The sequence below is a fragment of the Salvia miltiorrhiza genome, chromosome 3 (genome assembly GCF_028751815.1).
Source record: "Salvia miltiorrhiza cultivar Shanhuang (shh) chromosome 3, IMPLAD_Smil_shh, whole genome shotgun sequence".
Taxonomy (NCBI): domain Eukaryota; kingdom Viridiplantae; phylum Streptophyta; class Magnoliopsida; order Lamiales; family Lamiaceae; genus Salvia; species Salvia miltiorrhiza.
In genome coordinates, this window is record NC_080389.1 from 59072786 (window position 1) to 59142292 (window position 69507).

The following is a 69507-nucleotide window of genomic DNA, read 5'->3' on the forward strand; positions in this document are numbered from 1 at the left end:
GGTGTTGTCAACTGGCCTCATAATATAATAATAATATTTTGAAAAGATATTGCAAGTGTGCAACGTAGGAAATGATGCCGTCATGTATTCTAGAATAGCCAATCAATTTTTTTAAGATTATGTGTAAGCTTAGCTAATAACATTATGCTAAACTATACAACAGCCATAATTTACGATTGTTTTATCATCTTAATTGTTATTCTTAAAATTTGATATTTATAGTAGATATTTTTTACACTTTTTTTATTTCTGTTCCGAAAGGGATATATATTTGACACGTTATGCGTAAGCTGATAACATTATATTAGGCGATTGAAGGAAACTAAGCAACCACCAGTTTTATAATTTATGTAGTTGACAGAATTAGGTAAAGAGAATCAAAATGTCTATTTCTACTTCTCATAAAAACTATGGTGGGTTCAATGATTTTAACCACGCACTAGCTAGTGAGTTCTCATCTTGATTTCGAGTTTACAATTTTATAGAGATTTTCTTGAGTTGAATTTTGTGCTCATGTGATAAACATTTGTTGCAAAATCACTATTCGAATTAATTAATCCTATAGACCTGAGTAGAAGTTATGTTATGAAAATTATTTTTAGAATTTATTTCTTACTTATTGCATGCCCGACTTATGATTTCTTTAGCCACACCCACACATCACTATATAATCATCAATTCGACTAATTAGATGAGTCATGATCGAAAGATCTCAAACTTAGATTTAAATCCTCGTATATCACAAGAGTGATGAAATTTAAAATCCCAAGTTATTCAAGCATTTTTTTTACGAGAAGGAATATGCAGTCCCGATTTATACGTATACAAATTAACTCACAAACTGCATGAAAGATAAAGCAAAGACAAGCCATTGACCTGATGTCAATACCCAAAAGAGCATGAACTCACTTCTTATACCAATTAGATTTGACAATGGCTTTTCTCTAGTTGATTATTTATTTATTTATTTATTTATTTTACTGATTATGAAGAACGTTTGATTCCACGATATCCAAATTTTATTAAAAAGTGTAATGTTTCGAGATATATCAATGCAAGAAAAGTCAATATTCTCTTAAATTCAGCTAAAGTGGAATTTATTTGGAAGTGTTAGGCAAAGTGCTATGCAAACTTTCGTTTCTTTTTCTTCTTTCTCTGGCCATATATTAAAAGGAGAATAATACCTAATCTTTATCTGCTTGATAGGCCAACAACTCAATAGGACGGCCAAGTGGAGCAAACAACAATATTCAATACTACAAAATCATGTTTTTTTTTATCTTATATTCTAATAACATTATGACAAACTACACATATAAGGTAATACAACCAACACATATTTATTTCACATATGAAGCTAATATAACCAAACAGAGGAATCCAAAATGTCAGTGTGTGTTAAATATAACCCAAAAATAGGACAAAGAAAAGTTCAAAAAGCCACAGTTTCATAAAATGCAGAAGGATAAACTCACTATTGCAGACAAAATGCGTTCAATATCATTATGTATAACTCGAGCAGATGTAAACCTAATAATTCATCGATGTACTTATTTGACGAAAAAAGTTTACCCAGTAAACGGCATCAGTATATCTCCATACCTACAGAAGCAGAAGAAAAACTTTGACCATCGAGTTCTGCAGATTATACGTTCTTGGAGTTGGGCTATTGTTTCTGAGGGGTTAGTTTTGCCAACAACGCCTTGTTGTAGCAGTGCTCAGTGTCGACAAAATAGAAGTTACCATTAGCCTGGAAAGACACATAAGGCCTTTGGGTCTGTGCAGGTCTGATATCTGCAAACTTGACGGTCTTCGGGACAAATGTCGCCATCCATGACATCATTTCAACCTCGAAGCTGTCGGAGCCTGGCTGCCATCTGAGTTTGTGAACATAAGGACTCACGAACCAATGAAGGGCTGCAGTTGTTGAGGCACTTAGAACTACGACAGTAGAGGCCACTGCATACTTTAGGATAACATTCATGTCCGGAGATGTCATGAAAGTGATCACAGGACCTAACGAAGCAGAGAGGCAGCATGTGGAAAGTGAGAGAAGCTTCACTTTCTTGATAGTACTTGATATAGGACCGTAGTAAACAACCTCCCTCTCCTTTTCTTCATTTCCATCTTCTCTTCCTTTACGAGGTCCAATACTAATCTTATCGTCATCTTCTGCTACTGCAGGTTGAGATGCCCAGCGCACATGGGCATAACGGGCGGTAGGGTTGGCATCAAATTTGGCACGGGACACATGAGACCAGGGGAGGACCTTAGTAACGCGATCACCTGTTGCAGTAAATATGATGAAAAAATAACTTAAAAGTAAGCAAGTCTGCAGTATCTGAGTTTAATGAGCTACGAAAACGAAAAGTAAACCGACTGTAAGAAAAAAGGTACCGAAGGGGGAATAAACAAATCCCACAACATAAATGAAAATTAATTAAAGATCAACACCTCTTGGCTTGGATGAACACAAAAAATCAAGGATCTGCACTTGAATCTTCAGTGACACTAAGGCAACATCCTAATTAAATCTGGGAAAGTTACTCTGCTTCTATCTTATTATGGGACGAAACTAACTCCCTTCACTGTGCAATTTCAGAAGGAAGATAAACTTCATAATTGATCAAATGAAGGGAAATAGGCATAAGTATCATTAATTGGTCAAATTACATTACATTTTGAGCAACAACAACATGAACATAACCAGTTTGCAAGCATCAACAAGACAAATATTGACTGTATCAAGCTATTCTTTTATCGAATTTGGAACTCTTTACCAATGTGATCCTCAACTAACAATGGTGAGGGCTTACTTAAAGCCACAGTTTCTCCGTCAATTTGGTAACATGTAAGGTAAGGTCAAGAAAAAATGACTTCTTACGCTAAGATGCTCCAAATAAGCCAGTGTTAGTGTTATTTGAGAAATTTTCCTTAACCCATAAAAACATTTTAATCCTCACAAGTACTTATCAGCCGTTACTTCAGATAAAACTTTTTCTCCAATAAAATATCCAAATGTGTTCTAATTCTTCGCATATTCTTCAAATCTGCTAAAAATGCATTCTCTCAAAACATATTGTCCTGAAATACTCGAAATAACACCAAGCAACTAATTAATTGACTTTTGAAAATAGAAAATTAAGTTAACCTCTCCTTGTTTATCTAATACAAATACCTTTTTGGGAGCTTACAAACTCTAATCTAAACATTTACCATTTTAGGAAACATCAAAAGCTCTCAGTTCTCGAACATCCTTACGAATCACAGAAAATAGACGGAATGAGTACTAGATATTATGGAGAGTGTTTGACAGATTAAGATCATCAAATTTAACGGTTGCTAGTAATTCTAATTTGACTATAAATATTACAAAAGCAAATGAGTTGATTTAGCTAGAACAAAAATCGAGATACATTTTATAAGCTTTTGGACATTCACATAATCATTCATCGATCTGATTCGCCTAATTTCAGCTCAAATCGAACTGGCTACAAATGAGCCGGAAAAATCTTCGCATAATTGAACAACAAATATAAACACATACAATACAAAATGAAACACGAAATCAAGATTGAAGTTAGCAAATGAACCTGAACGAAAAGCTCTAGATTGAGATCGAACCAGACGTAGCAGGGCAGTCCTCGTCATCTCAACTTCCAATTTTGGTTCTCAAAAAAACAAAACAAAAATAAACCTCCAATTTCAATTTAGGGCTAAAAATGATAAACCCAAGCTTTTGTTATTCTACATCTACACTAGAGCGACAAATGATAAACCCTTCAAATATACTCCGTGTCCGTGTGTGTGTCTAAGTGTGTTAATATATTATGTTTATTTATAATTTTTTATATTTCATGAATATATATAGTTGAATTTTAAATTTTTTATTTTTATAAAATAATAATAAATACAACCTACGAACAATTATACTAAAATAGATGAGCAATAATTATAACATTTAAATATTTTTTATACACTAAATGGAGAAATTAATTCGAAAAAATTACGCCAACAAACAATTATAAATTTTCCAATCAATATAAAAAGTTGTTTCGCCAATCAAAATAAATTATATATATATATATATATATATATATATATATATATGTTTAGGCGATTTTAACTTTGCTAAAAGTTTGATAGCAAGTGTGACTTATTTGCAATTATTACAGTTTAAATAGGCTACGAATATAGTTGAGAATTATGTAATTGATATTGTAATGTAATTTCGGCATATATAAGATCATTTTTTGGGATAATAAGCCATTATGTACGTTAGTAACGTTATACATATATTATTCGGGGGTGAATAATCATTGCAAACTTATTTTATGTATAATATAAAAAAATCAATTAATCCTCTTTCATCAAACCAAAAATAAAATAAATAGATAAGGAGTAACAAACAGAGATGATGTTCCATGCGTTATTTGGGGAAAATAATAATGCGACGTCTTCGTATATATCTTGCAATAATCTTCGAAAAATATATCTTTGTATATTTTATTGCAATAATCTTCAAAAAGTATATTTGGATTGCAAATCTGCTGATTTCATCTTGATTGCTCGAAATCGGCCCAAAATAGCAAAAACACCCTAATATATTTTGTCTTAATTGCGGAAAATAATACACTATTTATTCAAAAAATTATAATAATTGACTAAGAATATTTAATCTAGTTTAATTTCAACGGCTGATTTTGCCAAAATTTATCATCATGCTCTATCCAGATATTATTTGAGAGAATTATTATTTTAGAATAGTTCATTTTTCTTTTTTGAGACTTGAATAGTGCATTATTTATACTAATAACTTTAATGTACCATATTGTTGTCAATACATTTTTCTAATTATACCTCCTTAATAACGTTAAATCATATTGAAATATATAAATACTACTATTACACAGAGTTAAATAAAATTAGGGGAAAAATATTTTGCTAATCAATTCTGATTATATATAGGTATATTTATAGTAGACCCATTTCATTTTAAACTTTGAATATATATAACAAATTATCGTATATATGCGGGCATTTGGTCTAGTGGTATGATTCTCGCTTAGGGTGCGAGAGGTCCCGAGTTCAATTCTCGGAATGCCCCTTCCACTACATATAGAGTTATCTTTTGCTACTTATAAATTTTACCCCTCACGTTTTCTGTTACTTTCTTCTTTTCTTTTTTTTTAAAGCGTTTTCTAACCTTAACCAAGACATGGAACTCAATCGACCCATTAGAACCCGAAACATTTTGGGAGTACAAAACTTGGCCCACATCATAAAACCAAGACATGGAAATCCAATTGGCCCATTAGATATGGAATCCAATTGGCCCATTTTGGGAGTATAAAACTTGGCCCACATCATAAAACCAAGACATGGAATCCACTCATGTTTGACACTTCTACTAACAAGTTGGTATATACTAGTATACGCTCATTCGTGCGATGCACGACAAACGATAAATTTAAATAAATAAATATAAATAATAATAATAATAAAATATAAACAAATACAACATATGTTTTAAAAATATAATATAACAATTAAGATCAATTACTCAATAAAATCTTGAATATAAAATTATAAATTTTCAATTTATACAAAGTGTAATGAAAATTTGCATTATGCATATTATTATATAGTATTATACATCATAATAAATATTTTCATACACAAACATAAATAAAAAGTTGTAATTTTTGTAATGAAGAGACAAAAATAAAATATTTTATACTTTTCATAACTTATTCGTTTTAAATTCGTTTTTGATTATTTTTATACTATATTGAATTTAAGATACATATGATTATTTTTTTCACGAATCAAATTTGATGACGTTTAGAAAATAAATAAAATATAATAACATAAAAAGCAAAAAAAAAGTGAAAAAATTGGTGGAAGAAGAGAGAAAAAAGAGAGGGAAAACATGGAGGGGAAAAACTTCTCTTTTATATACTATATAGATTGTCAATTCTCAATCTAATATTAAATTTAATTAAGACATAATAATAACAGATATGTTAATATAAAGAAATATAAAAATTCATACAAAACTTTAATAAATCTAAATCATATTAGAAATTAATTTTTTAAGATTTAATTAATTAACTATCTATAAATTTATATTAATATAAATTTCAACCTTTAAAATTTATTTTTAAGCTAAAGAGTTCTAAAATGAACAAATATAAGACTAATCTTTTTAGTTACATTAAATTGTTATAGCAAAAAAAAAAAAATAGAAAATATTAAAAATGATGTCTAACAAAAATAAAAAAATAAAATAAATAAATATTAAAAAAGGAATGAAATAGAAAAAAAAATTGAACTTGTTATTCAAAGAAAGGAGGTAGGAGAGAGGAGAGGATAGATGAAAGATGAGAGAGAGAAAAAAATTGTGACTTTAAATGATAATAATTTATTTATTTTATATTTATTTTTTATAATTTTTACATCAAATTAAAGATCTTATCATTAACATCCATATAAAATATTTTTTTATAAGTAACAGTTGATGAATTTTAAAAAAGAATCAAAACAAAATATGCAAAGTAAAGAGAGAAATTTTTGTAGAAAAAATTCGTGCATGTTTTATATATATAGATTAACTAATAGATATTTAATGAGTAAATAGTGGGATAGATTGTAGGAGAGAGAATATAGTTTTTTTTATAGGAGAGAGAAAAATTGGCCGTAAAATTTTACCGTTAAATTGCTCTTTTATATTATATATAGATGTCGATAGAAAATTATTGGCATTCAATAACTGATGTGATATGGTATATTAATCACCGATTTTCCTGTTTTCAAGTAATGAGAATTGTAAATGAATTTTGCTTACTGGAACCGGACCATAATATTATAGATAGGTTTAAATAAACATTACTTTTATATTTCTTTTCTTCTTCTGTGTAAATCTATTTTATATTGACCGTGAGCCTCCTTTAAATCAATTCTGCGTCCGCCCCTAAATATATTTAACACCCATATATAGAAATTATGAGTCAAGTGTATATATCAATAAATACTCGGTCTCAAAAAAATCAATAGCAAATACTCCTTCGTCACATCATCATAGTCTGCTTTACTTTTTCACACATATGAAGAAAATACAATAAATAATGCTTGAGAAATATGTAATTATTTAATTGTCCTTGTTTATTTTATGGTTAACTATATTTAAATAAGATTATTTGAGTAAAAAAAATATTTAATGTTAATTTAATTTAGAAAGTAAATTAGTATATTCGAACATCTAAATAAAATGAATAAAGAACTATGAAGGTGGGACGGAAGCAGATAATATAACACGAAACTCCTGGCAGGCAGCTCCAGTGCTTCTAGAATGGGAAATATATAAATTTATTACAATTTCAAAGCCTCGTTGAATCGTGCGTAGAAGGTATGTTGATTGGGATGGCTCATTCATCTAGAAAAAAGCCTAATACTAATATTTGCGCGTCATTGCCTCTTTCTTAGGTTGTTTCCTACCTTACAACCAATAATATTTTCCTAACACTAATTTTCCACTCATTGACATCTCATTTGGTATTTTACTTATCCGATCTTCTTCTAGTAATATTTTGGCAACTCTAATTAATATATATATGAGAGGAATTTAAGACGAACGGTACCGCGACTAAGTCTCTCAATTTTTCAAGTTTCATTTTCTTTATTTAATAAATTCAAACTATTGGCATTTCCAATAGATTGACACGTGGTGCTTATTTGGTTGATTTTTTATTTGTAGCCACATTAAATTTAGTTACTTTAAAGAAATCATACATGATCATATTAATTTATAATATCAATCTAACGTTGTGAAAAAAGAGTTTTAGAGATACATACTCATATTTAATTCAGATTCTGTTATCAATTTAATTTTCATGTTTAACTTAGATAGATAAAATAATAAAGTTAATCTCTTATTTACGTAAATAGATTAGAATTTCGAATACCTCAAACAAATTAATAATTTATATCATTTGAATTAATTTACTCAATTCATATACTAGCTCAACCACAAATATTACAATCACACAAAGTTGTCACTTTAATTACAATTTTTGTGACAAACGAACAAGAAATATATGAATGGAACTATAATTTGGGATCATGAGATTATCATCTACATTTTTGAGCATGGAGCAATATTTGTTACCATCACCAACAGATACTAATAACTTATTACTGATATACTAGATGATTTATAACAATTATACAATGAAACCATGATAAATAAATCAAAAACGCAGTTTTTTATTTATCTAATCATGACTATATAGAATGTTCTTAGGGAAAAAAATGTAAATTATTTGTCACTTAAATTTGTCCCTCTCCTCTAGAAGCAATATGAGCGTGGTATATATATATCGATACACACACATTCATTTGAACAACCATTCCCACATATTCAATCCCATTATTACATCACATTCAAGAAAAACACACTCTTACACTAAAACACCTTCGTCATCTTCACCATGAACGATTTCCAACAAGAAGATGACCAAGAAGAAGCTCACAGACTCTCTTTCTGCGATCTCCCACTCTCCGCCGCCACTCCCGACATTCCCCCACCGCCCTCCGTCGAACCCGACCACCTCTTCGAATTCTCCGCCTCCGCCCACCCCCACTTCAACGACATCATTTTCTGCGGAAAGATCATCCACGGCGGCGGCGGCGGCGATCGAGATCATCAGCTCAACGAGTTTCAGAAGAGAGACTACTTCGCCGCCGTCAAATCCCAATCCCTCCGCAAACCCGACCGCGACGCGGCCGAGGTCCGGCGGCTCTCGGCCTCGACCCGGTTCGGCGGCGACACGGTTTACCACGCGCAGCGGGTGAACATCAGTTCGCTGACGTCGATGTCGGCGAAGTCGAGGAGGAGGATGTTCATGTTCGGGCCGGTGAAGTTCAAGCCGGAGATGGAGCTGGGCGCCATCAAGCAGAGACAGGGGAAGTTAGCGGCTGCGGCGGAGAGCGGCGCTGGGAAGAGCAAGAGCCGTTGGGGGGTGGTGCAGTCGGGTTTGAGTGGGAGATCGCGGTTGGCGAGCGTGTTGGCTAGGTCGTTGGGTTGCATTCCGGTGGCGGGCGGCGGCGGATTGGAGCGCTGGGTGGGTGTTGCAAATTAATTCACGGAAATGTTTGAGTGGGGCCGGGGTTTTGATAATTGATTGATTTATTTATCTTTTAAATAAAGAGTTGGACTTCGTCTAAAACGAAAAAATATTGTGTATATAAAGTTGAATCAAGTTAAAGAGTTCTTTGTAGTTAAAAAAAAAAAGTTAATGAGTTCTTTCCCCCTCAAAAAAAAAAAAAAGCTAGTTCTTTGAATATGTTTTTTAGGGCAAAAAGACTTGATATATTAACATTGTTTATAAAACTAATCATAGATAAGAGATCATATAATATCCAGCAAGGGTGAGCTAGAATAAAAACACATTTTTTTGTATAAACTATAAACGAATTAAAATGTATGAATTCTATGTAGAACACATATGAATTGACTGTGTAATTGTATGAATTGCGAAAAATAAAATTTTCGCTACCTTTTGGATTCAAACTCAGGGTCTGAATTCATCCAACAAGGTGATGAATCAACCGTAGATCTTGATGATCTAAGGATTGAAAATTATTCCTATTTTATACAAAAAAAATGTGTTTTTATTCTAGCCCTCCCCATATCCAGCATTTGTATTATCTCCAACGCAATACTCAACTTAGCGAGGGATATCATTCATGGAGCTAGAGATTGCTTTCTTATGGTATTTTTCATGCTTATAGATTGACTAATAGAGCTGCGCATTGTCTTGCTCAATTTGTCTGGACATTAGCAAACACTTTTGTGTTGGATTAACGATCAGGGCCGAGTTCACAATTTATCGATAAGGGGGGCTGAACTTGAAGGTATGCACGGGGTTCGGGGACGATAGCCCCTGAGCCAAATTTTTTCCGATAGTTCGTATAGTTTATTTTTATGTTCAAGTAAAATTTTAATGGACTTAGAATTAGAATTCAATCACCGATAATAATAAATAATTGTTCTCTTTTTATTGATTCAATAAAAAAATATATTGAAAGCATATAAAAAATTATCTTTATGTGGATTTAAAAAAAAAAATTTATCTTCTGCAAAAATAAATATTTTTATGAAAGCTGGACTAGATTATAAGCTTAACTATATAGATATTAGATATTCCCGTCAAAAAAAAAAACTATATAGATATTAGACTAAATATATTTAATACATATAAGACAAAATTTTGGGATTGCACTGGGCTAGAGTGCAGCCCCAATGAAAATCTGCCACTGTACGATTTTTCGGGTTGGCTTGTGGCTATTACTAACGCTGACATGTATGAATAATATACCTCTTTTGTTATTGTTTTTTTTAAATACATTTCTTTTTACTTTTTTTAATTAGTTGGACACTTGGACTTTATTTTTTGATTTTTTGGGAAGTTTCTTTTAGTTGGACTTAAAATAAGCAAATCCACCATAATTTAGAATAACAACGAGTGTGTAACGAGTTAATATATACTTATTGAAATTGTACCTATCCAATATTCATATGTCTCATACACACACAAAGTCAGAATTCGTAGAGACACTTATAATGAAACTAGTGCAGAAAATAAAGAACACAAGAACACCAACAATTGTTACCCAATTCGGTGATAAAACACCTACGTTTGGGGGGCCTCGCCTAGTTCAAACAATTCACTAGTGATGATAAGACATACAAAAGACTTACACGCGAAGACTCGATCTTCCTAGCCTCTATATATCTTCCCAAACCACCACCTACGTGAACAAAGTAAGAGCAAGATAGAACTTACTCACATAACGTGACTGCACCTCAATCCACGTTCAACTCCAAAGCAAAATATCACTCCAACAGGTTGGAGACGAACTCACGCTTACAAAGAGAACAAGCGTGAAACAACAGCATACCCTCACAAACTGTATGCTCTCTCTTTGCACGAAAATACTCTCTCAAACTAATAAGAATAACAATAATTGCAGCAACCGCCTCAGTCTACTTCGTCTTCAATATATATGTAATCCCACGAGGATGTTTAGTTGAAGTAGAACTCTTGGAAAGAAACTTGCAACACAAATTAGGGTTCACAGAAATCCTGGGTAGAAGGAGTCCAAGACAACAAGGAGAACCAACAGAAATATATTCGAAAATAGGCTAAAGTAAATATCCAACAATTAAAATCTCCAAAATCTGCAAGTATAAGCTGCTAAGGACTAAGGAGTCTCCAGAAACTTGTAACACATGAAGCCACTCATTATGCAACAATAAGTAAAACTCATGAAGACACTCCTTCTAATCTACACAATGACAACAACATTGAGTAAAATAAAAATTCAATACATAATAAATATTACAACATAACTCATTATTTATATTATATATTATTGAGTCATAAATAATTATTTAATCTCACTTTATAAGTCATAACTAGTTCATTAATTATAGCCCAATTGTCATACCAATCCCAAAATTTCTCTCATGCATACTTTATTAATTAAATCTCTCTTACTCTTGACAAATTAAATATATCCCTAGAAATGATTACATAATTTCTCTTATTTCATTCTAAACTATTTGTTTTTTAACATATAAGACCAATTAAATTTTTTAACACCAATATCCTAAAAATAATTATAACATTTTTCTCTTTTAAACTTGTTTTCAACATTTGCACCTAAACCTTGAGACCTTTTTTTTTTGAATTAAAACCTTGAGACCTATTAAAATTAGACAAGTGAACTCGTTATTAGAAAGACCAAGTCCACATACATGTGTAATTTGTCGGTTTTGCCCTTACCCTACAAGAAACCGTAGCAACAAAGAAACTGACCACCCCACCCCCAACCCCTCAAACACACACATATATATACACTATGCTATGCAAGTCCCAAACCATTCACACACACACACACACACTTATTTTACCTTGTGCAACTTCTCAATGGAAAAAATGATAGCAGAAAACTACGCCGCTCTCTCTCTTGAAGAAGTAGAGAGAGAAGATGAAGAAGAAGAGCCCAAGCGACTCTCTTTCAGCCATCTCCCCTCGCCGCAAAACAATTCCGGATCATCATCCACTCCCTCGGCCCGGCCCGACCTCCTCTTCGAGTTCTCCGCCGCCGACCTCGCGGCCGCGCCGACGCACTCCTACCACAACGACATCGTTTTCTGCGGCAAGATCATCCACGACGACGACGAGGAAGAAGAAGACGAGCTGAACGAGTACCAGAAGCGCGACTACTTCGCCACCGTGAAATCGAAATCCCTCCGCAAGCCCTCCTCCCCGGACTCCGAGCACCGCCGGCTCTCGGCGGCGACGCGGTTCTCCGGCGAGCTGGCGCGGCCGAAGAGCGCGGACGTGGACGTGGACTACCACGTGCAGAGGGTGAACATAAGCTCGCTGACGTCGATGTCGGCGAAGTCGAGGAGGAGGATGTTCATGTTCGGGCCGGTGAAGTTCAAGCCGGAGATGGAGCTGGGCGCCATCAAGCAGAGGCAGGCCAAGCTGGCGGAGAGCGGGAGGAAGGGCCAGTGGGAGATGTTGAAGTCCAGCCTCAGTGGGAGGTCGCACCTCACCAGCCTCTTCGCGAGGTCGTTGGGATGCATTCCGGCTGTCCGCGGCGGGGACCGGCGGTTGGGTGCGGCCAACTAGCCGTTGTCTTATTTGGTGGGCTTGAATGAAGAGTTTTGACTTCATTGCGTGTGATTGTGAATTAAAGAATGTCATATGCTCTTTATTTTTAATTATTTTTGTGTATAAAAAGTCTAATTTGAAGGGCTTGTTTTATTTCTTATATTTCACACTTCACTAGTATACGCCAATTCGTGCGATTTACGACTGACATCGAAATTAAACGATAAATTTAAGTAAATAATAATTATAATAATTAAATAAATTTTAAAATTATTTGATAATGAAAATTTACACTATGCATACATTATTCATCATAATAAATATTTTTATACACATATATATAAATAAAAAGTTATAAATTTTAATGAAGAGAAAGAAAATAAAATATTTTAAATTTTTCATAACTTATTCATTTTAATGATTTTTATAATATATTAAATTTAAGATGCATATGGATTATTTTTTCATGTTAATTCAAATTTGGTGACGTTTAGATATATAGATTTAGTGTGAATCTTTTATTTTATTTTTTCAAATATAAATTAAGGGCCCTATTCCTATAGTTTCGGTTTGGATTTCTTTATTTTATTTTCTATTTACATAATTTCATATTTTGAGCCATAATTTCTCTATTTGATTTAATCGATTCGATTGATTAGTCGATTGCAACTGCTGATGTGTTTGTATGCAAATTCAATTGGTGAAAACAATGTCAAAGATGCAATAATTGATTTTTTTTTTTTTGTTTACAGTCCCATAATTTTCTCAAAGCAGTATTTAATAAAATACTCCCTCCGTCCCATTATTCATGGCTCAAAACTTTTCGACACGGGTATTTAGGAGAGTTAAAGTAGTTATAAAAGTTATAGGGACCACAAGATTAAGCTATTTTTTTCTATTCTTTTAATCCTTAACCCATTTCCTTAATAAAGTGAATTTAAACAATAAATTAAACATGGAAAGTTGAAATGCCTTAAAACTGAAATGCCTTAAACTGAAATTAAAAAGGCGGCAGTACAGAATGAAAAAGTGGCGCCAGAATAGAAGAATTTTAAGCAACACATTTCATAAATTAGCCCAAAAAAAGGCGGCAGTACATTTGTGGAACTTTAAATAGAGAGGGCTGCTCTCATTTCATTCTATCGCCCAACACTTACAATCAAAAAAAAAGAAGTTGAGGAGGAAAGATTTGACAAGTGAAGAAAGGGCTGCTCTCATTCAATTCTTGATCATCGAAAGCAAGAATGGCAAGCCACCACGAGGCAAAATGAAGGCTGCCGAACTCAAGTTCGGCGTCTCTCGGCGAACCGTGTGTCGTCTTTGGGCTGAGGCAAAGCAAAAATAGATCAACGGTCAGTTTATAAGTTCACAAAGTAGAAAAATTTGTAGACCAAGGAAAAAAAGAGTACAAATTGATCTAGAGTTAATTGCAAGCATTGAGTTATCTAAAAGATCAACCATACGAAGATTGGCTAGCGGAATAAACTGCAGCAAGAGTACCGTAGGTAGGTGGATAGATCAGGGGCTGATCAAGGCTCATACAAGTGCTATAAAACCTGACCTAACAGCCCCAAATAAGCTGTTACGGTTGAGGTTTTGCTTAGACAATATTGAGTATGACAGGCTGCAAGATAAATTGAAGTTCAAGAGCATGTACAACACTATCCATATCGATGAAAAGTGGTTCTACATCACCAAGGCTTCTCACAGATTCTATTTAACTCCAGCAGAGGCTGAGCCACATAGAAGTTGCAAGAGTAAAAAGTTCATAAAAAAGGTGATGTTCGTGTGTGCGGTGTGTCGACCAATATTTGGTGATGATGGGAGTGTTCTTTTTGACGGGAAGATAGGAATCTTCCCTTTAACAGAAATGGTACCAGCAAAGAGGTCAAGCAAGAATAGAGCAGCAGGGACACTTGAGCAAAAGCCAATTGAGAGCATAACACAACAAGTAATGAGAGAGTGTTTCATCAAGCAGGTATTCTGGAACAGAACTCTTAGTGTATGAATTCTGCATTTATGATGAATGTAACAGAATAGGGGGATGCATGAGTTATGCATTTATGATGAATGGAACAGAAACAAGTGATTTAATGTATGAATTCTGCATTTAAGTCACTTGCACAGAATATTCTGCATTTAATGGATGAAGACTGCATTTAAGACAACAACATATATATTCTGCATTTAGGTGATGAATATTCTGCATTTAATGTATGAAACAGCTTGTTCCAGCCATTAAAGCCAAGTGGCCTTCATTTGCAAGCAAGATTATCTTTATTCAACAAGATAATGCTAGGCCACATATCAAGAATGAGGACAGAGAGTTCAGAGACTGTGCAACAGCAGATGGCTTTGACATCAACATCATACATCAGCCTCCAAACTCCCCTGACAATAATATAAATGACCTTGGATGGTTTAGGGCTATTCAAAGCCTGCAAACAGAGAGTGTTTACTTTGATGTGGATAGCCTAGTAAATGCAGTGGTTTCTTCCTTTAATGAGCTTGCACCAATGACATTGAATAAGGTTTTCCTAAGTTTGCAGGGTTGCATGATAGAGATCATGAAGGTTAAGGGGCAGAACTGCTACAAACTTCCACACATGAAGAAGGATGCACTATTAAGACAACAACTTCTTCCTCAATGTTTGGAAGTTCCAACAGACCTGGTGAAAGAGACCATAGCCTATCTACGGGAAAAAGGGGAAGTGGAAGGCATTGAAGAGCTCGAACATCGTTTAGGTATTCACCAAGCAACAGTTGAAGGCATTGAACAACAATTCAATGCCTTAATGTTGCTTGAATAGTGCATATGCGGATGGTTTTTTGTTTTTTGTAAATGCCTATATGCATAGTTGAAAGGCAAGAAGTTGTGCATAGTTCAAAACGTTTTTGTTGCTTTTTTAGTGCAACAACAAATGGTTTTTTGTTTTTGTAAATGCAGTTTACACACTTAAGAAGTTGTAATGCAGATGGCAAGAATGTAATGCAGATGGCAAGTGTGAATGAACTTAGTTCTTGGGTAGTCACCAACACTACTCTACCTTGTAGAGTAGTGGGCATCAGTCCCATGAAATCAGTAACAACAGATACTACTACACCAACAGCAGATAAGTACTACACCAACAGCACCACCCACACTCCAAACATCACCACCAAATCAGTAACAACACACCAACATGCTCAAGGCACCAACTAAACCAACATCACACAATTCATACTCGTACATCTCATTATTAATCATAGATGCATTTTTTTAAAAAAATATGAGCAAGTTCTTATCATTTCAGCAATGAAATCACCCATTAAACCCCTAGGTCTCTTGCATACAGCCACAAGATTACATTTTCAAATAGGCACAAATTCACCAAAAACATGGAAGATCTCACCCAAAACAATTCAGGAAGCAGTGTGGCGAGTAGTCGACGGTGGCCTTCGGATGCCGTGAGCCACCACTCGTCGGATTTCCCTCCCAATTCCTCCGTTTTGGCCCCTGTTTCCTCCGATTTAACCCATGATTTCGCCGCCAAATCTTTCGATTTGGCATCGAATCTAGGGGTTTCCTCGCTCAGAAAAACCGATGCCCATGATTCGTAACAGAGAAGATCAGTATATTGACCTAAATCAGGGGACTGATTAAATGAGAGAGGTAAGGATGGGGTTTCATACTTTCTCATCCTTGCGGGACAAGGGCGGCGATAGATCGTAGGTCGGAGCGGAGGGGACGGACTTTCTTCGCACCTAAGCTCTCCTTCATCTTCAACCTCAGATGCACCGAGCCACGACTCCTGGGAGGCCGCCGTCAACGCCTCCGACATGGAGAACGGGAAGTACACAGGCGGCGAAGCGTCGATGAAGCCGAGCGAATCTTCGGTATCGGGGATCCACTCGTCGCTCAGATACTCTTTCCAAGAGAAGGAACGCTTCATCACTGCGATTAAGGGCGGCAATAGAGGCGGTTGAGGGCGGCACAATTTAGGGTTTCAGCCACAGGAGGGCTGCGCATATGAGAGAGAAAGAGAGCATAGAGCGGCGGAAGGAATTGAGGAGGAAAGATGTAGATTTAGGGTTTCTAATTTTGCCTTATATAGTTGCCTTAATTAAGTTGTTAATAGTTCCCTAATTATGTCCCAAAAAGGAAACGAGCCAAGTAGCTTGGGACGGCCCAAAAAGGAATACGAGCCATGAATAATGGGACGGAGGGAGTAATTACATTTCGAACACTATTTATTTATTTATATACCCAATTTAAGTCGAGATATATATCAAACCTTGCTAAAGAAAATAATTTCATTGACCACTCATTTCTTCCTCCATTAACCTTGTCGCTTAAGTTAATTTTCTCGACAGATTATAATGATAATGAAAAAGAATTAATTTTCTTCTTTTGTGTTTTTACTGAAATAAATTAGGGAGGAAATCTAAAATACCCACCTTTTGCAAACTACATTTCCCATATACCCACTTTTTCAAAATGATTTACCCCATACCCATTGTATTATTTTAATATTTCTTACCCTGAAAAAAGCTGTGCATAATGATTGGGCGTGTGATTTGCAGTGTGGATTTCCGTGTACTGAGTGATTCCGTTAGTTATTGTTTGCGCATAGTCAAAACTCTGCGCAATTAATATGCGCAGAGTTAATATTGGTGCGCATAGTTGAATTAAACTATGACCAATTTGCGCATCAATTTGGTCTTGCGCATTATTGCAAATCAATATTTCAATAATTAATTCTTGCGCATAGTTGGTCTTTGAATTAAACTATAAGTAAGTATGCGCATATTTTAATTCTTCCGCATAGTTGGTTTGTTTGCGCAGAGTTGTTATTTTTTGCGCATAGTTGCTTTAATTCGGTAATATTAATTTTGCGCAGAGTTTGTAGGCGCATATTTTTTGCACAGAGTAGTTGTTTTAATTCTTGCGCATAGTTGGGTCAAAATCACCTACACCCTACTACCAATCATAAATGGGTCAACTGACACAACTTTGGAACTACAAAAAGTAAATAGTTCTGCCCACGTATGTACCTTCTATGTACCTTCAATTATTTTTTTATTGCAATGGGTATGGAGTGAATGCATTAGGAAAAGTGGGTATAATGTAAATTAAGATTGAGAAAGGTGGGTAGTTTTATATATTACCACAATAAATTAATAGTAGTGGATTTGCTCTTCAACCAATACAGTACTGTACTACTCCCCGTTCACAAAATAAACTCTCATTTGATGTTGGCACAAAAATTAAAAAGGTTGATAAAAGTGTTGTGAGTTAAATAAAAAGATAATTGACAAAAATAATAAAAGTGTTATGAGTTGAGTTCATTAATTAAAAAAATACTCCCTCCGTCCACGAAATGAGTACTCATTTGTGGACGGCACGGGTTTTAAGAAATGTATGGAGTGTAGTGTGAATAGTTTAAGGGTCCCACTTTTTTAGTGTATTAATTAAATAGATGTGTGGGGTACACTTACCAAAAAGGGAAATGAGTACTCATTTCGTGGACGGACGAAAAAGGAAATATGAGTACTCATTTCGTGGACGGAGTGAGTAGTAAATATAGGAAATAAGAGAGGATATAATTGTTCACAGACAGAATATGAGTTTATTTTATTAACAAAAATTCAAGGGTAAATGAAAATTTATTTTGTGGAGGGGGAGTACAGTTTATAAATATCTCCGACGTAAGAATTTGAACTAAAAAAATATTGAATTTGTGATATACAAGAAGTTGATTAATTTCTCTAATTAAATGTGTATAACACCGAAGCAAAAATAGGGCATGTAAAATACCAACTCAGTTAACAAAAGATCAAAGTCAGAGGAAATTCACAAAATTCATATGAAGAAGAAAGTGCTCCAATGAACAAGCTCACCACTCAGTGACAACAGCCATGGCGTCGCGCTTCAGTTCCAGAATGGCGCCAAAATGCAATCTTTCTCCCAAAAAACTTCCCAGAACCAGAGCTCGGCTGCCGTTAGATGACCCCAAAGATTTTCCTCAATTTCTCAGAAACAACTGCAAAATCAGCGCCTCTTCTCACGGTATTTCTCTCTCTCTCTCTGTGTTAATAGCTTGCATCCACATGCTTCAAGTGCGTCCGATTGAAAAGGTTTTTTTTTTTTTTTCCTTATAATTTGGCTGGGTTTTTGTTGAATAGGTAAAGAAACTGTAAGAAGTGTATATGCAATTCTCACAATTGATCGATGGGAGTCGCTGAATTGCATGAAATACAAAACGGCTCCGCTGAGGCGAGTTCACGGAAGGTTAGCTCTCAAATTCTTGAAATGGGTAGTGAAGCAACCCGGTTTGGAGCTCACTCACATAACTCACTTGTATTGTATCACCACCCACATTCTCGTTAGAGCAAGAATGTATGATTGTGCCAAGTCGATTTTGAAGTATTTGTCAGAAACGGGTTCGGGTACGGGTCCAAGTTCTGTTTTTTATGCGTTGATGGATACTTATCCTCTCTGTAATTCAAACCCTGCTGTTTTTGACCTGTTGATAAGGGCTTATGTGAGAATGGGGGCAGCTGATGATGCTTTAGAGGCTTTTCGTTTGATGTGTTCGAGGGGGTTTAGGCCGTCGGTGTGTACTTGTAATATGATTCTTGCAGCAATGGCTAAGGCGCGGCGTGCTGAGCCTGTGTGGCTGTTTTTTGGAGAGGTTATTGGGAATGGCGTATGTCCGAATGTTAGCACTTTCAACATAGTGTTGAGTGTGCTTTGTGGGGAGGGGAAGTTAAAGAAGGCAAGTTATTTGCTTGGGAAGATGGAGGAGAGTGGTTATGCCCCGACTGTGGTGAGTTATAATACATTGCTGAATTGGTACTGTAAGAAGGGGAGGTATAAGGAAGCTATTCAGCTGTTGGATCACATGAGTTGCCGGGGAATTGAGGCTGACGTGTGTACATATAATGTGCTTATAGATGATTTGTGTAAGAATAACACAAGTGCTAAAGGGTATCTACTTTTGAAGAAGATGCGAAAGAGGATGGTCACCCCTAATGCAGTCACGTATAATACTCTCATAAATGGATTTATCAACGAGGGGAAAATTGGAGTTGCTGGGAAACTTTATGATGATATGTGTAAGGGTGATGTTTCACCAAATTGTATCACGTATAATGCTCTTATTGATGGGCATTGTCGTAGAGGCAATTTTGTCGAAGCTTATGAACTTCTTAATGAAATGCAAGCGAAGGGATTGAGGCCTAATCAGGTTACTTACGGATCACTTTTGGATGGACTCTGCAAGCATGGAAAGTTAGATTCTGCGAGAAATCTACTTGCAAGGTTAAAGCTGGATGGAGTTACCGTCAACTCTATAATGTATACTACACTAATGGATGGAGTATGTGGAAGTGGCGAACTAGTTGAGGCTATGGAGTTGCTCGATGGCATGTTTAAGGATAATATGCATCCTGATATTGTCACATATTCAGTTCTTGTAAATGGATTTTCTAAAGCTGGGAAGATAAATCGTACTAAGGAAATCATCTGTAAAATATTTAGATCTGGAATCAAAATGAACAAAATTGTATATTCTACATTGATTTGCAATTTCTGCAGACTGGGAGATATGGATGAAGCAATAAGATTTTATACCATGATGCTTCGTAGTGGTCATTGTCCTGATGTTTTCTTATGTAACTTATTGATATCCTCCCTTTGTAGAAGTGGAAATGTGGCGGAGGCGGAAGTTTTCATGCATCACATCCATAAAATTGGTCTTGCCAACTCTGCTACCTTCGATGCAATTATTGGCGGTTGTGTAAATAAAGGAGACGTGTTGAGAGCATTCGAATTGTTAGATGAAATGGTTAAATTTGGCTACCAGCCTAGTGCCTTCACATATGGAAGTTTACTGAAGGGACTGTGCAAAGGAGCAAATATCCAGGAAGCGCTTGACTTCTTTAGTAAGCTTCGGAAAATTCCTCATGCCACGGACATAGTCACCTACAACACGATGCTGGCTGAGTTATTTGCGCAAGGCTATTTCGAATTGGCTCTCAGTCTTATAGCTGAGATGGTTGAAAACAACATGTTTCCTGATAGTTATACTTACGGTTGTCTGATCGCCGGTTTATGTAGGACCGGGAACGTGTTGACTGCAATTCTTCTGTTGGAAAGGGGAGTGCAAAGAGGAACTCTTTCTCCGAACCAGTTTATGTATTCGAGTATAATTAGTGGACTCATCAAGATCGGCCAAGGACAAGCTGGCATTTACTATTTTGATGATATGGTAAAGCAAGGTCTGAATCCTGATATAGTTACTCTCAATGCAGTTATCGATGCATGTTCGAGGACAGGGGAGCTTGATAAGTTGGACAATGTCTTATCAATGATGGAAAGCCGAAGTTTAACCCCTAGTTTGACTTCGTATAACATTCTCTTGCACGGGGAATCAACACGAAAAAACATTTCTGGTTGCTTCGCGTTGTATAGAACCATCTTGAGAAACGGTTATGTTCCTGATAAATTTACTTGCCATTCTATTGTTCTCGGGCTGTGCAAATCCAGAATGCTGGATATCGGAGCTAAGTTTCTGAAGATGATGGTCGCGAATGGGACTCTTGCAGATCATTTGACGTTTGATTTGCTTATAACAGCGTATAGTCAGAGAGGCGACGTGTCAAAAGCCCTTGATTTGCTGAATTTCATGAGGCTTAGTGGAGTTTCGCCTAGTGAAGATACTCTCTCTTCGATCTTTAATGGTCTTAAGAGAATTTCACGATGCCGTGAATCCCGTGTTTTACTTCATGGAATGGTGGAGAGTGGTTTTCTTCCGACAATCAGACAGTACTGCAGATTGATAACGAGCATGTGTAAATCTGGAGATATGCGGGGAGCTCTTAAACTTAAAGACGAGATGGAGGCTCTTGGCGTTAGCTCTCGCCAGGTGGCTGAGAGCGCGTTAGTTAGGGGGCTCGTGCAGAGTGGGAAAATGGAGGATGGGATGGTTGTGCTGAAATGCATGATGATGAGCAAGCTCGTTCCAACCATTCCAACTTTCACGACGGTCATTCATGCTTTATGTAAAGAATCTAAACTGTCCGAGGCAATGGATTTGAAGCTGCTGATGGAACATCATGGAGCTAAACCGGACGTTGTTACCTACAACGTTCTTCTGACTAGCTTCTGTCGGAGTGGTGAATTTGCTCGTGTCTTCACATTGTACGAGGAGATGAAACGCAGGAGTGTCTCCCCTGATGCCACCACGTTTTCTGTTCTCATTGAGGCTGTTTCTGCTGAAAACGATTCTGCCAGAGGCGAAAAGATTTTGGTCGACTTGGAGGAGAGAGGATTCGTTTGTCAGAGTTCAACTGCTGAACCTTGGGGTCGAAGACTGGCTGATGCCGTGGTGAATATAAACCTCATGAAAGGCAGAAAATGATCGACACTCACGGACCTGCTAGAAAACGAGCCCAGGATTACACGTCCCTGCAGGCACTTTCTAATGGAAGGTAACAAGGTGAATTTGATTCACCTTTTTCATGCTTTAGTTTTTTAGTTTTGTGTGTTGATGAAGGCTGTGATGTGTACTCAGGCATAGTTTCAATCTTATCTCAGGAGCAGTGCTTCTCTTGATGCAGCATTCACTAAAAATGAAACACATGAGATAGTGATGGTTATCTTTTGGAGGTTCTTGATTGGATTCCATTTGTTTTTTATCACTGCACATAATTTTTATGTTAACCAGGGCAATGATTGTGTATTCTCCTCGCCTGCAGTGCATCACGAAGCACGTCGTCGTCGCGGCGTGCCCTAGCACCACCTCCTGCGGCGGCCTTCGGTGTTGTGGCGATGGTTAAGGACTAGAAGTGGAAGCAGAGGAGGGTTAGGGAAGGTCTGGTGAATTTTGTTCCCTGCCTAAATGAGCTGCCGCAATTACGAATATCCCAATTACATTTTGAGCATCTAATGTTGCTTTGCTTGTGCAAACTTTTTCTATTACCTTACAAAGGAAATATAGAGATATACATTCACATTGAGCCCAACATCTAAATCATTTTAGGGCTTGTGTGCTATGCATGATATGTGTGAGATAGATACGTGTGTATAACATTCTAATATGTTATTTGCTTCAAAATTTAGTCATTTATAAATTACTGATATGTTATCTATTATTCAATATTCAAAAAAATTTATTGTTGGATAGCCGAATCCGAATAATTCAATTCAGTTATTGAATTATCCAAAATTTGATATTCATATAGACAACCCTAGCTGGAATGTATCACTATCGTATACATATAGGGTGTAATCAAGTCGAGTCTAGCCGAATAGTGTCTTGCTCAAATTTGACTCCTTTAGCTAATTGAGCTGTTTACTTAATTATCGATCGAGCTTTAATCGAGTCGAATATAGTGCCGAGCCTAATCGAACTTTTTAAATTTAAAAGTTTTGTTATTATCCTAATACATAAGTTGTTTTTCAAATATATAAGTTATTTTATTCACAACAATGTAATATATTTATTATTTTCTTGTAAATAAATGATGTTAATTAGATATTTAATTCAAATATTATTGATTATAGTATAAAATATAGTAAGATATTTAATTAATAATCTTATGTTTTTAAGATAAATCACTTAACGAGCTTGTTCACAAATTAACGAGTCGAGTATCGCCATGCTTAAGCTTGACTTATTTAGCTAAATGAACTGTTCATTAAATTACCGATATAACTTTTATCGAGTCGAATAGCTTATGAGTAGCTTGACTCGTTTAGAGCCCTAATACATATACCTAGTTTGCAATTCAAAACAAGCTAGCAAGTAAAATCTATAAATACAATAAACTAACACTCCTTATATGCAATTGACACATAAATTGTACACTTGGCATCATTGCTTGTACTTCGGAATCAACTTTTCTTTTGCAGCGCTCTTGAGTGCTTTTCCTCTCTCTCTCCATTAATATCCTCTCGCTTCGAGTCATTTTGCAAAGCAGAGACCTCGTATCTGTAAGCATATCTATCTATCGACCTCGTTTCCGTGTGTCTTAAACCATAATTACACAAATGTAAGCAAAAAAATCAAATCTTTCTTATTCCTCGGAAGTTGTAGGAAGGTGCAGGTGTAAAATGGGGGACCCGAACCCGAGCCCGAGCCCGAACCCGGAGGCGAATCAGCTTCCAGAAGCCGACTCGCTGCCCGATGGGTTTGTCGAATCCTCTCCGGCGGAAGCAGTGGTAGATTACAAGGAGGAGAAACTGCTGGAGCCCGGCTCTCGGCCCGAAGTTGTGATAGAAGATGGCGGTTCGTCATTGGGTAAATTGGTCGAGCACGTGGCGGATCAAACTCAATCAGCGGCTGCAGCGAATGCCAACCCAACTCAAGGCGACGGGAATGCCAAGGAGAAATGTAATGCTCTTGCTTTGTTAGTTTGATGTGTTATTCGAAGCTGTTAGCTTTCTTCTTCCGATGGGAATCTTTGGTTTGTGATTTTACTAGATTTCTTCGTCGATAATTTGGCAGTGATTATTTTTTGAGCTGTATGTATAATGTATTTGATATGTACTGCATGTTAATGGATTCTTGATGTTGTAAATTGGAAGGGATGTTTCCTTGTTCGATAGCTTGATACTTGCTTCTAACATATGGTCTGCTAAGAATGTCTAAATCATGACTTGAATGCAGTTTCCTAACTTGTTTAGAATAATATTGAGTTGGTTTGGGTTTTATTCATCTTTTGCATAGTGTCTCAATGACTATATCTTCAGTTGTTTGTGGCGATGTTAGTTACATCTGTGCAGGAACATAATTATGTGATATGAATTATGTTTTTCAACATAGATAATATAACGTTCTTTTATAGCTAGTCTTGTTTCTGTTGGAGATGCTTGGTTTTTGACTAAACACTGCTCTAGATTTTCTTTTGCTTGTTTCACCATTTTACTAAATTTAGGATACTTCTGTTTTTGCAGCCATTGAAGGTGCTGAAACACACGCAGTTACCTCAGTGGGTATTGATGGGACTGGAAGTACTGAAAACAACAAAAAGGTACGCCATAATGGATTGAATAAATTGTGCCCTTTCCATGTAATTTTCGTAGAACTTCAAGTGATCTGGTCATTGGTATATCTTATCGTCCTTCATGGACCCTTTGAGAGAAAGTCATCTGTAGCTTGAAGATTGGATTAATTATTTCCTCATAATTTTCTGATTATCTCTGATTCATTCCATCAGGAAGCTCCTGAGGTCAAGCGTAAAGTAAAACGTACCTTCAAATCAGAGAAGGAATTTTTGGAGTTTACTTTGAAGTATCAACAAGTCATTACTGAAAGAGATTCTGGTTGGTTACTGTAATTTATACCTTCTGATATGTATTAAGCTTAGTTCATATCACTCTGTCGTGAACATTTTTTATCCCAAATGGTTGGTTTTCAATTCAACCTTCTAAGACTAATTTTTTATGCAAACATCCCCATCCCCATCCCCGTCTACAATCTAGTCACCTTACATATTTGTTTTTGATTGGGAACAAGTCATGCATCACTGTACTTTTATTTACTGATCTATGTCTTCCTCTCATCTGCAGCTGTTGCTGTTAGAGATAAACTTGAGTCATTGTGTCGGGAGCTGCAGCGTCAAAATAAAATGTTAATGGTAATCTCTTGGCTTGCTCAGATCATCTAGTTCGGCTGATACCTTTTCTGGTTTTTCAGACTGAATTTTAGATCTATATGAAGTTTGAACAGTAGTCACATGTAGTCAGAAAGTTCTTTTAGACCCCTTGTTTGTTGATATATGTGATCCATGTGTGCATAACACTTGAATGTACCATGTAACTATCATGATTTCATTTGTTTTTGGCAAGTCAAATTAGAACTTTCTTGTGTGCAAATGTCTGGAACGATGATACCTTGACTGCTTACTCCATATCTTCGTGATCTCTGTCTGAAATCTTGATGTTAGTTGCCTTTCTAATCACACTTGCTGGTTGTTTGTTTCAGGACGAATGCAAACGAGTGTCAAAAGAGGGACAAAATTTGAGATTAGATCTGTCAAATAAGTTCCAAGATGCAATTAAGGTTCTCATTTGTGATTTTCTGATATATTGTAAAGCTCCTGTCCAGTTACGAGCTTCGTCATCTTTACTGTGCTATGTTCATCACTTTCTTGCATGTTCGAAAGATGTTTGGCTGTCAAGCTGGAAGCTGCAAATAACAACTAGCAAGATTTTTCTTAGTAATTCTTAGAAATGTTTCCTTACAACTTGCTCCTCTGAAAATTTTGTTGAAATTAGGTAGCTCTTATTGCATAATTGTGTTCTTGTAGAGCCCATAACATCTGGAAGGTTGTCGCTCTATATATGTTTATGTTTTCCTACTTTGTTGTAGGAAGTAAGCTGTAAGCTGGAGGAACAGAAAGATGAATGTATAGCTCAGCTAAAAGAGAACGAAATGTAAGACCAAATCGAGGGCTCTACTTTATCCGACACTTGTGGACTTTTTTGATGATTGCCTGTGCTAGTAAAAAGAATTGGCACATGGATTGAAGCTTCTGAAGAATGAAATGAAGAGCATGAGTTTGCATTTCTAGTTGATCATAAAAGATCATATAAACAACCCCTTCATATTGTTGATCTATTTCCTGACTGCACTCATTTTCTGTTGCATAAATGTGGTTGTATACTCAATCAGGATGCTTACATGATTGCATTCGTCATTTCAAAACTTGATAACTGATTTAGTGTGTTCTTGTTGTTTTGCTATGAAGTCAATAATCGACTAGTCCTCGGACAAACTCTCTTTGCTCTCTGTTGAGTCCTATAGGCTTAGGTTTAGAAGTGTGTCTCAGAATTTGTGATTATATTAGCAAAAAGGTCTCGTGTAACATCTTATTGTATTTGCACCAGTTCCGCTCATGCACAAAATTCTCTAACTTCAGGTTGAAGATCAAGTTAAAACAACTTGTCGAGCAATATACTCTCTCCGAGCAGCAACATGCGCAACAGGTACATACCCAACCCAAGTATAAGGAATTCTGCTTAAACAAACTAGTTTTACTTATTTCTCGTATTGAGCTGAAGTTGAAATCCTTCATTCGGCTTTGCAGCTAAAACAGAAAGCACTTGAACTTCAGCTTTCTGATCTGAAACTTCAGCAACACGAAGAGAAATTGAAGCAGGAGCAGGCTCAAATGAAACTATATGCAGAACAAGTGGCACAACTCTTAGGAACCGAAAAGAATTTGAGATTGCAGTTAACAGCCGATGGTGAAAAGTTCCAACAATTCCAGGTTGCCCCTTGTCAACTATCATGAATTGCTAAATTAAGCCTCCGGCTAGTTTATTGTGTTTCTTTCTCTCTAACTTTCTTTCTTTTTTTCCCACTTTCTAATTCATGTTTCCCAGGAAGCATTATTGAAGAGTAACGAGGTTTTTGAAACATTTAAGCAAGAAATCGAGAAGGTAGAGAGAGTGGCATAACATTGTTTTTTCCAAAATATTCTATTTGGCCCACATTTGTTTCCTTTCCTAAAATAATCTGTGTTTGCAAAATTAGATGGCGAAATCAATAAAGGACCTTAAAAAAGAAAACACCTTCATGAAGAGCAAATGCGATAAATCAGATGTCACCCTCATCGAACTGGCCAACGAGGTATAGACTTTGCTCATGTACCTATATGAACTACAATTAGCTGTCGATAAACTCCCTTTGATCTTCGTTCTTTGTATCTTGAACTTTGAAATGTCTGTTTTGCCCCTTCCGAGCAGCGTGAACTCTTGAAGAAACAACTGGAGAAAACGAGAAATCAGAAGGACAAACTGGAATCGCTGTGTCGATCACTCCAAGCAGAGAGGAAGACAAATTCAGCTGCAAGCAATAGCTCAGACAGTATTCCATACTAAGCAATGAACTCAGCTGTTTGGAGTGGTATAAACTAGATATGGATTCCAAGTGTTGATGTTGTTAAAATGTGCCAATTAAGGTTGTCCTAACAAATTTTGTTGGCAGAGTTGAGTGAATTTTTGGTGTTTCAGACTGCATCTCCATGTATATTACTATTAGTGTTATGTTGCATCCTTCAGAATTGCGCATGCTCCTCACATAATGAGTAATATTGATATGATTTTAACCCAATGAATTATTGAAACCGATTTCAAAAAAATTCGTAAATACACGAGACCCAAATTAATGGGCTTATTGGGTATACAGCTTGGGGGCGTTTATCTTCGATAGTAAAATTTCTTCAAATTACACTATGTCAATGAGATATGAATAAATCAAAACTAATTTAAATGATAAAAATAATCAAAGTCTTTGAATATTTCAAACTATCTGAATAAATTACACTTATTACTTTTATTTGTTAGCATCAATCCTTTAAAATAAACGTCACATGCAACTAATTGGTGACTACACGCAATGTTGATAGCTATTGGCCTATGTATTGAATTAGATATTGAACTCATTGTGGTGTTTACTAATTCCCTCATAGCTATGTACGTGCTACACGAGTTTTGAGTCTTGTAATTAATTGGTGACTACACGTAATGTTGATAGTAGTTGGCTTATGTCTTGAATTAGTTATTGGAAATGAACCCATTGTGGTGTTTACTAATTCCCTCCTAGCTATGTACGTGCTACGCGAGTTTTGAGTCTTGTAACGTAATGGAGTCTCCAAGGAAATAAAGTGGCGCATAAGCTTGCGAATTTTGGTATTAATGTATAAGGTTAATTGCATATAATATCACGAACATTGCTCGAAATTCATTTTTTCAATCCTATGGCTGAGATTGTATCTGGAGAGTGATTCTTTTTCGCAGGGTTCGAATCCTGGAGGGAGCAGAATATTTTAAATTTTGTTATTCATCAGTATATACCGATGACGATTCCGAATGCAAGTGTTGTCGAGGTTACACCGACGCCCAGAAGATTGATATTGAAGATTTTGCTAAAAATGGGTACGTTTTTTTGTGGATATGTTCTAATTCTGACATTTTACAAATGAAACGGAAAGATGAATATTGAATATATAAAGTTAGTTTCTTAGGTAGCATAAATTATTTGTGTTTTAGATTAGTTTTCTATTGACAAGCAACTTTCTTTTATATAGTTTCTTTACTAATTAAACATGTGTGACTGTAGATTCCGCGTCTTTAATAATACAAAGAAGCAATCGGCCTTTAAACCAATGGTTGGAAATCCTGATTCACAAGGAAACATCTCTAGACATGATCATGTGTATGAGAGAGAGGAGGGTGAATTGAACATAGGTTCAGATGCACAAGGAGAAGATATGTTTCCAATGGTAAATAGATTACTTGTAGGCTCAATTCAAGTGCTTGTGTACAGAATAAGTCAACAGGATCCCGAGAGCTCTGCTCATCACCTGTATAAGAGAGAAGGTGGATTGAGCTCTGCTCATCATCTGACTAAGACAGAGGGTGGATTGAACATATGTTATCATAATCCGTATAAGAGAGAAGGTGGATTGAACATATGTTCAGATTCAATGGTATTTGTAGGCTCAATTCAAGTGCTTGTGGTCAGAACAACTCCATGAACAGGTGGAGGGCAACAGTGTGAAGCTGGGTTTGGATGGTTTGTGTTTTTGATTGAAATGTTGTTGCTGCTACTTTATTATTTCCATTTAACTCGTTTTTTTTTTTTGGCCTTTTGGCTTCATCTTCACAGTAATTATATCAAGGAAAAAAAACTACTTTTATGCTCTCTTAAAATTAAAAAACAACTTGAATCTTCAGATTTGTGCAATTCTTACACTATGTAGATGCTTATGTACATCCATGTATTTTGCAGTGATTTGCAGCCCATGCTACATTCCTCCACCAAATAAGGTACAAGCCACCTCACATTAACTCAATGGTACAACACTACCGAATCAAGGGAGCATCTAAACAGCAGCAACCATGATCAAGAAACACTGAATTTATTCCCAATTCACCCCACCGGAATCCTGCAGTCAACAAGTAATCATGATCAGAATCAACTCATGAACCCTAGTTATCCTGCAGTCGACAAGTAATCATGATCAGAATCAACTCAAGAACCCTAGTTTTTGTGCTGATAAGCTATCAACTTCCTCTGATGATCATCCCTTTTTTGATTTCTTTTGTGGGAATTGAAGTGATCGGTTCATTCGTGTTGGTTTTTTTTGTCAAAGTAGAATTTTAGATAGTATAGTTCTAATCAAAGTCTCTTGGAATGGTCTTTATCAAGACTAGTCACTTAGTTCTAGGGTTTTCCAAGGTATGACTGACAGAATCTCTTGATAAGCCAATTCGTCCTAGGCGGCCTTATACGGGCTTTGTTGATCTTGAACTTCCATATATTCCTAATTTTAAAGCTATATATGTTAGAGATAAGTGTTATTGGTTTACTTTGGATGGTAGAGTTGTATCGTTGGATTGGAGTAAGGAAAGCTTCTGTGAGGAGTTTGATTTACCACCAGAACGTCGTCCTTCCCGTGACTTTAGTCGTCATGAGCTTGTCCAGTTTAATGGTGGAGAATCGTTAGGTGTTGTTCGCCTTCGATCCCTACAACTTGGTAACTACTATGAGCTTTGGGAATGGAGGGAAGACTTAAGGCGCTGGGATATCAAGTTTAATGTCTGTCTTGGTGGTGATGTGGGTAGACCACCGGGGACTGTATACGGTACGTTCTTGTTTCTTCATGGAATGGCTGGCAAACCGGGTGACAATCTACATCGTCTAGTAGCTTACGACTGGACTAACAAAGACTGCAAGGAACTCGGTATTCATAATTATGGCTTTCCAATTAAGAAACACCGCATGGAATGCTTTGAAATCAATGTGTTTTGTTATGTTGAGAGCAGCGTTGCGCTGCCCCATGGAGAGCCAATTGTTGGATCCGGATTTCTTAATCATCTTCCTGTAGTCGATGAACTTGACGACAACTATTGCGATTGCGATTGTCATGACGATGACAGCACCGAGGATGATTCCGAATGCAAGTGTTGTCGAGGTTACACCGACGCCTACAAGATTGATATTGAAGATTTTGCTGTTAATGGGTACGTTTTTTTGTGGATATGTTCTAATTCTCACATTTTACAAATGAAACATAAAGACGAATAATGAATATATAAAGTTAGTTTGTTAAGTAGCATAAATTATTTGTGTTTTAGACTAATGAAAAGCAACTTTGTTTTATATAGTTTGTTTACTAATTAAACATGTGTGACTGTAGATTCCGCATCCTTAGTGATACAGAGGAGGTTGGTCCTGATATATCAAAGAAGCAATTGGCCCTTAAACCAACGGCTGGAAATCCTGATGCACAAGGGGGGAAAAAAAAGAAGAAAAAGAAGAAGAAGAAAAAAACACCTGATGCACAGGGAAACATCTCTAGACATGATCAGGAGGGTGAATTGAACATATGTTCAAATGCACAAGGAGTAGATATGTTTCCAATGATAAATAGATTATTTGTAGGGTCAATTCCAGTGCTTGCATTCAGCATAATTCAACTGGATCCTGAGAGCTCTGATCATCATCAGTATAAGAAACAGGGTGGATTGAACTTTGCTCATCATCTGACTAAGACAGAGGGTATGTTATCATAATCCGTTATAAGAGAGAAGGTGGATTGAACATACATTCAGATGAGATTGCTGCTACTTTTTTATTTCAGTTTAACTCGTTTGTTTGTTTTTTGCCTTTGGCTTCATCTTCACAGTAGTTATATCAAGGACACAAAAAAACGTTTATATTCTCTTAAATTGCGCCTATTTTGTGTTGAGAAGAACTGTTTCTTCAAATTTTGTTGTTATTACTGTTTCCTTCAAGTAGTGAAAGTGGGGCTTTGATATGTTGATAGTTAAGAGCCTGGCTCATGTACCTATATGAACTACAATTAGCTGTCGATGAATCCCTTTTATCTTCGTTCTTTGTATCTTGAACTTTGAAATGTCTGTTTTGTCCCTTCCGAGCAGCGTGAACTCTTGAAGAAACAACTGGAGAAAACGAGAAATCAGAAGGACAAACTGGAATCGCTGTGCCGATCACTCCAAGCAGAGAGGAAGACAAATTCAGCTGCAAGCAATAGCTTAGTACTGTTTGGAGTGGTATAAACTAGATGTGGATTCTAAGTGTTGATGATGTTAAAATATGCCAATGATTTAGGTTGTCCTAACAAATTTTGTTGGCAGAGTTGAGTGAAGTTTTGGTGTTTCAGACTGCATCTCCATGTATATTATTATTATGTTGCGAGAACTATCTTCATTTCATATTAAGTTGCTATTTGTTGCATCCTTCAGAATCGCGAATGCACCTCACATACTACGGTTTGTGAAAGGGCTTGATTTTTAACCAAAACGCAAGTATATTGCTATGATTTTAACCCAATGATTAATTGAAACCCACTTCAAAAAAAACTTAGTAAATACATGAGATCCAAATGGGCTTATTAGGTATGTAGTTAGGGAGCGTTTAAATGACAGAAACAATTAAGGATTTTAGATATTTCAAAGTTTCAATCTATCTAAATAAATTATACTACATATTAATTTTTTATCTATTAATGCTAATCCTTCAAAATAAATATCACCTACACGAGTTTTGAGTTTTTTTTTTTTTTGATAAATTAAGTATTAAATAAAAGAAATTTAAAAACTGCGCCATAGGAAACTCGAACTCAAGACCTTTAGCTTTAAACATCAGCCCCTTACCGCTTGACTAACACATGCTCTGAGTCTTGTAATGTAATGGAGTCTCCAAGGAAATAAAGCTGCACATGAGCTTGCTAATTTTGCTATTAATTCATAAAATATAATGATTTGGAGATCTAACCTTTTATTTTGACTTCTAGATATTCTAGATAATTGTATATATATTGGAATTTGGATTAATAATATCTCTCGTCTCGTCTAGGATCTAAAAAGAATTATTTAAGTGTGATACTATTACTTGTTTCTTACCCCAAATTTCAATGGAATTTTTAGTGATTTTTATGGACTCTGACCAATTCCCCTGAATTATACTCTTTTCACCAAGTTGAACTGCGGTCAATTTAATTTTTCCTATCTCCTCTTTTCACCGTAGTTAGTATTTGCACTCGTGCAATGCACGGAAAATATTTTTATATTTTTAAATTTATATAAAATTAATATCAACTTAATATCATATTTATAAATGTAATAAAAATTAACTTTAATTAATTAGATATATTTTATTTTATTATTGAAAAAATGAAAAAATAAAAAGAATTCACAATAAAAAAAATATTGATATTATGTAAAGATAAAAAAATAAGTTAAAAAAAGATTTATTCAAAAAAAGATGAGAGAGGCGAGAGATTTTTTTAAACGTTTAATCTTTAAATAAATATAACTTTTATATTTCAAATAAAATATTTACATAAAATATATCAAATTAAAGCTCTTATGGTGATCTTTAATTTGGTATGCATAGTATTATAATTAAGCGAATTTCATGATTTTAGAAAGAAATAAAAAGTTAAAGAAAAAGAAAATAAATATTTTTATAGATTATAGAATTGTAAATAAACCTTTCGTGAGTTAGTAGGTTTAAATACTTTAATTAGATATGGGAGAATGCTAGTGAGAGATAGTGGGGTTGTGAATAGTTCATTTAATGCCTAACCTTGATATTAAAAATATTTTCAAAATTGCCATTGAAATTAATTTCAAATTAATTTGAAATCAATCTGAAATGGAGAACTCTCTTTTTAATATCACAAAAACTCCTGTAAAACCGACTTCACAATGACACTAAAATGTTATTTGTATGTTGAAGTAGTGTCATTGTGAACATTGTGAAGCTGGTTTCACCATGAAACCGATTTTACAGAAGACCACCTGTTTTAATATGAAGGGGCCTTTGCAGTTGTTCTATTAATCCATTTTTCCTTCTTTCTAGATCGGATTAAACCAAAAATAAAGCTAAATTTTTAGAATTGAGAAAATTATACTGAAATCCGTAATTTTGGGAGAAGTGACCAAAAGAAAATTTAAGTTGGGAAAAGTAAACTATTTGTTGAGACTTTAGAATATAATAGAAAGTATATATGTAATACTTTATGACTTTTCATAAAATATATCAAATCATATTACACCAGAGTTGACACACCCAACATGAACCGAAGGAGTGGGTGACCATACACATTTAAAGAAAAAGCTACCAAATATTGACTTAATATTTTCCAAATCCAACAAAGAAAAATATCTGAATTCTTATCAAAAATAAAAATTTGTAGAGAAAATACAAATTAGGCGTTAGGTGCACACGCGCCCCCTCATTTGGCGTGTGGAGTAGTTAAGCCCTACGTCGTCGTTTACTTCTTCCTTCTGACAAAAATTCCAACTTTTGTACAACTTCGCCAATTCTCCTTCTCTCTACCGTCCTCACCTACTCCGAATCCTCAATCCCTCTTTTCTCTCTCTAAAGATCCAATTTTGCTCGAGGGTTTTTGATTGTGTAGCGTTCCGGCCGTTAGCTCGTTAGTATTTCGAAGGTGGTGATCTCGGCTTTCGTTTTGATGCCTCTCTTTGCAATTACACTTTGATGTTCTGAATCGTTGGTCTGGCGTGTTAGTTTGAATCGAATCTTGGTTGATGATTTTCTGAAACTCGTGTATTGGTTTAATGTGTGCTTTTCAGTCAACGAACAGGAAATTTCTATCTTATCTTTATGGGATTTCTCTTATTCAACTTTTTGCATATGTTTGTTTGCCACAATTCTAAGTTTTTCGGGTGATTAATCAGTATTTTGTTTCTGTTTAGGTAGATTGATTAGTCTTGTAGAAAATTAGAAGAAGGCCTGAATGGAAAGCAAAATTGGCTAGATTGAGCTTTTGGGTTGAGCTGAGATAATTGTTGTGAAGTTTGGATTTAGCTGATGTGTTTTTAATAATATAGTTCAATTGGAGGGTGTTAGGCTTATTCACTTGCTATTGATGGGGAAAAACATGGTCTAATTTTTCGATGGGCACATGTTTTGCTGAAATTTGAAGTTTAGAAGCAGTTATTTCAGTTATTGGTGTTTTTAAGCTCTATGTGCAGTAGAGGATTATATGAACTGTGTTGAACCCCCTACTTGTGTTCTGCTCGAATTTTGTTTGTAATTAGAACCATGGTGGCTTATTCATCTTTCATAATTTTGGTTGAGTAATGAAGTGCTCGGTTGTTCTGTGAGTTTAAGATTCATCCCAGATACCTATTCGATTATTTATTGATCTCGAATTGAGAATTGTTTTGCGATCAGAGTTTTTATCCTCAAAATATGCTCCCATAAGGATAGGTGCCCGAATAGACTGCAATATAGGAGTATCATTTATTTTTCTTGCAATGCTTGAGCTAATCACTTATGGAGCCATAAGGTGTTCTATCTGCTACGGTTTTCACAATTTTCATAGCAATCAATATCTTGTTTCAAGATTCATCTCTTTTGTTTTTTATGATTTGCAGGGCATTACATTTCTAGAATGGATTTTTTCTTTGGAAACTCGAATGGGGGATCTTCAAATTTTGACCAGGACATTTTTAGGTGTCCATTTCTGAGGAACATCAATGCACCAACTAACTTCTCCTTCACATCATCAATGGCTTTCCCTATTCCTGTAAGTCGTATACCACTCTTCACTTTCCATGTTGGCCCGTACCCTGACCTAAGCATCATCTTGCTCTCCATTATTTTACGCTCCAAAGCTAATAGATTCCCTTTTCTCCTCTGTCTTGCTCGTATTAGGCACGGGATGGAAAGGGCCCCATATTTGAGGATGGTCCCAATTTTGATATGGCATTTAGGCTCTTCCATGGGCAAAATGGTGTTGTTCCGCTTTCCGGCAGGGCATTTCTTCCAACTCAGAAGTCTCAGTCCGAACCGTCACCAGCTCAATTCAACCCCTTGGCAGCTAAAGCAGCCACCATCAGCCTCTCCGGTTTTGGTGCAGGGGGGCCTTTTGGTTTCGATGCTTTCTTCGAAAAGTGGGGGAAAGACAACAAGAAACCGAAACCTTCAAAAAAGGAATCTTCTTCAAAGGTAAAATTTGCTCCTTTTGCTTCATATTTTCTAATATAAGTATCCTTACCGGCCATACAAAGTCGACTAATAAATAATCTCAATAAAGCGATAGTTAAAGATGTTCATGTTTGAATCCAGGGAGGGAAATCAGGCCATGAAGCAATGAGCGATGATTGGTTGCAAAAGGGCAATTGCCCCATTGCAAAGTCCTATCGGGCTGTGAGTAGTGTTCTTCCTCTTGTAGCAAAGGTCCTTCAGCCCCCTCCAGGCATCAACTATAGGTGCCCTCCTGCAATTGTGGCCGCCAGGAGCGCTCTAGCAAAAACTGCCTTCGCCAAAAACCTGAGGCCGCAGCCCCTGCCTGCAAAAGTGCTTGTTATCGGCCTTCTGGGAATGGCAGCTAATATACCTCTAGGAATATGGAGGGAACACACTGAGAAATTCTCGCCATCATGGTTCGTTGCTGTCCATGCTGCTGTGCCGTTCATAGGCATGCTCAGGAAATCTGTGCTGATGCCGAAAGCAGCTATGGCATTCACTATAGCAGCATCTATTCTAGGGCAGGTGATTGGATCTAGGGCGGAGAGGTATCGGCTGAAGACAGCTGATGCGAGGAAATTGGAATTCGCTGAAACTTCAATCATCGGGCAAAAGCAGGCGATGGCTACTGGGATGAAAGACGGGCTTTGCAGGGAAAATGCTGATTGGAGTTCGAATTCTCTGCAAGTTCCTGTTGCCTCATCCTCACCTGAGGTGTTCTGCTGATCTGGTGGTATTTTTTTACTGCTTTTCGTCGTTATGTTGCAGTTCTACTCATTTGCAACTGTGAGCTTCTATTCTTGTTGTTTTTATTTGCTACCAAAGACCTCCTGAAAATTGGTGAAATAAATGTGAGAATAAGAGTCCTTTGTACTAATATCATTAACTGAGGCATTTTTATATATAATCATCTGTTGATTGAGTGATTCTTTTTACCCTCTTCTTTCTGCCTGTTCAATTATAAAGTAAATCAGAAAATGGAAGGCTTGTATAACAAAGAAAGTTAAAGTAATAAGCTCCTTACTTTGATTGATGAGTTGTTTATGTGGTAAAGAATATTACTTCTGTGTGGCACAAGTTCTCTCAAGACGAAAGAATTTAGTCATGGAGAGAGAGAAAGAGAGAGAGAGAGAGAGAGAGAGTTATTAAAGCAAGAAATGCACCAATTATGTACTTCCTCTATTCCATTTGAAACGTCTTTTTATTTTGCCTGTTGAAATGCCCTATTCTATTTTTGAGACACTCAACAACTAACAAATATTCTCTATATAATTCATAAATTATACAATATGTTATAGAAAAGTCATGATCTACATTTTCTTTTTTGATGTGACATATTATTTAAACAAGTCACCTTATACCTAAATTACCTACATCATACTAATTGTATCCAAAAAGAAGCAAAACGTTTTAAGTGGGGTGGAAGTAGTATTAGTCATCAATAAAATAGCATTGAGCAGCTCACAGTTTGCTGTCCTAACCCTATTACTAACTGTTGGTCAACACATCACATGCAAGTTGCAACTCATCCAACCACCCAAAATTAGTCAAATGAATTAAAAACAAAGGAAATGCCGAAATGGGAAATTTATTTATTTTGATAGAGTCCTACACTAGCACGATTTATAGATGCTATAATTAAAATTAGCAATTTCAGATAAGCATAAACGAGAGAAATGTATTGGAGAGAAAAAAAAGTATGTACTAGTATATTCACAGTATAGAGACACTAAACAGAAACTCTACCACAATAATACTATATTCAATAGTAAAATATTGTAAATGAGTTGCATGCTAGCCGAACACGCTCATAGTTCAAGAACATCAAAATTTTGATAAAATTACTTTTGTATTTTCATCAAATGCAACAAATACAGAAGCAACACTGCTACAAATACAAATCTTCAGACAAAAGATGGCAAAAACTATATTATACAACGCGACTAAAAAAGAAAAGAAAATATTGATTGCAAACGTTTCTGCTACCTGCCTACGTCCCTACTACTGATCCATCTATCATCGCCGTCGACGCCGTTACCTCCCTGCATCCTAGCATAGTGCATCTTAATGGCTGCCACTGGATCTGTAAGGCTATGATACTGACCTCCAAACACCATCCTTCCTCGTCCACCAACGTCAACACCCGACGTTCCTGAGGCTGCATTCGACGCGCTTCTTCTCTGCATCTCAGCCAACGTATCATCTTGTAGCTGCTTCACACCGTTGCTGCTGCTCATCTCTCTGCTTTGGAAAACAGACGCCCCATCAACGGGCTCACACAACGAAGGTAGAGCAAAATTGCTAAATGCAGAGGGGTATTTGGCCAGCAAGCGAGCAGAATCCGGAATGGGAGGGATCAATGTTGTCTGTATCCTGCTTCCATCCCAAAGAGCGAATCTCCTAACGGCCGTCTTCTCAGGGGGTGCGTAGCTATTGTAGTCAAATTTTGACTGTGCAGAATCCTTCTGCTCGGAACTGACTTTGAGGTTGAGCGATTTCGTTCTGTGATTCGGGCTGCTGCTATTATCATCAGCTTGTTCAACAGGGTTCTGCTGGGAGGATGATAAGATCTTACCAAACAATTTCACATCACCGTTTCTTGGAAGATTGTCACCAGCAGACGAGCAGCATGATGGGGGTGTACCACGATCCCTGACCCGTTCCAGAGGTCGAAACGAGGCATTACTCTGCCTTGCTTCATTGCACTTCTGAAGTGAGAAATCTGTACGCCAGTCTGAATTCAAATTTTCACCCCTCCTCGGGGCATTGGGACTAGCAGAACTGACATCCCCATTTGTCCCTTTCATAGTCTGCAACGAAAGGGGGTATCCCTGAAGAATCTGGGAAGATCCAGTGGACTTCGACAACGAGTAGCTAGGAAGATGTGTACCATCATTCCCACTAGCCTCAACAGGCAGTAAAGGAGTGTTGTTTGAAGTTTTTTTGTATTTGATGGGAACTGAAAATATTGTTGATGAAGCCACAGATGCTAAGCGACCATTCTGTAGCAACGAGCTGACACAAGATTTTTCAGCAGTGCAGGTTCCAACATCGGCCTCCTTTGGGACATCGGATTTCTGATTGGTTTGTGTAGAAGAATGCGCATCAACAGTGGCATGAGAAACATTTCCAATTAGCTGAGGCTCGAATTTCTTCCAGCTTATTCCACATCTTGTGTCGTTAACGTCGATAGAATCAGCATCTCTAATGGATAAATTATCTTCAGGCAAAACAGGTACTTGACATTGTTTCTCTTCGGCACAATGGCCATTTGAGGCCTTAACCAAAATCCCCTTCCCAACCTCATTTGACCAGTCGGGCACTTCCTCCTTAATTTCTTGTTCTGACTCCATATTCGAGGCAACAGCCGCAGTTTGAGGATCCTGGACATCTGTAACTGGCTTATCATCCCCACAACCACCTAAAATTGACGAGTTCTCAAGAACCAGTTCGTTAGTCGTAGAATCAAGAGGACCTAGTCCGTTGTTTCCCTTGAATATTCTAAAATCAGGAGCTGTATCCACTATCTCAGATTCATGATTGGAATTCTTACGAGGTGGTGGAGAATTTTCCTTCATCTTGCATTCCGAGCTGTTGTTGTCAATACCTGAGTAAGTCCCCATATTACAATCATCTTCAATGTCACTACCACCTCCATCAACATCATCAGATGCAGCTCCTGGGCCAGGCTGAACCAGATCCAACCCGAGGCACTTTCTAGCCTTGCTAAAGAACACCTTGCACTGATTGGTAGATTTTGTTCGGACACACTGTGAGACCATACCAAAATCTTTCCCATAAGATGACACAGCCTGAATGAAGACGGATTTCTCCTCATCTGACCAATCAGTAGGATTCATCTGGCCGCAGCTCTCATCCGAGCACTCGCCATCAGTATCTTGAGTGACCTCAGGGGTCAAAGGCCGTTTTATGCACAGAGTGATTCTCGGACAGCTCGGATCTTGATAACCATCACCCAGGTCAATAGAACTTGTGATGGAAGAACTTGTAGTCTCGGATGATAGGGAACCGCAAATACTGGCTAACACATCAGCAGCTTCCGTCTCCCTCTCATTATTTTCCATATTCATACTGTCCGACCCCTTCAATAGATGATCAGCAGCCCTAGGCCCCCCGCAAGAGCTAGAAGCACCAAAAGAGGATCTTGATATGCATTTCTGCCGAACATCCATGCCATTACCAATGTTAGCCGCAATCACAGAAGCTGCACCCAACATATCGAGAGAAGCAGCATTGAACTCACGATTCCTTCTTTTTCCTGAGCCAACGAGGTACGTTGTGGTTTGGGATTTTCTTTGCTTGATGAAGCCAGAATTCTTTCTAGCTTCTACAAACCATTTTGACTTGTGATTCTTGTAATAAAACTCAATGCAATCTGCCACGGTTTTATGATCCAGAAAAGATGCTATCTTCATGAAATCCTTCCCAAAGGCAGCGAGCTTTTCGATAAAAATTTCTGTCTCTTCAGCTGCCCATGGGTTCATGATAGACCTTTCTTTTTCAACAGTACAAGGATCTTCGACAAGACCATTATTTGAGATAAACCTTGACATCTTCACGTGCTTGTCCAAAATTAAAGCTGGCATCTTCAGAGTATTCCTGTAGGGTTTGAATGCTAACTGTGAAAGAAGATTGTTCACAAAGTTGATCACTTCATCGGCAGGAACTGTTTGACAACCTCCAGCTGCAAAACATTTCCAGATAAGTAACTAAACATCAGAAACAAGTATTCATACATGAAAACATTGAAATTCTCAAAGATCTGAAAAGTAACAGAATGCTTTGTACTCAAAGTACTTAAAGATCATAACATAGGGAGGGAAATATGGATTTCAAAGTAACAACATGCTTCCATAGTCAACCATTTGTCATGGCAAGCGGAAGAGATATAAAGCAATAACCTTACCATAAGATGAAACTCGTGAACGATTTCTTTTTTGGCTATTTCGACTTGGATCAAACTTCTTCCGAGTCTTCCCTTGAAGTGTCCTGATAGAAACTACTCGGCCTTCCTTCCAGAAATGCTGAAATACCTTAAACTTGAGGGCCAAAACCTTTTCCTTAAATTGGATAAATTGCTTCCTCTTTAGAAATCTTTCCTTGACTACAGCGGAAATCCTTGGCAAAGAAGAGATGATAGACTCAACAGAACCATCAAATCCGCACTGTTCGGGCAGTAACTTATTTAACTGCTCCAGAGCTCTGCTAGCAACATCCCTATTGGAAGAGAGTATTGATCCCCAAATATTATCTACGTTGCAATCCTTGTGACTAGTATTCCCAATAAGTACATGACTATTGACATAACCATGGCTTTCCGAAGAACTGAAAACATTCTTCAAAAACTTCTTATCCAAGTTGCAAGATTTGTCCACATCCAAATTTCTAGAACCTTTCGAAAACTCTGCTTTCTCGGATGGAAAGATGGCAGGTAGCACATCAACAAATTTCGATGTAGCACTGCCTGGGATATCAATATCATCATCTTTCGACAAAACATGCCCAACACCGTATCTGGAAGCAGTATCTAGCACTTCACAAGGTCTTGATTGCTGCTCTCCAGCCAGAGACCTGGGACCAGCTGGGTGAAAGCAGCAAATCCTGGGTTTGGCTATTGATGACTTGAGTTCAATTTCAAGAGACTCTATCTCAGATTCTGTCATTTCAAGTGCTTTTAATACATCTACCTTCCACACCAATAACTTATTCATGGACATCCTTTGAGTATCACCATTTTCTGCAGAACATGCATCATTCGATTGTAGCAATTCATTTATCAAAGAGCTCAAATTCGCAATGGATTCAAGCTCCAAATTTTGTAAGTTAATAGGTGAACCACCATAGTGTGACTGGGATGCAATACTAGGAGAACAGCTTACATTAGTAGCATCAAATTCCAAATTTGCATCCTGGACAGGTTTTTCCTCTAGAACACCTGTTTCGTGGAAGTAGATTAGGATAAACTCATTGACAAAAAGGATTAACTTAACTCCTGATAAAAAAAAAAAATCCGACCAACCTCAATTCCAAGAAAATATTGAAAGACAAATTCATTGAGTGGAAATTTCACATTACAATCCAAGGCTAGAGGATAAAGAACCTCTCAATCCTTAGTTGTACGAACATTTCATTTCATATATAAATAACTGACTTGTGCGCACACTAACTATTTTCCATATTATAAAAGGAATTTAAAAATATATTTGACTCGGTTTCGAGGTGTATATACATATCATTCATTAAGTTCATGTTCATCCAATAAGCGTGCAATAGAACAACAATGCCATGACGTCTAACTAATTACAGTTAAGCAAATCATATAGTATCAATTACCCAACTTCTTGTCTAACCACAGCATGTAGGACACAGAACAGATGCATCGAAGGAGCAGTTAAGAAAGAATTTTAATTATAAAAGTGATGGGACAGGGCTGCAGTTTAGGACGACAACTATAGAATAGATGTTCCTGAATTTGTTGACAGAATAAAACAGGGGAGAAAGCATTGAAACTTGCAATGCAAAAATCTAAAAGAAATAAAGCTGCAAAGCACAATAAACAATCCTACATGCTATTTGCCATCTAAGGTGGGGAAGATACACATACAGGCAATCAGTCACCATGATAACTAAGAAACTGAGAAAGTATGCTCAGCAGTGAGCCATACATTACCTGGTGAATAACTACAAGCAACCGAAGATGGAGTAGCAGGTGAGGCGCACTCCAACAAACTTTCAATTCTAGGACTCTTTTCAAGCAGGTTGACAGATTGAGACAGCGGTGATTCTGTACTAATGGCACTAAGAGAGGGTTCACTTTTGGTAGTACCATCTTCAGGGCCTTCAACTTTCTTCTTCTCATACTTCGCCAGTCCCTCGCCCCAGCCAAGACGCGGTTTTTTCCTAGATCCAGTTTCTTCAGATTGAGCTGGAGCATTTGAGCTGACACAAGAAACATCTACGGAAAGAGACTTGTCAAGCGCCACATTTTTCGGCTTCACTTCAAGCAGTACCTCAATAGAATCACGTCCTGGACTCTTTGAGCTAGTAGGATGACTAGTACAGCTACTCCTTGAAGACAAACTGCCCACACGGCTCCATTTTAGAGGTTTCCACTCTACTGGTTCCAAGCAGTTCTCTTTTTCAGATTCTTCACCTTTGCCAGTAGTCTCATCAGTAGTGTTATCATTTTTCTCCCTCGAAAGAGACTCAGTTTGAGATTGATCTGATAGACTTATAGAACCAAGGGGGGCATGAGAGGCGCAGTCGCTCCTGCTGCTGCGGTTGTGGCATGGTTGAGTGTTCTCTATGGACCTCAGTTTGTTCACTTCAGTGATAGTTTCTCCAGTCGAATTATGTACTGCAGCAGCTTCCCAAGAGGGACCTTTCCAGTCTTTCCGAGTAAAGGAACCTCTATCAGTCCTAAAATGCCTTCCGTTACCACGAGACCCAAAAGGTTGGCAGTCTTCATCTTCTAAATTTCTATCACACCGAGAACCGAAGGGCATAAACCCTTGACCAGCATCACCAGAATACATAGGCCAACCACCCTGCTTGCTCTGGCCTTTAGCAAAAGAAAACAGACACAAAGAGCAAACAAATCAGCATACGCAAAAAATATTTCTTAGGTCAGAAATAAAGCATGAGAATGTGTTCTTGGCACATTTTACACTCTTCACCTGCTTATTATCATTAAGAAGCATAAACTTAACAAGCCAGGTTTTTTTTCTTCTTCTTTTACACCAATACAATCCCGCACAACACAATCACATTCGCAGAACAAAACAAGGGCAAATAAACCAGTGCACATGTCTCTAACTGCAACAATTATGTAGGAATTAACACGAGCAAAAGCGTCTCCACCAACAACCTAACCATCTTAAAGATTCCATTTTCCATAACAGGAAATAAACTGAACCCACTTTCAAGCCCACAAACCAAAACTTATTTTGACAGATAACAAACCAACACAATTTCAATTTATCACGAGTTCAAGGTTGATTAAACTGAAAACAAAAATTCTCTTAACCCCCCCCCCCCCCCACCAAACAAAAAAAATTGCAGCTAGCAGTAATTTTAGAAACCCTAAAGAAAAGATTGCATCTTTTCTCTCATTGTTTACTGACCAGGGGAGCGGAAATCAGAATACCACCGCTGCTGCGGGTGATATGGAGGCGGAGCGCGGTGGTGGCGCTGCTGCTGCTGCTGGTCCCGCCATTTTGGGGGCCCGCCGCGGCCCAATCCTCCGGCGACGGCGCGGGCGTTAGAAGCGGATCTGTCGTGCTTCCGGAAATCCCTTCGATCCCAAGGCAATGGCTCCGGCGGCATGAAAATCCACTGATTCTCTACTTCGGCGGCGGCGGCGGCTTCTGTTTATGCGGCGTCGTTCCAATCTCATCCAAACAATCCCCTCCGCAACACGTTCGAGAAACGGGCATCAACTGGGAGCGGAGCGCCAATACTGTGATTTCAAGCAAGCCTAGAGAGAGAGAGAGAGAGAGAGTTGTGAATATGTGAGCGGTAAATTTAACCCTTTTTCCTTCTTTTGTTGCAGATTTGGGGGGCGGGGAAGAGGTAAGGAAATTTTTGTGAGAAGTAGTGTGTGTGAGGTGATAAGGGACAAAAATGAGAGAGAGTGTGTGTGAGGATGAGAGAGAGAAGACTTCTTCCTTTTTCTTTCTTTTTTCTTGGCTTTCATTGCGCTTTAAGTTCCTGTTTTCTTTTTTCATTATTTCCTTTTCTTATTTTGCTTTATTATGTAATGAGATAAGAGTGAAGTTTGAGACGTAATTTTAAGGGGTTTTTCTTACTTGCGGGGCTAAATCAGCCCTCACTCTACTAAGAAAATGAAAAAAAATAATATAATATTCTAGTTTTTATTTTGAATTATCAATATATGTATTGTATATACTTCATAAAAATATATTTTTTTTTTGTGTATATAAATTTTTTGTGTTCGCTTTATATAATTCCACCCACCGATTTAAATTTCTGGATTTTATTCTAAAAAATCCTAAAGAAACACTTAAATGATGCAAATAAATATGTACATAGTGTAGTAGGGTTTAAATTTAAACCTCACTATTCCACCCCCTCAAGTGAAAAAAGATTGTGTCCTAAATAAAAGGAAGCTACGGCTTCTAACCCTTTTTTCTCTATAATGAAAACTCAAATTTAATTGTAGTTAAAATTTGTCCAACTTCGTAATTTTAGGGTTTTTGGATAAGTTCGGTGACGCTTGACCCATCCTTATACACATACTGTGCAAATTGTGGGTATTCATTACATGTCAGAATTTTAAATGACAAAACAATTGGAATTCTCATAGGGAAAAAAAAATGTATATTTTTATGTATTAATTACTGAGATTGCTTGTACCATGGGCATGGCATAATACCTTGCTTAAATTGGTGTCTCTTGTTCTTGTTTTTAATATTTTTTAGTTGACTTTTTATGTTTATTAAAAATAGTAGATATGTTGTCTAATAAGTATATAAAGTTGTCCCCAAATGGACACCAATCAGTGCGACCTCATGTTTGTGAACAATAAGGTCTCGAGTTCAAACTCCACTGCTCCTACTCCCCAGCTTCCCCAAGTAAAAAAAAAAAGTATATAGAGTTTGTTCAAAACTTGAGATTTTTCATCGATAACATTAGGGCTTTAGGGGGTGTTTAAATGATATATAATTTTCAGTTAATATCGAATCCAACTATAAATTAATTATGTTCGATTAATTGAGAATTATTTTTTTTAATTATCGATTCGATATTCAGTTATAGCTTTAATTTTTTATTATCTCAATAATCGAATTAGGTTTCTTCTATTTTTTTCCTCAAAAAAAAAAAATACGATGTCGAGATAGTTGGCAAGATATTGGGAATAGGCACCAGATTATAGCTCAAAGTGAATCTCAACTGCACTACATTTTAAAATGCTCTCAAATCGTGCAATTTATATGTTTGGACACTATTTTATTTCCTCTGTTTTATAAAATTTATTCCCTTCGTTCTATAAATTAATTTAAACACTTTATTTTTTATTTTAATATTTCAATTTATTTATAATAAATACTCCATTAATTATGAGCTCATTTCTACGCTCAATACTTTAAATAATATTGATACATTTATTCACTCACAGTTGAAAGCCCTATTTTGGGAGGAAGACAGTATAATATTTCATCGAATAGTGTGTTGTTTTGACCTTTGGGCCGATTGTGTTAATGGATCATCCTTTAGACCCAAGCCATCTCAATCTTGTTATAAAGATTTAGAATTTATTTGCAAATGTTTGAAATTCGAATTTGCAATATGGATATAAATCTGTATCTTATTTTGCAACTACCACTTTTATGTATTACGATTTACGACAATGCAACTATGAGTGAAATCGTAGATCATATAAAATTCAATAGTCCATATTGAATCTTGCTAAATAAATAAAAAAAATTATTTATTCATCCACTTATTATTATAAAGCTTAATTACTCCATACTATACTCTTTATGGAGGTGGTGAGTTAATATATCACTATTCCTCCGCGCACTAGTTGTTAATAAAAATCTTTGTGATACTTTTGATCGCTATTATTTTCATTAATACTTCATTCCTTCCGCGAAACTTGATCATTTTTTAGTACGAATTTTAAAGAGTTAGTATTTAATGTATTAAGTGTGGTAAGTGAAAAAAATAAACAAAAAATTATCGTACAAAGAAAATGATCAAATTATATGAGATAATGCGAAAATAAATAATTGATTAAGCGCATGACAGAGAAAATATTAAATTAAAATTGAGGCATTGAACAAACATAACCCTATTCCTCAACTAAGAGAATAAGCTCGAATTTCTAAACTTGTGAAATAAAATTATTTAATTTATAGTATCAATTTTCAGTGAAGTAGTATAAAATTGGTTATCTAACTTAATGAAGTCAACAATCTCACTGAAAAGACGTGCAGTTTTCCCGAGTTAGCTTAAATGCTTTTGTATATTTTAATGAACTTAGTTTAAATTATGAATTAGGGTTGTCTACGCAGCGGAAACTGTCGATTTTAGGTATGAATAGGTGATTTATGATTTATTGAACTGTAAACAATTTGCCTGAGTATGAAGAAGGTCTTTAGAGCACCCGCATCGCGGGCTCGTCGAGCATCACTCGAGTAATGTACCATCCTCGAGCATGGCGTTGCAACTAATGTCTCCTCGAGTACTACTCGAGTAATCGGGTAGTACTTGAGCCTCAAATAAAAAAAAATATATATATATATTTTAATTTTCAATGGCTGTTTTCATTTTGTTTTTTTTTTATTTTTTTTATTTTATTAAAGTTTTATGTAATATTTAGGATTTTATAATTAATGCAATTTAAATTTGAAATAAATTGTGTTATTTAAATTTGAGCAATTAAATTTAAATGAAAAATATAAAATCAAAACTAATATTATCAAGTAGGCTATCAAGGAACCCCAATGCAGCACTGCCTACTCAATAACACAAACACTATCAAGTAGGCTATCAAGGAACCCCCAATGCGGATGCTCTTAGGTCGAACCCGAAACTGATATTTAGTTTTTCTTAATATTTAGTTTGAGTTTAAGTGTTGTATATATTTTATCTTTGTAATTACATAATTAATTTACTACAATAGTTTTAATTTAATTATTGAAGACTATAATAGAAACAAAATTTAAAATATTTAACTATAATAAAATTTATATATATATATATATATATATATATTATTACTATTATTATTATTATTATTATTATTATTATTATTAAATTCAGAATAACCATGTACAAATTAGAATCCTCAAATCACAAAATTTAATAAGTAACTAAAAATAGAATATTTTACACTCAAATTTATTTTTATAATTATATAACTATAAATTACAAGTTTAAGTTTAAAATTATATATTTAAATACTATTCTCTTCGTCTCATTGATAATGGCTCATTTTCCTTTTTTGTGTGTCCCATTGTTAATGACCTGTTTCAGGAAAAAAAAAAGGAAAAAAAAAAGAAAAAAAAAGAGAAAGTGATAGACTCCACGACTTTCCATTACTTTTATCTTCTAATCGCTTTTCTTGTTAATAGTCATGATGAACAGTAATAAGTCATTATCAATATGACGGAGAGAGTATAAATTAGTGATTTGACTGTAGATTAACTGACGATTCGACAGTTAATCTAAATCGGCGATTTTGTCCAACGATTAACTACCAGTTTAATGTTCAAAAGATTCAAGCCCGTAATCTGCCTTTCTTTTAGGCCATTTTGATTCTAGATTGATTCATAGTCAATAATGTCAATCCCAAATCGTTGACCGGGTTCTGGGTCGGAACCGCCGATTTCGATTAATTTGAACATCTCTAATTTAAATGAATAATTTATCTAAACCCTCCTAAGAAAAATAATAATTTATATAAACAATATAAAATATATCAAATCTTTGTTGATTACTACACACGTTATATTAATTACATCCATCATATTTCCAAAATTTTCAATATGTTTTTATTGAAAGGTAATTTGCTGATTTCAGAAATTAAAGATAATTTTTTTAATAAATTACATAAATTGATAAAGAAATAAATAACGGTGGACTCGGACCCCAGATTTCATAGTCGAACCCAAGATTTCATGCCTTTGAATTAACAATTTTTTTTATAATTTAATATGAATTGGAATAAACCGTAGGCTCAAAGAGAAGTGGATAACTGCTTTAAATATATATATATATATATATATATATATATATATATATATATATAAAACAGCTGTCAGCTTAACCAAATTAGTCTGCTTTCATCGTGATTATTTTCCCTTATACCAAATCATTAAATATTTAAGAGGATGTTTGGCTAAATTTATAAGCTTTTCAAAACAGCTTATAAGCTCCTTTAAAGTGTTTGACAAAATAAACTCTTAAACAGTTTATAAGATTCAAAAATAAGCTTCAAAAGCTTATAAGCTCCCAAAAAAAAAGTTCTTCTATCCCAGCTTATTTTTTTATAATCACATATGCAACAATCATTTCACAAATATTTTTCATCTATAATTTATTGTTTTCATCGTATATATTCTCTTCGATTTTCTCTCTCTAGCAAAAAATTCTCTCTCTAACTTATAAGTTCAATTATCCAAATACTTTGACAACTTATAAGCTTTTAAGAAACTACATCTTATGCCTCTCAAAAAAAGAAACTATATCTTATAATCTCTTGAAACATCTTAAACACCCTCTAAATTCAGTTCAAGATATATATATATATATATATATATATATATATATATATATATATATATATATAGGGTCAAGTTAAACAAAGAATGGCCGTATGTGTAGATAATAAAGAATAAATCATGTCCCTCCATTTTATCAAATCTAACGGTTCCTATTTTAGAAGTTTTAAATTGTTTAATAATTGAAATTATTGCTCCCTTTTTCTTTTCAATCACGAAAGGGTAATATGGGATCAAGTAAAACTTATTTCCTAACTTTCCTCCTAATTTATCGCTTATCAATAGGGTAAATTAACTCATTTCTTCCATTATTCTCCAATTTCTCCCATTTCTCAATTTGCTCCAATTTCTTCCTCCAAATCACGCATCTGTAGAGGCACAACATCTCCAATCTTGATTCAGGAACCTGCAATTTGAGGTTGTACTCGCATGGCGTCAGATGAAGGGGTTGATGGAGTGGATGCCGCGGACGCAGGCGGCGCAGAGGAAGGCAGCGTCAGCCTTCGGTTGGCCCCAATTCGCGAGCAACAACCCCATCGGAATTTTAGAGGTGGCGGACGACGACCACTGCCCGATTTTAGAGGAGCAAACTTTCTTGTTGCAAGTGGATTTATGCGAAAGCCAGAGTGTGGAAGGAGGTTAATTGTGTTCAGCCATGACTTTGAGAAGATGGAGGGCATGGAACGGCGGCCAATCGCCGGTCTTCTAGAGGCGGCGATTGGACTGGCTGTGGATGGAGTTCTAGATGGAACTGGCTGTGGACGGAGTTTTCGTCAAATTGAAATGAGCAATTTTAGAATTTTGGGATATTCATGCGTCCAATAAATCTGAATATATCTGTTCATTTAGATATTGTGTTCTGTTCATTTATAATTTATTTTTAGTTAATTTATGTTCACGACAAATAGCTTGTATTTTCGTTTCTGCTATGAAATCTAAGTTTTTACGTGTTTTTTAACATACTAAAATATTTTGAACATGCTTTAAACAATTACGAACACCTAAATAAACTATTTGAATTTCTCTTAATAACATAAAATATTTAACATAAAACATTTCGAACAAGCGTAAAAAAAATTACGAACACCTAAATAAACTATTTGATTGTTTCTTACTAACATAAAATATTTAACATAAAGTATTTCGAACAGGCGTAAAAAGTTTACGAACAACGACTAAATAAAAATATTAAAAATTTTATGATGCTGGAGACGTTAATGGAGTTTATGTTTCTGCATATTTCAAAGACGTGAATGAAATATATTTTTCTGGAGTTTTGAAAGATTAATGTGATAAATGAATGAAAAGATATATAATATTGAAAGATATGACAAAATCAAATCTTACTAAAATAAAGAAAGATAACTAAAGATACACATATCTTAATTAACGCATTATAAGATTGGTGAATGACATGATTATCCTTTTTGGCTATTAATATGGAAAAAGTCTACAAAAAATTCGGTCCATTAGATTAGTTTAATTGGAGAGTCTAGATTAATTCTCTTTTCTCTAAATACTTATTATTCTCTGTTTAACATTTTTCTCTCTCTCTCTATATATATATATATAGGCATAATATAAATACTCTCTTCGTCTCACAAAAACATGAACAAAGAGAAATGACACGGATCTTAAGAAATGTTAGTTGAGAGTTAAAGTGAGTGGAAAATGAGTCACACTTTAAAAAGTGTTGTGAGCATAATGAATTAATTAAGAAAAAATATTGGTGGACCATAATGGTTTTTTTGTAAATAAGTGTAAAAAGGAGAGATGAAAAATAAGAGGATAATTTTTAAAAATAGTAATGTTCATGTTTCTGTGAGACGCTTAAAATGAAAAAAACGTTCATATTTTTGTGAGAATGATGGAGTATTAATTATATCCGAAAATTGTATGGTTCAGAAAAGGTCGTATCCGATACAATAATTTTACACATTTTCGATCTCATAATATACGAAAAAAGTTCCTAATAAATACTTAAGCCCATTACTTATATTAAGGAACCTAATTCTATAGGTTCCATTACACATTCGTTTTCAAGGAAAGATTTGGGATATTGAGAGACTTGTTTTACACATTCGTTTTCAAGGAAAGATTTGGGATATTGAGAGACTTGTTTTACAGATCAAGGGTAGACTTTGGAGTTGGAATGAGGTTTATAAAGTTTTAGAGTTGATAATACCTTTCACCATGTGGTGCTCAAAGGGTTTCAATCTTTCCTTCTTGTTTTAATTGGCATCCCTGGTGCCTTGCTTTTAATCTCAATAAAATATTTAATTTTACTGATCAAAAAAAAATATATAGAACATTCAAATCCTTGGGAATTTAACCTTCATAAATCGAGAAGTTATTGGTTGACTTGAACACACATGTTGCGTCATTTCATGCGAATATAATAAACATACTATATGCTGTCACTCTTCAATATCTTTTTTTTTTTTTTTTGAGATCACTCTTCAATTCAATATCTATAAGACTATAATAGTTAAGAAGAATGAAAAAGTTGTTCATACTTCATAGTTCATACCTAACCCCATGTGCACCTTCCCTACTTGGTCCAATTCCTAAGTCAGCAAATATTTACGTTTGACATTAAGGCTAAATCACACCGAATATATCAATTATTTTTCCTTATCTCAATATTTTTTAATTACTTTCTTATATGCATTCTCCAATGCAATAAATTTTGTTAGTTATATCTACAATCGAGGAGTGTAGATTACTATCTAGGTATATAAAATAATTATAGCAAGTTAAATTCTTTGTTGAAGTTTTTCTATTTCGAACTTTTCTCATTTTCTGATTTTGCACTCCAACTTTAAAATCAGCCTATAAATACTTGAATTTTATATTTTTTCTAATTTTGCATCCAACAAATTTTAACCCCCAAATCGTTGCTAACATGACAGCCGGATTGATATCCCAAATCTATAATTACATGTTCTAGCTAAATTCCACATTAACAACAAACTTATCTACTCCCTCCGTCCCACGAATCTTGACACATATTCCTTTTTGGGCCGTCCACTAATCTTGACACATTTTTAAATAATATAATAATTAGTCTTATTTAATTACATTATCTCTCTCACTTTATCACTTTATCACATTCTCTCTCTTACTTTATTACTTTATTACCTTCTCTATCCTACTTTATCACTTTTATATTTTATTACCTACACACACTTAAAACATTAATCTACAACTCCTTAATTCTCGTGTCAAAACCAAACGTGTCAAGATTCGTGGGACGGAGGGAGTATTTCGTTATGAACTTCAAACTTCCCTCTCAATCTGGTTGTCATCTCATCAACGATTTGAGGGTAAAAATTTGTAGAATGCAAAATCAGAAAGAATACAAAATTTGAGTATTTATTAACTAATTTTAAAGTTGACGTGCAAAACCAAAAAAATGCAAAAAGTTTGGGTAGTTATAGATAGGCCAATACCCCTTCTATTTATCACTTCAATCGAATTCTCAAACAAACGCTAATAACAGCTTGTTGCCACTTGATTATAAGAAATTAAGAACCATATAAGCATCATACAAAATTTTCCAGTCATTAGAATAATATTTGATGTGGTTGCAAATTAAGCCTAATTTTCAATACATTTCAATAATATTTCAATTTATAATATATTTATGTTTTCTAACTTCTCACTCATGATTTGCCAACTTCTCAATTTAACTTCTCAAATATATAAAATCAAGCCCAATTTTCTCTCATAATTTGCTCAGCGACCTATAATTATTTTAAAGCACCATCAGCGGACATATTACTTGTAGGGGTATTTAATTACTTTTAAATATTGACCTTGATAGATATAGAAATAATAAGACAAAGCTCTAATTTATTAAAATGGATTATAATTTTAATTGGAATATTTCAAAATTTTTGATTATTTATACCATTTGAACTAGTTTTGCTTTATTCATATTCCATTAAAATGGTGAGATTAAAGATATTCTAATAATGAGGATACAAATACTCGATCATGTATCTTATCAACCATGAAAAGCAATACATAAATACAATAATAAGAATACAAATACTTGTGTGTGTGTGTGTGTGTTGGCCAAGCGGTAAGGGGTTAATGTCTAAGGTCAAAGGTTTTGGGTTCGAGTTCTCCTGTAGCCGCAGTCCTTTAATTTAAATTTCTTTATTTAATACTGTTAATTTATTAAAAAAAAGAATACAAATAATACTCAATCATGAAAAGTATGATATATATTCAATCCCTATCCCCACCGTTTCAATTAGATTCAAATTTAAAATTTTTTGTTTTTTATGATTGATAAAATGTACTATGAGAGAATATTTTTATTCTCATTACTAAACATAGTCACGATTTCAATCGTTTAGTGCACGACCTATATTCATCTAAATATAGTGGCAAACTCATTGATAAATTTTGTGTTCACTTTCAAATTGAGATGATATAATAAAATCTTAGAAGTTGCAACTTTATTGTGTTAAGTAGTTGTGTAAATTGAGTGTCGGCAACTAACGCACACGCCAAAATTGACGTTTTTTTTGTCCCACGGCGCCTAGTGGATCCAAAATACACAGAAATGTGTAGCTCATTGCCACCACTATAGATGCCATTTCTTTTTTCTAAGTTTTTCATGTAATGGTCCAAACTAACTCTTAAATTATTTTAAGGATGAATTATAAATCACTATATGAGCAATCATGAATAAATTTGACGATGTGCTTTGAAAATGAAATATGTTTGGCTTGTGGCACCCTTTTAAATACTCCCCCTACCCACGATAAATATAGTGTTGAGGAGAGGATACGAATTTTCAAAAAATATACTTCATTCGTCCACGAAAGAACTTCCTATCTTTTATTTTTGGGACGTCCACAAAAAACTTCCTATCTATTTTTGGACTATACCCTACCACTTATAATTACTTACTTTTCACTTTTTTCACAACTCTCAATACTAATTATAACACATTTTCACTACTCACAATACACCCAATAACTTTTTCTTCACTTTCAATACACTTAACAACTTTTTTTTAAAACTCATGCCACTCCCTCCTGGGAAGTTCTTTTATGAACGGAGGGAGTATATAAAATGAAAAATTGGTCTTATTTTAAATTAATTTGTTAGTTAATATTGGAAAATATGTATAAAGTGGAGTAAATAATTTGTGAGATGAGCTTTTTATAAATATTGTATGTCAATGAGGATAAAAGTATAAGAGTATATGTCATAAAATAGAAAGACCATATTTATTATAGACGAACAAAAATAATTAATAAAAAAATTACATTTATCGTGGACAGAAAGACCATATTTCACGGTGATTAAATTTGTGGTTAATACAAAAAAGGGTTAAAAGATTTAAACCTCACGAGGCACTCAAGCTGACACATATATATGTGATATATCTGAGCAAACAAAATAGGGAGAGAACACATGAATCCGTGATTATGAGAAGTAGTATAGGGTTAATTTCTTTTGTATAAAGTTTAGCAAAGTTTGCTTTATGTAATTCTTTGCCTTTTTTTTTTTACTCAGGCTCTTCCTGAACTCTTGATGGTGTTTAATGAATTTCCCCCTTCTCTCAAAAAAAAACTTTATGACCCTGAAAAAAAAACGGTTTGACTTTTCATTTATATTTTATAAACCTCGAATTATGCATAAAGCTTATTTTTGCCCCATGGCTGAGAATTGAATATAAAAAAAGCTCAATTCATCATATTATAGTATGAAATACTCTCTCCGTCCCCCCAAAAGAAGTTCGTGAAAAGGAGACGATATGCGTTTTAATAATTAAAATAGTTAAGTGTATTGTTAATAAAAAAAGAATTATACTCTAAAAAATATTATTAATAATGATAATTAATTATATTGCGAGTGAAAATAAAGTTCACTATATAATAAATAAATAAGTATATGTATCGAGATAATAAATTATAAAATATTGTCCAAAAATGAAAGTCTAATTTTTATGAGACCCCAATATGAAATATTGATTTTGTATAATCCAATGTTCGCCATGTAATTACATTTTTGGATTTTCAAAAAAAAAAAATAATACATTTTTGGACAAATGCGACACAACCCAATTTCAAATTTTAAAAGAATAATCCGGGAAGGAAATATTATTTATACTCCCTCCGGCCATAAACTATATACTCCTTTTAAATAACATGATGAGTTTTAATAAAAATAATTGAGTGCGTTGTGAGTATATTAAAGATCTCATTTTATTGTGAATGTAAAAATTTACCAAAAATAAATTAGGTACATTTATTGTGGACCGACAAAAATGACCAACTAGATATATTTTTTATAGGCGGAGGAAGTATTAAATGGTTTGTTACTAAAAAGTCCATGAAACATGTTTTTAATTTTATTATTTTGATTTGTCTACAAAACATCTTTGTATTAATTCTTGACATAATCTCATCGATTATCACTCTTAAAATTCTCTTATATATACATATATTGCTATTAACTATCAATACTTTTTTTTTTAATTTATGAAAATTTTTATCAATTCATCAAATACACAATTAATTTTTCTATTTTTGTTTTCATGAAGAAGGCAGTATTATAATGTAGAATGTTACTCCATCCGTCACATAATAAATGTCTACATTTTCCTGTTAGGTTGCCCCATAATAAGTGTCTATTTTCTAAAAAAAGAAAGTGAGTTACACAATTTTTTATCTTCATATAAATCCTATTTTTCACATAAAATAAAAATAATTTTCACCACTTTTTATCTTTTACTCCTTCAATTATTTGATAATTTTCATCTAAATTTTCGTATAAAAAAAAGTATATATATATATATATATATATATATTTATTATAGAACGGAGAGAGTAATATTAATACTTGGATTAGCGGAGTACACGGTGTCCACTAATAGAAAGTAGTTACGACTTACCAGTCAGTCTTAGTCACAAAACAAGAAACATAAATAAAAATAAAACTAAAAATTAATGAAATAACGAACGTGAATATCATGGAAGATGATGATATTTAGCTAACAACTCCGTCACTTCCATTGACTGCTACTCCAAATTTTACTCACAGATGCCAGAGCACAAAGTGTCCAATCACAAGCCATCATCACTGAGGCCAAACTTTCCCAAAACCCATTAACTTTTCTGTAGAATTATGTAGTGCAATGCAATTGGGCCAATCCCATTTTTTCTGTTAATTTCATGGGTCGTTTTCGTCTCCCCTATATTTTTCTCAAGGGAACATGACGCATGTGGTTGTCAGAGTCAATGAGAGGTGTTAATGGAGCAGTAGAAAACTAGAAACCAGCTGACTTATCATTTTCCATTTCTTTTTTTCCCCCCCAAAAAAATCCATTCTTGAATCTAGGAATATTATAGGGATTTGCGATGATGAGATTTTGTCATTTTATATTGCTTTTTTCTTCTGTTTTCTGTTAACTGATTGAGTTGAGCCAATCAGTATAACTATGAAGCCCACCCACAAGTTTCATTGGCTAAGTACATTCTTCTGTAAATAGATTCCAATTTTTTTGGAACAGTAAATCCAATTTTGTGTCTGTAATTCTGGGTTCTTGTTCTGCTTGAATTCCTTGCATTGAGGGGTAAATTGATTGATATGGGGGGTTCAATAATCTGTGCAATTTGCTTCTTGTTGTTGAATTATTTTGTGGGAATTTGCTACTCTTTGTATAGTGTAGATCAAGAAAATGATAGGATCACATATTTGCCTGGGCAGCCACAAAATGTTGGATTCAACCAGTATTCTGGTTATGTGACTGTGAATGAGCAAAATGGGAGGGCACTTTTTTACTGGTTGACAGAGGCGCCTAACGATAGAGACCCTGATTCAAGGCCACTGGTTTTGTGGCTCAATGGGGGTCCCGGTTGCTCTTCTGTAGCTTATGGAGCTGCTGAAGAGATCGGCCCCTTTCGGATTAACTCCGATGGCAGAACCCTCTTCCTCAACCCTTATGCTTGGAACAAATGTATGTTGCAAAAAGGGATTTGGTACTTTGAATTGTTCCTGTTTGTTGTGATGCTTATTTTTGGTTTGTGTTTTGTGGCAGTGGCAAATTTGCTCTTTCTGGAGTCACCTGCTGGTGTTGGATTTTCGTATTCGAATACTTCATCTGATTTGTATACTGTTGGTGACCGAAGAACTGGTAATGTGTTATTCCTGATTCTTGAATCTTGAGGCTTCCTTTGTTTAGTTGTAGTTAATTTCTTGACATGTGCAATTGGTGTGAAATGATCAAAATATAATATGTGCTTGTGCTTAAACTTGATTTCTGAATGTGATGTTGATTCATGGTGTTTTGTAATTTTAGCTGAAGACGCTTACGCCTTTTTGATCAACTGGTTGGAGAGGTTTCCCCAATACAAACATAGAGAGTTTTATATTGCAGGAGAGAGTTATGCAGGTTTTTATGATGTGCTCATTTTAAATTTATGATTATGGAAAAACTCAATGTAACAGAAGAAAGAGAGGATGATCTAATCACGACCTTCGTGCTCGTTGCTCATCCTTTCAGGGCATTATGTTCCTCAGCTATCTCAACTTGTACACGAAAGAAACAAGGGAGTTCAGAACCCAGTTCTCAATTTCAAGGGATTCTTGGTACATACATAATAAGGCTCACTAAGATTCTAGTCTAGGTTTGAATATCTTCATTTTGGCATATCTTTGTTTCTGAACATTGTCTTCTTAGGTGGGAAATGCTGTCACTGATGATTACCACGATTATATTGGCACGTTTGAGTACTGGTGGACTCACGGCTTGATTTCAGATTCAACTTACAGAACTCTGAATAAAACCTGTGACATGGGATCTGCTACTCATCCTTCAAGAGACTGCGTTAGGTCTCTCATTCTAGCCGACAAGGAGATGGGGAGCATTGACCCCTATAGCATTTACACTCCACCTTGCAATAACACTTCTGCACTCAGGCGCCGTTTAAAGGGTCACTATGTAAGTCTGATTATAGTTTCTGAATCAAATACACTTATTAAACTTATTAAAGAGTTGAATTAGAAATCAGTATTGAGCATGTTCTGTTTGCTGAAGTACCAACTCCTCTAATCTTGATTCTGATGGCAGAAAAATGCTTAGTTTCTTTATCAGCAAGTTCAGTTTTATCTAGACTCATATTGTTCATCAAGTACTAAGTTTTGGCTAAAAGAATGAAATTGATTGCTTTGGGCCAGTCTTTATGCTTGTGTGGTGTGTAAGTTGTACAATGAAGTTATATCTAAAAGACTAAGACAATCTCGTTTCTTGAAACACAGCCATGGATGTCTAGAGCATATGATCCTTGCACCGAAAGGTACTCCCAGATCTACTTCAATCTCGTTGATGTTCAGAAAGCAATGCACGCCAACGTGACAAGGCTTTCGTATCCATGGCAGACGTGCAGGTAGCTTCACCATTTTGCAATTTTCTCGTTTCCTTTGCTGTGTGTGCAAGCTGCGTTTTTTTCCTGAAAATCCTTTACGTTGCAGCGATGTAGTCGGTAATTATTGGGCCGATTCCCCTCTGTCCATGCTTCCAATCTATCAAGAGCTAATATCAGCTGGCCTCAGGATCTGGGTATTCAGGTACGAGTTCAAGCATCACTCACCTAATAATACCAATCTGTAAGACTGTAACTGCCACTCACTTGTTAAATCACAAATTTGTGATGAAATCTTGAGTTCAAATAGATGATGCAACTTATGATCTGGCTCTGATGTATGAGTCCAAAATTGATGCATTCCTCTTGCCATTGTCTCAGTGGGGACACTGATTCCGTCGTTCCACTCACTGCAACACGCTACTCAATCGATGCTTTGAACCTCCCGACGCTGTCAAAGTGGTTTCCTTGGTATGATAACAAAATGGTAAGTAGTAAGCCAAGCAACAACGTTCAAACATCATCTGTGGATTTTCATCACTTTTTGATATCCTTTGTGAACGTAGGTTGGTGGATGGAGCCAGATATACAAAGGACTGAGTCTCGTGACAGTCAGGGGAGCAGGGCACGAGGTGCCCTTGCATCGCCCGCGACAAGCCTTCATCCTCTTCAGATCGTTTCTTGAGAACAAGGCAATGCCTAGCTAAAAATCAGTAGGTGATTGGTATAATAAGGAATGGAATAAGGTATGTTTGGTTGTTGGGAGGATTAAGGTTTAGGTAGAAGACAGACAGAGTAGAGTTCATTATTCATTCTTGGTGGTGTTAGGATCAAATTTCACACGGTGTTATGTAGCTTAGCTCCATTCTTTGAAAGATCGTGTATAGTTTGATTCATGTAAAAGCTTGCTTTTTGTAGTAGTGAATTGAAGTTGCATTCTCAGCAACATCTCACAATTTGTACTCCAAGTGAAGAGCTAATCTGATTAGGATGATTCATATCATAATGTTTGTTTTAATGGAGTGATTGGGAGTAAAGTTTAATTTACCCAACTTTTCAAGATTCTGGCACCCAAATCTTCTTTATAATAAAAAAAAATGAGTTATCCTACGTAGCATGGCTAGAATTACTTCATTTCAAAATCTCTCAATTCTCATGCATTTACAATAATTTATCATATATATTCTTCATTATTAATTAATTAATTAATTAATTAATTAAATATTACATTCCATATAAAGATTCATTAATTTTAATAAATATAATTAATAGTAAATATATATATATATATATATATATAATATTAACTTTACATATAATTTAAATTAATAAAATTTATTATTTATTTTATTTCGATAAAAATTAGATTTACATGTCTGACAAGAAAAAGATTATAATTTATATACGATAAATGATTTTAATTGAATGTTCGTAATTAGATGTATATTTGTTATTAATTTTATATTTCTCAAAAGCGTATATATTATATGGATATTCTATAATATATTATACTGCATGAATTTATATACTATAATATTTATATTCTTAATTTTCAGTAAAATCAATTTTAAATTGAGTTTGAATTGAGACATTCACGTGTATGTAAACTATAAACGATTCTGGTCATTGATTTACATGTTTGCATAATAAGGCACAAATTTTATAAACTGATTTCTTAAAAAAAAATCTTATTTTATGTCTAACAAAATAATTAAAATTTTATTTTTATTTTTTATAAAATATAACAATACATTTTTCCTGTATCGTGAATAAAAATATATTTTTTATATCTAAAAACTTTATTTGTTCCAGTTTTGTCCATCACAATAATAATAGTAGTAGTAGTAGATAAATTATGAAATTAGTAATGCATAAACGGGGAATTCAGATAAAGAAGAGTAAAGGATATAATGTTTAAACATATTTGAAAAATTTAATTTTGTATCAAGAATCTCTATTGAACGAAGAATTTATATAAATCACCCTATCTCACATTGATTTTTTTTTATTAGATTTCACCAAAATAAAATCCATATAAGAAGAAGCTCTTGCTCTTTGTCAATTTAATTTGACCGAATTTATTTAATTAAATACATAATTTAATTAATTTAATTTTTAAAAATAAAGTGGTGTGATTAAGTAAATTATTTCTTCAATTTAATTATCTCCTTGTCCCCTTTGGCCCCTCTAATTCGTCATCATAGTCCACCAATCCACAATTATCGTCCATGTGCAGTTGAACTTCCTTTATCATGCATCCTCATGATTAACAAGATCAAGAATTATCCGTGGCGTAATTGCGGTCAGGTGACGGATACGGGTTACCACATCGATTTCGTTATAGCTTTTGCCATTCTTAAACCCAAACGTGAGTCCTGCAGTCCAAACCTTTTTGTTGCGCACCTCCAACTGCTCGTATAGATCTACTGCAGTGTCAAAATGTTTAGTAGGTTCAAGCCCACTGAACCTTCCATGGGACCACCACTGATTCATCCAAAAATCTTCATGCTTTCTGCAGTTTACCAGATTAGGCCAGCAGTGCCTTAGTTTCTCCTGAAGTCCCTTACTAAGACCTCTCCACTAATAATATAACAAATCAAGATTTAGTAAATATAGAGAATAAAATTTTAAGGTAATAACTACTTACTGCATTGAACTTCAGTTTCGATGTCGATCCGGCCTCAAATCTACGCTTATATGCATCCTTATACTTAGGCCATAGGCCATGTATTTTGAACGTCTTTGTCTTAGGATCCCACTGAAGTACAAGGATCATCTCATGCGTCGTGTGTATACTTAATTGAATATCTAAACAATTACAAATATTAGAAATTTTCGCATGTTTTTTTTTAAAATTAATTTTACACTTACGATTGGAAGACGACGCGATCCTCGGGGGCGCTTATTGGTCGGGGGTTTCTCGCTACGAATAGCATCGACAAATGTTGTTTTTCCTATTAAAACAGATAGAAAGTTGAATCAATGCTCAAACTAAACAAAAGAAAGCAATTCCTTGTGGGAAATAAACCAGCCGCGAGTCCTTGTCCCCCTTGGGCCCCTCCAATTCGTCATCATAGTCCACCAATCCACAATTATCGTCCATATGGAGTTGAACTTCTTTTATTAACAAGTCAAGAATTATCCGTGCCTTGACTCTGCTAAGGTGACGGATACGAGTTAGCACATCGATTTCGTCATAACTTTTGCCCTTCTTAAGCCCAAACGTGAGTCCTGCAGTCCAAACCTTTTTGTTGCGCACCTCCAGCTACTCGTATAGATCTACTGCAGTGTCAAAATATTTAGTAGGTTCAAGCCCACTAAACCTTCCGTGGGACCACCACTGATTCATCCAAAAATCTTCATGCTTTTCGCGGTTTACCAGATTAGGCCAATAGTGCCTTAGTTTCTCCTGAAGTCCCTTACTAAGACCTCTCCACTAATAATATAACAAATCAAGATTTAGTAAATATACAAAATAAAATTTTAAGGTAATAACTACTTACTGCATTGAACTTCAGTTTCAATGTCGATTCGGCCTCAAATCTACGCTTATATACATCCTTATATTTAGGCCATAGGCCATGTATTTTGAACATCTTTGTCTTAGGATCCCACTGAAGTACAAGGATCATCTCATGCGTCGTATATATAATTAATTGAATACCTAAACAATTACAAATATTAGAAATTTTCACATGTTTTTTTTAAAAAATTAATTTTACACTTACGTTGGAAGACGACGTGATCCTCGGGACAGCGCTTATTGGTCGGGTGTTTCTCGCTACGAATAGTATCAACAAATGATGTTTTTCCTATTAAAACAGAAAGAAAGTTGAATCAATGCTCAAACTAAACAAAAGAAAGCAATTCCTTATGGGAAATAAATCAGCAGCGAGTCCTTGTCCCATTGGCCCCCTCCAATTCGTCATCATAGTCCACCAATCCACAATTATCGTTCATATGGAATTGAACTTCTTTTATCATGCATCACTCATAATTAACAAGATCAAGAATTATCCGTGCCTTGACTCTGGTCAGGTGACGGATACGGGTTACCACATCGATTTCGTCATAGCTTTTGCCCTTCTTAAATCTAAACGTGAGTGCTGCAGTCCAAACCTTTTTGTTGCGCATCTCCAGCTGCTCGTATAGATCTACTGCAGTGTCAAAATATTTAGTAAGTTCAAGCCTACTGAACCTTGTGTGGGACCACCATTGATTCATATAAAAATCTTCATGATTTCCGCAGTTTACCAATACCAGATTAGGCCATCAGTGCCTTAGTTTCTCCTTAAGTCCCTTACTAAGATGTCTCCACTAATAATATAACAAATTAAGATTTAGTTAATATAGAAAATAAAATTTTAAGGTAATAACTACTTACTGCATTGAACTTCAGTTTCGATGTCGATCCGGCCTCAAATCTACGCTTATATGCATCCTTATACTTAGGCCATATGCCATGTATTTTGAACGTCTTTGTCTTAGGATCCCACTGAAGTACAAGGATCATCTGGATCATCTCATGCGTCGTGTGTATAATGAATTGAATACCTAAACAATTACAAATATTAGAAATTTTCGCATGTTTTTTTTTAAAAAATTAATTTTACACTTACGTTGGAAGACCGCGATCCTCGGGGGTGCTTATTGGTCGGGGGTTTCTCGCTACGAATAACATCGACAAATGTTGTTTTTCCTATTAAAACAGAAAGAAAGTTGAATATGCTCAAACTAAACAAAAGAAAGCAATTCCTTATGGGAAATAAATCAGCCAGCAGGCGATGGCACACTGATCATCCAGGTGGATGGTGAACTAGCGCATGCACGCGCGAATTATAAACAATCTCGGGCTGCTCTCCAAGAGGCTCTCTTGCTTCTTAATCATCAAGGAACAGTTGCTGTTCTCACTAACCCAGCTGATGTGATTACTCTGGAGATGCTGAGGGACATAGACAACTATCCACACAAAAAACCAAGAATACAATCCACTGTATCATAGAGTGTGGAGTAACAGCACATGAACAACAGAATCCACTATACTGCTATTCCAATTCCAAGATACTCAAATTCACCATTTCCATGCAGTAGGTACACTTCCTCCGGCAGCATGAGTATGATCTCACCATCAGTTAACATTTCAATATATTCCATAATTGCAGCAGCATTTGATGCTGTTGTTGAACTTCCAAGCCTAAACCTGATGGCGAGACCTCCTACGTCCCTCAGCATCTCCAGAGTGCTGGAGATGCTGAGGGACGTAGGAGGTCTCGCCATCAGGTTTAGGCTTGGAAGTTCGACAACAGCATCAAATGCTGCTGCAATTATGGAATATATTGAAATGTTAACTGATGCTGGAGATGCTGAGGGACATAGGAGGTCTCGCCATCAGGTTTAGGCTGGGAAGTTCAACAACATCATCAAATGCTGCTGCAATTATGGAATATATTGAAATGTTAACTGATGGTGATAGATCTACTGCAGTGTCAAAATATTTAGTAGGTTCAAGCCCACTTATCCTTCCGTAGGACCACCACTGATTCATCCAAAAATCTTCATGCTTTCCGCGGTTTACCAGATTAGGCCAATAATGTCTTAGTTTCTCTTGAAGTCCCTTACTAAGATCTCTCCACTAATAATATAACAAATCAAGATTTAGTAAATATAGAAAATAAAATTTTAAGAAAATAACTACTTACTTATTGCATTGAACTTCAGTTTCGATGTCGATCCAACCTCAAATCTACGCTTATATGCATCCTTATACTTAGGCCATAGGCCATGTATTTTGAATGTCTTTGTCTAAGGATCCCACTGAAGTACAAGGATTTTAGGCCATGTATTTTGAATGTCTTTGTTTTAGGATCCCACTGAAGTACAAGGATTTTCTCAGGCGTCGTGTGTATCATTAATTGAATACCTAAACACTTGTAAAATCTTATAGCTAGGTCAAAATACTCGACCCATTTAAGTCCATTGTGTACCCCATGTTTGCCCCATTGATCATGCCAAACTATATCGTTGTTGCAACGTGATCCAGATTTGGCCAGCAACGATTCAGACCGGCACCAAGAGGAAACTTAATCTCTATCTACTAATTTAATAAAACAAAGATTATATAAATATATAGAACAAAATTTTAATAAAATAAGAAAAATAATTTACTACTTACTGCCTTAGAACTCGGCGTCGATGGAGTGTATGTGGATAATTTCAAATGTCGGGCCACAGTCTGTGTATGGCGAAACATTTTAAAATCGGGTCCCATTGTAGACACATGACCATATTATGATCCACGCTTACGGTGAATGCAATACATGGTGCAAATCAAAATAAACAATAATTCGAAAATTTAGAAATCAATTTTGTTTCTTAAAAAAAATCAATTTTACACTTAACTTCGCCAATTTTTTACATGCCCTTGCCATTGTGATTGTCTTGAATCTCATTCTAAATAGATTTTCGGACGATTCACCCATGTAAACCACTTCTGAACATCCATCAATTCGCAATCACTACTCGAATTAATTCAAACTTTTTTCATACAACATACACCATTTGTATAGCAGGCTTACAAGCAAAATTGTGCCTCCACTTCGATGTATTTTTTGAGTCGTTCAACCACGAACTGTGGAGTATACTTACTGCCAAAACTCAAATCCAAATCTAAGTGGAGGATTATAACAATGTGTATCACACAACCACTTGTAAATCTTTACCGCTAGGTCAAAATACTCGACCCATAGTCCACTGTGTACTCCGTGTTTGCCACATTGATCATGCCAAAATACATCGTTGTTGCCACGTGATTCCAAATTTGGCCAGCAACGATTTAGATCGCCACGAAAAGGGAACTTAATCTTTCTCCACTAATATAATAAAATAAAGATTTAATAAATATATAGAACAAAATTTTAATAAAATCGACGAAACATTTTAAAATCGGGTCCCATTGCAGACACATGACCAAGTTATGATCCACACATATGGTGAATGCAATACCTAATGCAAATTAAAATAAACAATAATTAGAAATATTAGAAATCAATTTTCTCTATTTTATTCAAATCAATTTTACACTTAACTTCACCAATTTTACCTGTTCCTACCACCGTGATAGGCTTGAATCTCATTCGAAATAGATTTTCAGACGATTCACCCATGTAAACCACGTCTGAACATCCATCAATTTGCAATCACTTGCTCAGTTTAATTCGAACTTCTTTTATACAACATACACCATTTATAGCGGGATCACAAGCAAATCTGTGACGCCCCAATTTTCTTATTAAATAAAAAGAAGTACTTTGAATAAAAATAATAAGATTTCAATACTTAAATAACTAAAATCAAATCCAACTGAGAAATGTAAATAAACATCATAAACTGAGTCTTTATTCCAATTGAAAATAAAACATTATTCTTCTTTTATCTTGACCATCACTCGCCCTGCCTCTCATCGCCCGAGTCATCTCCTGAAAAAGATATTGTTTTGGGGTGAGTACAATAAACTCAGTGGGGTGCATTTATCCATATTATAAGAATCACAACAAAATATAAGTGCAATAAAAATTGTCTGCTCTTTCATATTGCCCGAAAGCAATAACTTTCTGTCTCTTAGCCTGAAGGCTATATAACTTTCTGTCACATATAGCCCGTAGGCTATAACTTTCTTTCTCATATAACCCGTAGGCTATATAACTTTCTGTCTCATATAGCCCATAGGCTATAACTTTCTGTCTCATATAGCCCGTAGGCTATAACTTTCTTTCTCATATAACCCGTAGGCTATAACTTTCTGTCTCATATAGCCCATAGGCTATAACTTTCTGTCTCATATAGCCCGTAGGCTATAACTTTCGGTCTCATATAGCCCATAGGCTATAACTTTCTGTCTCATAGCCCGGAGGCTCTGCCTGCTTCTCACACATATAAATTGAGTAAAACGTATAATAAGGATAAATGTTAAATGCAACGTTATAACCCCACCTTAACCTTTCTTGAGTAAATCTTGCAATTAAATAATTAAGTCTCGCGCGCCGTTCCTAAAATGAATTATGAAATCATAATTAAAATATGCTTAAACAATGAATGCACATGAAGATGGATCTATAAATGTAAATAAAATCTTTTTCTATTGTTACTAATATTTTACTAATCAAAAATATTTTAAATACTAAAATACAACAATTACAATATGTATTTGATAGTATAAAATCGCAACTCACTAACATAAATAAATAACGAGGAAGACTTATATATATATATAGTTATTATTACTTAAATAAATAAACGACTATATATATATTTGTATGTATTCATCAACATTTATTAATCAAAATCAGATACATTAAATATTACATATGTGATATTTAAAAATACTTAAAGGAAAATATCTCATAACTCATTTAATATATATATATATATATATACACACACACTCATACAAAAAGGTCAAACTAAAATTCATGCTTTAAAGCATTAAATCAAAAGAAAGATGTATAAATGTTTATATACGTATGATCATCACTATTATATTTATACTAATTAAGCATTAAACAAAAAAAGATAGGTGGGTTGGTTTTTAGACCAGCAAAGGTGATTAGCAATATTATATATATATATATATATATATATATAATATAAAGAAAATGTGGAATAAGAATTGATAAGCAATCTAATCACTTAAAGGGAATATAATACAGTTTTCTGACTAGCAAGAATTTTGACAATAGAAAATAACATATGCTTTCAATGTGACGGGAATGAACAAAATACAAAAACAAAAGAATGCAAAAGTAACACAGAGAGCGGACAAAGGTTTACCTCACCCTAAGATGAATAGAAGAATTGGGTGATTTTTAGGTGTGAGGAAGAGAATGAAGAGGGGTGATATTTATACTAGGAGCTAGGGGTTTAATTTTGGTACAAGGATCAATCAAAGACAATCATTCCAAAATTTTGATTTAGTAAGAAAGGAAATATGAATTAGGACAAATCTTACTTAAAATAATAATAATAATAATAATAATAATAATAATAATAATAATAATAATAATAATAATAATAATAATAATAATAATAATAATAATAATATTCATGATTAGAATTTATTAAAAAAATACTCATGCTCATGCAATATCTAGGCGCGGCTTATAAAACTTAAAATTTAATTATTGAAAATAATTAAAAATTCAACATTTGAAGTTTAAAATATTTTGGGTCACTACAACCTTACCAACTAAAAAAAAAATTTCGTCCTCGAAATTACTTACCTAAGTCAAACAAAAAGAGGGTATCTAGATCTAATGTCATCTTCTTTTTCCCATGTAGCACTATTATGGTCATGCCTACTCCATTGGACTTAACTAGAGGGATTTCTTTACTTCTTAACTCACGAACTTTTCTATACAAAGTGGCTATCGGGTGCTTATCATAAGTTAGGCCCTATCAAGTTTTAGCTCGATGTGATTCACAATGTTTCCTGAGTCGTGGATGAATTTTCTCAAAGACGAGACATAGAAGACGTTATGTATCGAAGTCAAGTTTGGTGGCGACGCTAATCGATATGCTACCTCACTAACTCTTTAGGCTTGATATAACGAGGTCCTAGTTTTCCTCCCTTGTCAAACGATCTATTCCCACCACCTTTCCTGAGGGAATTCTTACCTTCAAGGGTTGTATCAGCTTTTCGTAAAATCTCCTTGCAATAAACGAATGCAAAGCACTAGAAAGAAATAGTACTAGAGCAGTCTTGTTCGAAACAGGTAAGATACCTGACATAGTCTGAGCCTCTCCATCCATCTCTTCCTGGTTCATGGCATAAACCCGTGCCTCTCCCTTGCGGGCACCATTGTTGTTGTAATTTTGGTTCCTTCCCCTGTTGTTGTTGTTGTTGTTGCCCTGATTTCTTCCCCAGTCATTGTCCCTATTCCGCCAAGTCGGGACGTTGTTGTTGTTCGAGGCGTTCGTACTTCGTGTTTCTGGGCAGTTCATCGCCATGTGTCCTCCTTTGTGACATCGAAAGCATACGTTCTCGCCAGATTTGCACTCTCCGAAATGGTAACGCTGACAACGTGGACAAAGAGGTTTGTGCGGCGCCAATTCTTGGTCGTCTCCCACATTACTCCTTGGTTTCTTTTCTGGCTGGGAGTTCCTCATTTTGTCTTGATCATCCCAGTGCCTCTTTTCTCCAGTATGTTGAGGTCGAACCACAGAGTTGTCCAGTTTCAGGCGTGATGCGACTGCTTGGGCTCGTTCTAAGATTTCCGAGTATGATGTGATGTTTAGAGCTGCTAAGTTCCCTCCAATCTCAGGGCGTAACCCAATTTCAAATCTCAAGGCCTTCTTTTCATCAGTGTCCACTAAGTGGGGGGCGAAACGACCTAGTTGGGTAAATTTCCGCTCGTATTCTAGAACGGTCATGTTTCCTTGCTCCAAGTTCATGAGCTCTATCTCCTTTTGTTTGCGAAAAGCCCTTGGGAAATACTTTCCCATCACTTTCTCCTTGAACGTTCCCCAGGTGATAGCTCTCATCTGCTCTTCAGTGAGGGCAGCGGTTTCCGACTCCCACCAGTGTCCTGCATCGTCTGTTAGTTGGAAGGCTGCACATGTCACTTTCAAGTCGTCCCTGCAACGCATGTAGTTGAAAATGCATTCCATCTGGCGCATCCACTCCTCGGTCCCTAAGGGTCCTTCATTCCCTCTTAGAATTGGCGGTGCCATGCTTCAAAATTGAGCTACTATTCCATTTCCACCTTCTGCTTGAGGTTGATGCGGTTGCTGAGGCAATACTCCTCTCAGTGCTTGTGCAAGCACGTGGGCCAGCGTATTAACGCCATTTCGATTTCGATTCCTATTCCCCATCGATTGAGTGGCTTCGCTATCAGATTCTTCGTCTGCCGGAGGTCTCCTGTTACCCCTTGTTCTGGCCATAATCTAAAATAGTGCGGTATATAGTAAGAGTTGTGCGATAAAAACAACGATAGGTACTAATTCTCATTGATTCTAAGAGATTCGTCGTCCCAATTCTTGTACACGTGTTGGCACCGCTGTACTTATTCTACAGGTTTTGCGTGTTCTAATATCATCTAGATAAGTAATCTCGAGGACATGAGAAGAAAAAAAAATGAAATAA

At 35.3% G+C, this 69507-nt stretch overlaps 10 protein-coding genes and 1 non-coding gene across 21 annotated transcripts; 8 read left to right on the forward strand and 3 right to left on the reverse strand.

The window, feature by feature from the left end:
* Positions 1-1437: 1437 nt before the first annotated feature.
* On the reverse strand, positions 1438-3801 carry LOC131014863 (uncharacterized). The gene is made up of 2 exons (XM_057942990.1): positions 3594-3801; positions 1438-2286 (listed from the first exon to the last, which is right to left on the reverse strand). The coding sequence occupies exons 1-2, from the start codon at positions 3649-3651 to the stop codon at positions 1667-1669; spliced, it is 678 nt and encodes a 225-aa protein (XP_057798973.1). The 5' UTR covers positions 3652-3801; the 3' UTR covers positions 1438-1666.
* Positions 3802-5035: 1234 nt separating this feature from the next.
* On the forward strand, positions 5036-5107 carry TRNAP-AGG (transfer RNA proline (anticodon AGG)). Its single transcript has one exon. It is a non-coding gene; the product is annotated as a tRNA-Pro (tRNA).
* Positions 5108-11746: 6639 nt separating this feature from the next.
* On the forward strand, positions 11747-12846 carry LOC131014865 (uncharacterized). The gene has a single exon (XM_057942991.1). The coding sequence runs from the start codon at positions 11931-11933 to the stop codon at positions 12702-12704; it is 774 nt and encodes a 257-aa protein (XP_057798974.1). The 5' UTR covers positions 11747-11930; the 3' UTR covers positions 12705-12846.
* A 1491-nt stretch (positions 12847-14337) lies between these two features.
* LOC131019073 (uncharacterized) lies at positions 14338-15496 on the forward strand. Its single transcript, XM_057947754.1, has 2 exons — positions 14338-14664; positions 14912-15496. The coding sequence occupies exons 1-2, from the start codon at positions 14338-14340 to the stop codon at positions 15494-15496; spliced, it is 912 nt and encodes a 303-aa protein (XP_057803737.1).
* A 2943-nt stretch (positions 15497-18439) lies between these two features.
* Positions 18440-22823, forward strand: LOC131014866 (pentatricopeptide repeat-containing protein At5g55840). Of its 6 annotated transcripts, XM_057942997.1 has the most exons (5): positions 18440-18735; positions 18852-18957; positions 19204-22160; positions 22267-22338; positions 22428-22823. In XM_057942997.1, the coding sequence occupies exons 1-3, from the start codon at positions 18585-18587 to the stop codon at positions 22088-22090; spliced, it is 3144 nt and encodes a 1047-aa protein (XP_057798980.1). In that variant the 5' UTR covers positions 18440-18584; the 3' UTR covers positions 22091-22160; positions 22267-22338; positions 22428-22823. The 6 variants fall into 6 exon arrangements, with proteins under 6 accessions (XP_057798980.1, XP_057798977.1, XP_057798978.1 ...); XM_057942994.1 differs by having other exon boundaries at positions 18852-22168; positions 22244-22338; XM_057942995.1 differs by having other exon boundaries at positions 18852-22168.
* A 685-nt stretch (positions 22824-23508) lies between these two features.
* On the forward strand, positions 23509-27730 carry LOC131014867 (uncharacterized). 3 transcript variants are annotated; one of them, XM_057942999.1, is made up of 12 exons: positions 23509-23664; positions 23768-24064; positions 24628-24704; positions 24891-24996; positions 25243-25310; positions 25658-25735; positions 26045-26109; positions 26595-26661; positions 26763-26945; positions 27061-27117; positions 27212-27307; positions 27424-27730. In XM_057942999.1, exons 2-12 carry the CDS (start codon positions 23785-23787, stop codon positions 27556-27558), a joined length of 1212 nt encoding a protein of 403 aa, XP_057798982.1. In that variant the 5' UTR covers positions 23509-23664; positions 23768-23784; the 3' UTR covers positions 27559-27730. The 3 variants fall into 3 exon arrangements, with proteins under 3 accessions (XP_057798982.1, XP_057798983.1, XP_057798981.1); XM_057943000.1 differs by having other exon boundaries at positions 23542-23664; positions 23762-24064; XM_057942998.1 differs by having other exon boundaries at positions 23553-24064.
* Positions 27731-28531: 801 nt separating this feature from the next.
* Positions 28532-31906, forward strand: LOC131014869 (uncharacterized). Of its 3 annotated transcripts, none has more exons than XM_057943002.1 (5): positions 28532-28614; positions 28799-29254; positions 29471-30705; positions 30882-31243; positions 31624-31906. In XM_057943002.1, the coding sequence occupies exons 3-5, from the start codon at positions 30350-30352 to the stop codon at positions 31629-31631; spliced, it is 726 nt and encodes a 241-aa protein (XP_057798985.1). In that variant the 5' UTR covers positions 28532-28614; positions 28799-29254; positions 29471-30349; the 3' UTR covers positions 31632-31906. The 3 variants fall into 3 exon arrangements, with proteins under 3 accessions (XP_057798985.1, XP_057798986.1, XP_057798984.1); XM_057943003.1 differs by having other exon boundaries at positions 31627-31906; XM_057943001.1 differs by lacking the exon at positions 31624-31906 and having other exon boundaries at positions 30882-31580.
* Positions 31907-33862: 1956 nt separating this feature from the next.
* LOC131014871 (uncharacterized) lies at positions 33863-36635 on the forward strand. Its single transcript, XM_057943005.1, has 4 exons — positions 33863-34166; positions 35119-35270; positions 35399-35692; positions 35813-36635. The coding sequence occupies exons 2-4, from the start codon at positions 35136-35138 to the stop codon at positions 36437-36439; spliced, it is 1056 nt and encodes a 351-aa protein (XP_057798988.1). The 5' UTR covers positions 33863-34166; positions 35119-35135; the 3' UTR covers positions 36440-36635.
* An 892-nt stretch (positions 36636-37527) lies between these two features.
* LOC131014870 (uncharacterized) lies at positions 37528-44450 on the reverse strand. The gene is made up of 4 exons (XM_057943004.1): positions 43858-44450; positions 42405-43295; positions 40641-41669; positions 37528-40418 (listed from the first exon to the last, which is right to left on the reverse strand). Exons 1-4 carry the CDS (start codon positions 44057-44059, stop codon positions 37696-37698), a joined length of 4845 nt encoding a protein of 1614 aa, XP_057798987.1. The 5' UTR covers positions 44060-44450; the 3' UTR covers positions 37528-37695.
* An 11526-nt stretch (positions 44451-55976) lies between these two features.
* LOC131014909 (serine carboxypeptidase-like 27) lies at positions 55977-59417 on the forward strand. 2 transcript variants are annotated; one of them, XM_057943063.1, is made up of 9 exons: positions 55977-56965; positions 57047-57142; positions 57308-57400; positions 57512-57597; positions 57689-57949; positions 58267-58394; positions 58480-58575; positions 58752-58857; positions 58937-59417. In XM_057943063.1, the coding sequence occupies exons 1-9, from the start codon at positions 56596-56598 to the stop codon at positions 59075-59077; spliced, it is 1377 nt and encodes a 458-aa protein (XP_057799046.1). In that variant the 5' UTR covers positions 55977-56595; the 3' UTR covers positions 59078-59417. The 2 variants fall into 2 exon arrangements, with proteins under 2 accessions (XP_057799046.1, XP_057799045.1); XM_057943062.1 differs by having other exon boundaries at positions 56025-56965; positions 58752-59417.
* Positions 59418-65719: 6302 nt separating this feature from the next.
* On the reverse strand, positions 65720-69095 carry LOC131019075 (uncharacterized). Its single transcript, XM_057947755.1, has 2 exons — positions 68147-69095; positions 65720-65845 (listed from the first exon to the last, which is right to left on the reverse strand). The coding sequence occupies exons 1-2, from the start codon at positions 69093-69095 to the stop codon at positions 65811-65813; spliced, it is 984 nt and encodes a 327-aa protein (XP_057803738.1). The 3' UTR covers positions 65720-65810.
* Positions 69096-69507: the final 412 nt, after the last annotated feature.

What these genes read in the sequence shown, in the direction of transcription:
- LOC131014863 (XM_057942990.1), bottom strand. Translation starts at nt 3,651, where the DNA reads ATGACGAGGACTGCCCTGCTACGTCTGGTTCGATCTCAATCTAGAGCT. An exon ending in ATCTAGAGCTTTTCGTTCAG is followed by an intron (nt 2,287 to 3,593) that starts GTTCATTTGCTA and finishes TTACTGCAACAG; the next exon opens with GTGATCGCGTTACTAAGGTC.
- LOC131014865 (XM_057942991.1), top strand. Translation starts at nt 11,931, where the DNA reads ATGCAAGTCCCAAACCATTCACACACACACACACACACTTATTTTACC.
- LOC131019073 (XM_057947754.1), top strand. Translation starts at nt 14,338, where the DNA reads ATGTACAACACTATCCATATCGATGAAAAGTGGTTCTACATCACCAAG. An exon ending in GAGAGTGTTTCATCAAGCAG is followed by an intron (nt 14,665 to 14,911) that starts GTATTCTGGAAC and finishes TGTATGAAACAG; the next exon opens with CTTGTTCCAGCCATTAAAGC.
- LOC131014866 (XM_057942994.1), top strand. Translation starts at nt 18,585, where the DNA reads ATGGCGTCGCGCTTCAGTTCCAGAATGGCGCCAAAATGCAATCTTTCT. An exon ending in AATCAGCGCCTCTTCTCACG is followed by an intron (nt 18,736 to 18,851) that starts GTATTTCTCTCT and finishes TTTGTTGAATAG; the next exon opens with GTAAAGAAACTGTAAGAAGT.
- LOC131014867 (XM_057942999.1), top strand. Translation starts at nt 23,785, where the DNA reads ATGGGGGACCCGAACCCGAGCCCGAGCCCGAACCCGGAGGCGAATCAG. An exon ending in GTACTGAAAACAACAAAAAG is followed by an intron (nt 24,705 to 24,890) that starts GTACGCCATAAT and finishes TCATTCCATCAG; the next exon opens with GAAGCTCCTGAGGTCAAGCG. An exon ending in AAAAGTTCCAACAATTCCAG is followed by an intron (nt 26,946 to 27,060) that starts GTTGCCCCTTGT and finishes CATGTTTCCCAG; the next exon opens with GAAGCATTATTGAAGAGTAA.
- LOC131014869 (XM_057943001.1), top strand. Translation starts at nt 30,350, where the DNA reads ATGGCTGGCAAACCGGGTGACAATCTACATCGTCTAGTAGCTTACGAC. An exon ending in GAAGATTTTGCTGTTAATGG is followed by an intron (nt 30,706 to 30,881) that starts GTACGTTTTTTT and finishes GTGTGACTGTAG; the next exon opens with ATTCCGCATCCTTAGTGATA.
- LOC131014871 (XM_057943005.1), top strand. Translation starts at nt 35,136, where the DNA reads ATGGATTTTTTCTTTGGAAACTCGAATGGGGGATCTTCAAATTTTGAC. An exon ending in CAATGGCTTTCCCTATTCCT is followed by an intron (nt 35,271 to 35,398) that starts GTAAGTCGTATA and finishes TGCTCGTATTAG; the next exon opens with GCACGGGATGGAAAGGGCCC. An exon ending in AAAAGGAATCTTCTTCAAAG is followed by an intron (nt 35,693 to 35,812) that starts GTAAAATTTGCT and finishes GTTTGAATCCAG; the next exon opens with GGAGGGAAATCAGGCCATGA.
- LOC131014870 (XM_057943004.1), bottom strand. Translation starts at nt 44,059, where the DNA reads ATGCCGCCGGAGCCATTGCCTTGGGATCGAAGGGATTTCCGGAAGCAC. An exon ending in TGCTTGTAGTTATTCACCAG is followed by an intron (nt 41,670 to 42,404) that starts GTAATGTATGGC and finishes TCCACGAAACAG; the next exon opens with GTGTTCTAGAGGAAAAACCT. An exon ending in TTCACGAGTTTCATCTTATG is followed by an intron (nt 40,419 to 40,640) that starts GTAAGGTTATTG and finishes AATGTTTTGCAG; the next exon opens with CTGGAGGTTGTCAAACAGTT.
- LOC131014909 (XM_057943062.1), top strand. Translation starts at nt 56,596, where the DNA reads ATGGGGGGTTCAATAATCTGTGCAATTTGCTTCTTGTTGTTGAATTAT. An exon ending in CCCTTATGCTTGGAACAAAT is followed by an intron (nt 56,966 to 57,046) that starts GTATGTTGCAAA and finishes GTTTTGTGGCAG; the next exon opens with TGGCAAATTTGCTCTTTCTG. An exon ending in CTCAGGATCTGGGTATTCAG is followed by an intron (nt 58,576 to 58,751) that starts GTACGAGTTCAA and finishes CCATTGTCTCAG; the next exon opens with TGGGGACACTGATTCCGTCG.
- LOC131019075 (XM_057947755.1), bottom strand. Translation starts at nt 69,095, where the DNA reads ATGGCACCGCCAATTCTAAGAGGGAATGAAGGACCCTTAGGGACCGAG. An exon ending in AGAGGCTCAGACTATGTCAG is followed by an intron (nt 65,846 to 68,146) that starts GTATCTTACCTG and finishes TATCTTTTTCAG; the next exon opens with GAGATGACTCGGGCGATGAG.